This window comes from Oryzias latipes, chromosome 7, assembly GCF_053564925.1.
Source record: "Oryzias latipes strain Hd-rR chromosome 7, Olatipes_Hd-rR_3.1".
Classification (NCBI taxonomy): domain Eukaryota; kingdom Metazoa; phylum Chordata; class Actinopteri; order Beloniformes; family Adrianichthyidae; genus Oryzias; species Oryzias latipes.
In genome coordinates this window covers 3,170,330-3,226,754 of record NC_136243.1, presented here as the reverse complement: position 1 = coordinate 3,226,754, position 56,425 = coordinate 3,170,330, and the positions used below count along the sequence as shown (strand labels likewise).

General features: G+C 45.3%; 1 protein-coding gene across 5 annotated transcripts; it reads right to left on the bottom strand.

The window, feature by feature from the left end:
- Window positions 1-14,304: 14,304 nt before the first annotated feature.
- On the bottom strand, window positions 14,305-53,409 carry ptpn18 (protein tyrosine phosphatase non-receptor type 18). Of its 5 annotated transcripts, none has more exons than XM_020701627.3 (17): window positions 53,188-53,409; window positions 37,789-37,897; window positions 37,427-37,503; window positions 37,249-37,344; window positions 36,351-36,389; window positions 35,020-35,088; window positions 34,881-34,943; window positions 34,663-34,805; window positions 34,299-34,365; window positions 32,415-32,492; window positions 31,596-31,688; window positions 28,130-28,182; window positions 19,303-19,431; window positions 18,407-18,517; window positions 18,112-18,293; window positions 17,929-18,021; window positions 14,305-14,917 (listed from the first exon to the last, which is right to left on the bottom strand). In XM_020701627.3, the coding sequence occupies exons 1-17, from the start codon at window positions 53,257-53,259 to the stop codon at window positions 14,844-14,846; spliced, it is 1,548 nt and encodes a 515-aa protein (XP_020557286.1). In that variant the 5' UTR covers window positions 53,260-53,409; the 3' UTR covers window positions 14,305-14,843. The 5 variants fall into 5 exon arrangements, 4 of the variants coding, with proteins under 4 accessions (XP_020557286.1, XP_020557287.1, XP_011471270.1 ...); XR_002289707.3 differs by having other exon boundaries at window positions 14,716-14,917; window positions 18,411-18,517; XM_020701628.3 differs by having other exon boundaries at window positions 14,716-14,917; window positions 19,303-19,428.
- Window positions 53,410-56,425: the final 3,016 nt, after the last annotated feature.

Sequence of the window (56,425 nt, the reverse complement as noted above, 5' to 3'; positions counted from 1 at the left end):
GGTCTTGATGCGCATCCAGGTCCAGATATAGGTCCGGGTCTCGGTGTAGGTCTAGGTCTTGATACAGGTCCAGGTCTTGGTGCAGGTCCCGGTCTTGGTGCGGGTCCAGGTCTTGATGCGCATCCAGGTCTTGATTCGGATTCAGGTCTTGATGTGGGTCCAGGTCTAGATGTAGGTCCACGTCTTGGTGCGGGTCCAGGTCTTCATGCGGATCCAGGTCTTGATGCGCATCCAGGTCTAGATATAGGTCCAGGTCTCGGTGTAGGTCTAGGTCTTGATGCAGGTCCAGGTCTTAGTGCGGGTCCCGGTCTTGGTGCGGGTCCAGGTCTTGATGTGGGTCTAGGTCTTGGTGCAGGTCCAGGGGCCTCATTTATAAACGTTGCGTACGCACAAAAGAAGGCGTACGCCACTCTCTACGCAATAGTTGAGATTTATAAAAAGCAAACTTGACGGGAAAATGTGCGGTCCTTCACGCAAGCTCTGACCCAGGCGTACGCACAAAAACGGGTGAAATGAGAAACGGCGACACCGTCGGCAGATGGAAGAAACACGTGAAAGTGCCAGTGTGTGCCAAATCGTTCCGGCATGTGCTGTGCTACACAATGTGGCACAGCTTAAAAACGTGCCTCTACCCCCTGGCGCTGATTGCTGTGTTGGCCCCGACCCTGAACCCCATCCCCACGCATTTGAGCCAAATGCTGCTGCTGTGCGCCAGCGTTTGGAAGTGATGCGTCGCTTGTAAAGAACAACAAAATGTGTGGAAAATATTATTTATACAAGAATTCCCTCATCGTGCAGTTTATTTCAATCAGGGCAGTCTTGATTTCGCCCAACTCCTTGGCCACCTCTCTGATTGAACTACTGACTTCCCTCTGCATTTCAAGGACTGCATCGGTGAGGACGCGTCCACTGCTGGAGGGCTGAGAGCCGCGTGCCGTGGAGACGCTGGGGCCAGACGGCTGCTCAGCTGCAGCATCGTAACCACTGGAACACCCAGCAACTAAAATTAAATTGTTCTATATTAATAAACTGTAATTGTGTAGCCTGCATACATCTGACTTGACTGCATTCATTTTAATTATTTCTCTTGCCTGTGTCACCCGGTGCATCTGGCGCGTCGGTGTCCCCCTGCGCCTCAGTCACCACTCCACTTAAAAGGGATTCCCCAATAATAGCCGCCAGTCTCTCATCAAGAGGGGTCAGCTCCGGTGTCCCCCACCCGTGGCAGACACACTCTGGCAATGCAGCACCAGACGTTTTTTTGCCTCGACTTTCATGTCCAACCATTTCTTTTTTATTTCAGCCACGGTCCGAGGTTGTGAGGCTACAGCATTTACGGCGTCTGCCACCGTTTGCCACTCAAGTGCCTTTTTGGCATTAGTAATGCCCACACTGTGCCCTCCAAACAACACTTTTCTCCTCTTTTACACCTCGCCAATGATAACTTCTACTTCTCATTGAGTGAAGTTACGTTTTTTTGATTTCCTCTCTGTGTTTGCCATGATTTCGCAATCAATGAATATTCATTTGTCTGTGTTTCTGTCATGGTTTGAGTTTGTTGTGTCTTGTTTTTCGTTTTTGTTCTTGTTCTGTCTTGTTTGGTTCTGTTTCCTGTTTTATTTTGAAAGGTTTCCTGTCTTGTCTTGTTTCTTGAGTTTTACTTCCTTTGGTCCCCATCTGCCCTGACCGTGTTTACCTGTGTCTTGTCTGCCCTGTCTGTATTTAAGTCTTGTCTCTGCCTTCCTCCTGTGCTGGTCCATTAGCTTTGTCATGGTGTTTTTGTCTTCCTGTCTTCAAGCCTTGTTCCATGTTTTTGCCACGCTCACGTTTCATGTCCCTCGCCACGCCACAGTAAGTTTAGTTTTTGTTTTTGTCATCCTGCTCTGCAGCGCCTTGTGTTTGTTGGTCATTAAACCCTCTAGTCCCTGAACCGTGTGCCTCCGCCTCTGCATTTGGGTCCTACCAGCTCTCGAGCCACCCCGCATCGTGACAGTTTCACAGACTATTTATGGGCAACTATGGGCGTGTCATGAGGCCGCAAAAGCTGCGCTGCATTTAGAATTGGTTGTGATTTATTGAGGGAGAGATGCGTAGGATGTGCGTGCGCACGGTTTTATAAATCCGAATATTTCTGTGCGTACGCACGTCCTATGTTTCATCCGTACGCCACTTCTGACGCAAATCCTACGCAAAGTTTTATAAATGAGGCCCCAGGTCTTGATGTGGGTCCAGGTCTCGGTGTAGGTCTACGTCTTGATGCAGGTCCATGTCTTGATTCGGATCCAGGTCTTGATTTGGGTCCAGGTCTAGATGTAGGTTCAGGTCTCGGTGAGGGTCCAGGTCTTGATGCAGGTCCAGGTCTTGGTGCAGGTCCAGGTCTTGATGCGGGTCCAGGTCTTGGTGCATGTCCAGCTCTTAATGCGGATCCATGGCTAGATATAGGTCCAGGTCTCGGTGTAGGTCTAGGTCTTGATGCAGGTCCAGGATTTGGTGCAGGTCCAGGTCTTGATGCGGGTCTAGATCTTGGTGCGGATTCAGGTCTTGAAGTGGGTCCAGGTCTTGAAGTGGGTCCAGGTCTTGAAGTGGGTCCAGGTCTTGAAGTTGGTCCAGGTCTTGAAGTGGGTCCAGGTCTTGATGCGGATCCAGGTCTTGATGTGGGTCCAGGTCTTGATGCAGGTCCAGGTCTTGATGTGGGTCCAGGGGCCTCATTTATAAACGTTGCGTACGCACAAAAGAAGGCGTACGCCACTCTCTACACAATAATTGATATTTATAAAAAGCAAACTTGACGGGGAAATGTGCGGTCCTTCACGCAAGCTCTGACCCAGGCGTACGCATAAAAACGACGGGTGAAATGAGAAACGGCGACACCGTCGGCAGATGGAAGAAACACGTGAAAGTGAAAATGACAATACTGCCTCTCAGAAATAACATGAAGACTTCACAAAGCAAGTCTTACAATTAACAGCTACATGAACACCCGTTTGATCGATCAGCAGTGAAACAAACAAAAAAAAATCAAACGCCAATTACAACAGAAATTCAAATGAACACTTATTTGCAGAAAGAAAAGTGAAATATGTTCTGCAATATTGGCATGTTGTGCAATTCATCCTCATAAATAATATAGTTAACAGAACGAAATAATGTACAAAACTGATATTCTCGTCAATGTGTCCGTCGGGCGGAGCAGATATAGGTGCGGACGTGCGGACGGACGGACAGACGGACAGACGGGCAGACGGGCAACTATGGGCGTGTCACGAGGCCGCAAAAGCTGCGCTGCATTTAGAATCGGTTGTGATTGTGAGTGGTCAGAACTCTGTCTAAACACCTTTAAACTGACAAAAAGTCCAAATCTGCAGCTAATCCATTTCAAAACTTTTCACAGAATTTACTACACTGGACAGAGGATGTTCAAGATGGGTCTCAGTAACTCAGACATTTGCGAGCACTGTGATAATAATCTACCCGACAGTTACATGCACGCACTGTGGTTCTGCACTCCTGTCCAGGCTCTCTGGCAGCAGGTATGTGCCGATTTATCAGTCTGGCTCAAAGTTTCAATCACTGCCTCACCGTCACTTTGTGTGCTTGGTGACATGAGTGCCATCAATATAGAAGAAGGATTAGCATCTATCATTTTCATAACTCTTTGTATTGCCAAAAAAACTATTTTAATAAATTTGAAAAACAAGAAAAATATAAACATAAGTCAACACAGAAATCTGCTGTTTGATCATATCAGCTTGGAAAAAATGTCAGCCCAAAGCTCAAGTAACTTTGAAAGAATTCAGTCTCTCTGGTCTCCTGTGGTTGACTCCATGACTTAGGGGGTGGGGGGCTTGGCCGTCGCTGCTCCTTGCCCTTCTGCCGTGGTTTGGGGTGGGGTTCGGGGCTTCCGGTGCCCGGGGCTCCGTTGGTCGGGGGGTTGGGTCCGGTGCCTGGGTGGGGCGGGCTGGGGCGCTGCGTGGTCCTCTGGGCTTGGGTGTGGGGGTGCGTGGTGGGGGGGTGGGGTGGTGGTCTGGCTTGGCTTGGGGGGGTGGTCCCTTTGCCTGTGCTGGGGGGGGTTGGCGGGGGGCCCTGCTCGGGGGGGGGCCCAGCGGCACCGGATGGGCTGCCCATCTGCACCTGGGGCTGGGATCGGCCCTTCCCTGGCTCTGGGACGGGACGGGACAACCCTCTCGGGGCCCCCGGTCGCTCTGGGTGTCACCCGCTTCGGCTGCGGGGTCTGGGGTGGGGTGGGGGGCTTGTCGGCCCTGTCCTGTGGCGGGGCGTTCTGGGGGGGAGGGGGGGCCCATTATTGGTACGGGTCGGGGGGGCTAACGGGTCGGGGTCTCCGCTGAGGCAATCAGTGGTTGCCTCGGCCGGTTGGCCTCCTCGGTCCCGTCGAGGCCTGACCAGAACTCCTCTAGGGCCGGCGTCTGGGGGTGGGGGCCTGGGCTTGCTCCGGGGGGGGCGACGCTTTCTGGCTCCTCTCTCTCTGTGTGGGGTGGGTGGTGCCGGGCCTGGGGTGTCGGCGCCTCCGGGGGTGGGGCCCATGGGCTGGGTGGCCCTGGCCCCTTTGCTGGGGGGGGGCTGGGGGACGGCTGTTTGACCACCTGGGGACAGTCTACCAGCTGTCCCCAACTTACCCCCTTCCTCATATAACCTCATATTAGGGTGAGGAGGTGGGGGGTCTAGCCTGCGATGCGCCTTGGGGGGGGCTACTTGGCAGTGGCCCCCCTCCTATGGTTGCCGTATGGAGTGGGCCCCCCCTCTTTCGGTTTTATTTGCACCTTAGACATGTAGGGTCCTTGGTAGGGGGGGTGCTTGGACATCACTGCAAGCAAGCAGCAGATGTCCTCCTGGCACCCTACCCGCCAATTTTAACCGCACTTTAGACATTTAGGGCCCCTTGGTGTGGAGGGTGAGGGGACATCACTGTGAGTAATCAGGAGATGTCCCCTTAGTGCCCTACTCGCCAATTTTAACTGCACCCCCCTTAGTACACACACCCCTCCCCCTTCAATATATACATTCAAACATAAACACACACACATGCACACAAACACCCTATCAAACACCCGTACACGCACACACATTTTACAAGGAAGGTGGGACCTGGGTCAATCTGTCCCCTACCCCTTCCCTGGTGGGGGGTGCGGGCCCCTTGGCGATGGCGGCCGTGTCCCTTGGGTGCCGGCTCCCTGGGCCCAGCGGTGCTCTCTCCGCACGGTGGGGGGGTTCATATTACACCTGAGCCGGGGGTGTTCGTGTCCCTGGGGGGTGGGTCCTGGTCCTTGCCCCTGGGCCCCGCCAAACTTCCAACATGGCCGAGCCTGGTCGGGCCATATTTATAACACCCCTTGTGGGCCGCCCTTTTTTCCCCGGGGTTCCCCCCCTCCTGGGCGGGGGCGGCGGGCCCCTGCCTTGCTCCTACCTGGACCAACCGTGGGCCAGGTGGGTGGCTGCCTGGAGTGCGGAACGGGTCTCCCTTGGGGGGTCCTGGCTCGTACCTGGTGTCGGGGCGGGGGGATGCCCGGAACTCCTGGGTGGTGGTGGGGTGCTCGTCTGGGGCTGTGGGCGTCCCTCTCCGGTGGGGCCCTGCGTTGGGCTCTACCGGGGCGGCGGGGGGGGCTGCTTTCCTGGCTGGGCTGGGGCGGCGCTCTCTTTCCCTCCGCGCCTCCCTGCTCTCTGGCTCTGGGGGCCTCGCGGCGGTCCTGCTGGCCCTGGCCTGGGTGGCGGTCTTGGTTGCCCGGGGGGCGGTTGTTCCCTGCCTGTTCCCGTATGGCGTTGGGGGGATTCCGGCTGCCGCTGCTGCTGCGGCGGGGGTCTGGGTGTGGGGGTGGCTGGGCGCTCCTCCTCCTTTTCACATTCCACCATCCATTTTAGAAGAACATAAACACTCACCTGAACACAGGTGTTAGCTCACCTTTGCACTAATAGTTTGCATGATTGAATGAATGAAAGATTTCACACTAGTTGGTTTAAAGGCATAAGTATGCGTGTGTGAACACTATCTGTTTTGTGTACATGTTGACATGTGGACATTTTTGCAGCTAGCAGGTGTGTTGATAATATTTGAGTGTGTGTGAACAGGCCCCGCCCTTTTTGTACTACATTTGAACCGTACCATAATGATTAACAACCATTAAACTTGTTGCTTTATGCTGCTTCATGGTCTTACCCCCCTTCCCCTCCTATTATCACCCTCCTACCCCCCCCTCTCTCTAACGTCCCTCTCTCTTCTTCCCCTCTTTCCTTTTCCGTCCGGTCCAACACCAAAGATTTTCAGACATGATTGAAATTAATAAAGTTTGGCCTCAATTACAAAAGGGGTTTATTCAGACATACCTTTGGTTTGTCTGAAGATTAATAACCCCTCTTGTTAAAGTAAAATATGTCCAACACAAGAGGCCCTCAGCTCTCATCTGTTTGCCTAGCTGTTGGACAGGACAAGTTTAAAGAAAAAACAAAAAAAAAAAAAAAAAAAAGAATCGGTTGTGATTTATTAAGGGAAAGATGCGTAGGATGTGCGTGCGCACGGTTTTATAAATCCGAATATTTCTGTGCGTACGCACGTCCTATGTTTCATCCGTACGCCACTTCTGACGCAAATCCTATGCAAAGTTTTATAAATAAATCAGGTCTTTGTGCAGGTCCAGGGGCCTCATTTATAAAACTTTGCGTAGGATTTGCGTCAGAAGTGGCGTACGGATGAAACATAGGACGTGCGTACGCACAGAAATATTCGGATTTATAAAACCGTGCGCACGCACATCCTACGCATCTTTCCCTTTATAAATCACAACCGATTCTAAATGCAGCGCAGCTTTTGCGGCTACATGACACGCCCATAGTTGCCCATAAATAGTCCGTGAAACGCCCACAAATTAATATTCATGGCTTGCTAAATCATGGCACACACCGAGGGGAAATCAAAAAAACGTAACTTCACTCAATGTGAAGTAGAAGTTATCGTTGGCGAAGTGGAAAAGAGGAGAAAAGTGTTGTTTGGAGGGCACAGTGTGGGCATTACTAATGCCAAAAAGGCACGTGAGTGGCAAACGGTGGCAGACGCCGAAAATGCTGTAGCCTCACAACCTCGGACGTGGCCGAAATAAAAAAGAAATGAAAGAAATGATCGGACATCAAAGTCGAGGCAAAAAAAGCGTCTAGCGCTGCATCGGCAGAGTGTGTCCGCCACGTGGGGGGGTGGGGGGGGCGGAGCTGACCCCTCTTGATGAGAAACTGGCCGCTATTATTGGGGAATCCCTATTAAGTCCCCCTTATCGGCGTCCTCCTCCGCCTCAGTCACCTGACTGAGACGGAGGGGACGCCGACGCGCCAGGGTCAGGGTGACACAGGTAAGAGAAATAATTAAAATGAATGCAGTCAAGTCACATGTATGCAGGCTACACAATTACAGATTATTAATATAGAACAATTTTATTTTAGTTGCTGGGTGTTCCAGCAGGGCCAGTGGTTACGATGCTGCAGCTGAGCAGCCGTCTGGCCCCAGCGTCTCCACGGCACGCGGCTCTCAACCCTCCAGCAGTGGACGTTTCCTCACCGATGCAGTCCTTGAAATGCAGAGGGAAGTCAGTAGTTCAATCAGAGAGGTGGCCAAGGAGTTGGGCGAAATCAAGATCGCCCTGACTGAAATAAACTGCACGATGAGGGAATTCTTAAATAAATAATATTTTCCACACCTCTTTTTCTTTACAAGCGACGCATCACTTCCAAACGCTGGCGCACAGCAGCAGCATTTGGCTCAAATGCGTGGGGATGGGGTTCAGGGTCGGGGCCAACACAGCAATCAGCGCCAGGGGGTAGAGGCACGTTTTTAAGCTGTGCCACATTGTGTAGCACAGCACATGCCAGCACAATTTGGCACACACTGTCACTTTCACGTGTTTCTTCCATCTGCCGACGGTGTCGCCATTTCTCATTTCACCCGTTTTTGTGCATACGCCTGGGTCAGAGCTTGCGTGGAGGACCGCACATTTTCCCGTCAAGTTTGCTTTTTATAAATCTCAACTATTGCGTAGAGAGTGGCGTACGCCTTCTTTTGTGCGTACGCAACGTTTATAAATGAGGCCCCAGGTCTTTGGTCAGGTCCAGGTCTTGATGCGGATCCAGGTCTTGGTGTGGGTCGAGGTTTTGATGCAGGTCCAGGTCTTGATGCAGGTCCAGGTCTTGATGTGGGTCCAGGTCTTGATGCAGTTCCAGGTCTTGATGTGGGTCCAGGTCTTTGTGCAGGTCCAGGTTTTGGTCTTGGTCCAGGTCTCGATCTGGGTCCAGGTCTTTGGTCAGGTCCAGGTCTTGATGTGGATCCAGGTCTTGGTGCGGGTCCAGGTCTTGGTGCGGGTCCAGGTCTTGATGCAGGTCCTGGTCTTGGTGCGGGTCCAGGTCTCGATGTGGGTCCAGATCTTGATGCAGGTCCTGGTCTTGGTGCGGGTCCAGGTCTTGGTGCGGGTCCAGGTCTTGATGCAGGTCCTGGTCTTGGTGCGGGTCCAGGTCTCGATGTGGGTCCAGATCTTGATGCAGGTCCAGGTCTTTGGTCAGGTCCAGGTCTTGATGTGGATCCAGGTCTTGGTGCGGGTCCAGGTGTTGGTGCGGGTCCAGGTCTTGGTGCGGGTCCAGGTCTTGGTGCGGGTCCAGGTCTTGATGCAGGTCCTGGTCTTGGTGCAGGTCCAGGTCTTGGTGCGGGTCCAGGTCTTGATGCAGGTCCTGGTCTTGGTGCGGGTCCAGGTCTTGGTGCGGGTCCAGGTCTTGGTGCGGGTCATGCTCTGTTATAAATCTTTAATAAGCCGCTCAGTTGTTCCAGAGTTGTCCTTTATTCACTGCTGTGGATCTGCAACAAGTGTCTGCAGATTTGGTCAGATGTGTGTTGATGCTGACTGCTGTGCTGGAGCAGAGTTTGAGTTTTGCCTCTTTTAACTTTTTGTGTTCTGAGAGCCAGCTGTGTTTTAACGCAAATGTGTCACGTGTTCTGCAAAGAGTAGACCCAGAGTTGTGCAAACTTTGTTTTAGGTTTACATCAAAGAGTGATGTTTTTGAGAAAAGAGTTGTTGATCAACTGGTTGGAAAGTGCCAATTAGTGTTTTAGCAATTGCAAAAAAACTCAGTAAAATTCAACCGGGTTCAACCTGGAGGTTTAATACATCTCTGTTAAAAGAGCAGGAATTTATTGAATTCTTTAAAAAAGAGTGGGCAACCTTCTTAGAATTCAACGATACTTCTGAAATATCACCAAGTATTCTTTGGGAAGCAGCAAAAGCAGTCATGAGAGGGAAAATCATCTCTTATTCAACGCATAAAAAAACGCAAGGAGAAAGCAGATTTATTAGAATTAGGAAATAAAATAAAAACTCTGGAGACTGCTTATGCTGCTTCTGCACAGGAACACATACTGGGGGACCTGAAAAATTTAAAGCTGCAGTTAAATGACATCATCAATAAACAAACACAATTCCAGATACAAAGGCTTCGACTGGAAAGATATGAAAACTCAAATAAATCTGGCAAATTTCTAGCTAATCAGCTTAAAATTAATAAAGAAAAATCAACAATCACTTCGATTATGGACCAAACAGGGAATGTCACCCATGACCCAGTAAAAATTAATAATGCGTTTAAAGACTTTTATCAAAACTTATACACTCCACAGATCAATCCATCAGAACAAAGCATCAACTCATTTCTCAACAATATAAACCTGCCCAAGTTAAACGAAGATCAAATCACAAATTTAGACTCTCCGCTCTCGTTGTCTGAGCTTCATGAAGCTCTGTTACTTATGCCTAATGGTAAAGCACCAGGGCCTGACGGCTTTCCTGCAGAGTTTTATAAGGAATTCTGGGAACAACTGGCACCAACGTTTTATAAAACGGTAAAATTTATCAATGAAAGCCAATCTCTACCACCTAACATGAACTCTACCAACATTATCCTTCTTCTAAAACCAGACAAAGACCCCACGAGTCCTTCAAGCTATCGCCCCATTTCTTTAATTAATGCAGATGTAAAAATTATCTGCAAAGCACTAGCACAGAGAATAGAAAAAGTCACTCCTCACATAATTGACTTTGATCAAACTGGATTCATCAAAGGCAGACACTCGGATGACAATGTCCGCAGACTCGTTAACATAATAGACTTTGCCACCATCAAAAACCAGGAAATGACTATACTATCACTGGATGCTGAAAAAGCCTTTGATAGAGTAAATTGGATGTTCCTCATTGCTGCCCTCCATAAGTTTGGGTTTGGAGAATCATTCATCAATTGGATCAAAATATTATATCACAACCCCAATGCATCAGTTAGAACTAATAAACAGACTTCCAACAGGTTTTTTCTTGGAAGAGGAACTAGACAGGGTTGCCCACTCTCCCCCTCTCTTTTTGCAATATTTATCGAGCCTCTAGCTGCAGCAATAAGACAGAATGAGAGTATTAAAGGAATTAAAACCAAACACAGCCATCATAAAATTAGTCTCTATGCAGATGACATATTACTGTTTTTAAGTAATATACATTCTGTAAATGAAACGGCAACAATCATTAATGAATTCTCTCCTATATCAGACTATTCCATTAATTGGAATAAATCTGTTTTATTACCACTGAACAGTAATGCGGAGCAAGGACTCACAATACCAGTTAAATCAGGCAATATAAAATATCTAGGTATTTATTTTTCCCCCAAAATATCAGAACTGGTGCAGCTAAACTACACCCCATTACTGAAAAGCATACAGGACGATCTAACACGCTGGACCAACCTGCCTTTGTCCCTTATGGGCAAGGTTGCCACGGTAAAAATGAAAATCTTACCCAAAGTTAATTATCTCTTCTCAATGATTCCCACACAACCGCCATTAAAATGGTTCAAAACATTAGACTCATCCATATCAAGCTTTCTATGGAACAATAAACCTGCAAGAATTAGTCTAAAAACTTTAAAATCTGCAAAAAGCTGTGGAGGATTAGAATTACCTAACTTCCACAATTACTTTCTTGCAAATAGATTACAATACATCTTAAAATGGTTAAAAAATAATCCAGAAACCAACTCATGGTTAGACTTGGAACAGGCGTTATGTGGAAAGATCAACCTGTCAGATCTTCCATTTATTAGCCAAATAGTTAAAAAACAGGATTGTTTCAAAAGTATTAATATAAATGCCACTTTAACAGCCTGGTGGGAATTTCTCAAAATATCAAAATCATCAATTCAACCGTGCAAAATGACACCCATCTGGAACAACCCAGACATCCTCATAAACAAAAAAATGATCCACTTCCCAGCTTGGCAAGCAGGGGGCATAAAACAACTAGAGCACATAATTATTGATAGAAGATTCATAACTCCCCAGGAACTTAAAGACAAACATGGAATATATAACTTCTTGGAATATCAGCAACTTAAATCAATTATTACTAAAAAGTTTAAATACAGAGACAACGATTTAAAGCTACCAGATGTAGTTACCACTCTGATCAATTTCTCAATGAATAAAACTCTCTCCAAAATATACAAACCTTTATGTAATTTAGATAACAATATTTCACTTCCGACAACAAAATGGGATGCGGATTTGAGCATCAGCACAGATGAAAGTTTTTGGTCAGAACTTTGTCTAAACACCTTTAAAATGACAAAAAGTCCAAATCTGCAGCTAATCCATTTCAAAACTCTTCACAGAATTTACTACACTGGACAGAGGATGTTCAAGATGGGTCTCAGCTGTTTGACCACCGGGGGACAGTCTATCATCTGTCCCCAACTTACCCCCTTCCTCATATAACCTCATAATAGGGTGAGGGGGTGGGGGGCTTAGCCTGCGATGAGCCTTGGGGGGGTGGTTTACTAGGCAGTGGCCCCCCTCCTGTGGTTGCCGTATGGAGTGGGCCCCCCCTCTTTCGGTTTTATTTGCACCTTAGACATGTAGGGCCCTTGGTAGGGGGGGTGCTTGGACATCACTGCCAGCAAGCAGCGGATGTCCTCCTAGCACCCTACCCGCCAATTTTAACCGCACCTTAGACATTTAGGGCCCCTTGGTGGGGAGGGTGAGGGGACGTCACTGTGAGTAATCAGGAGATGTCCCCTTAGTGCCCTACCCGCCAATTTTAACCGCACCCCCCTTAGTACACACACCCCTCCCCCCTCAATATATACATCCCAACATAAACACACACACATGCACACACACACCCTTTCAAACACACATACACGCACACACATTTTGCAAGGAAGGTGGGACCTGGGTCCGTCTGTCCCCTGCCTCTTCCCTGGTGGGGGGTACGGGCCCCTTTGCAGCGGCGGCCGTGTCCCCGGGGTGCCGGCTTCCTGGGCCCGTCGGTGCTCTCTCCGCGCGGTGGGGGGGTTCACATTACATCTGAGCCGGGGGTGTCTGGTCCCTGGGGGGTGGGTTCTGGTCCTTGCTCCTGAGTGCTGGGCCCCGCCAAATTTCCAACTGTGGCCGAGCCTGGTCGGGCCATATTTACAACACCCCTTGTGGGCCCTCTTTTCTCCCCGGGGTTCCCCCCTCCTGGGCGGGGGCGGCGGGCCCCTGCCTCGCTCCTCCCTGGACCAACCGTGGGCCGGGCGGGTGGCTGCCTGGAGTGCGGAGCGGGTCTCCCTTGGGGGGTCCTGGCTCGTACCTGGGGTTGGGGCGGGGGGATGCCCGGAACCCCTGGGTGGTGGTGGGGTGCTCGTTTGGGGCTGTGGGCGTCCTTCTCAGGTGGGGCCCTGCGTTGGGTTCTCCCGGCGCGGCGGGGGGGCTGCTCTCCTGGTTGGGCTGGGGCGGCGCTCTCTTTCCCTCCGTGCGTCCCTGGCCTCTGGCTCTGGGGGCCTTGCGGCGGCCCTGCTGGCCCTGGCCTGGGTGGCGGGCTTGGTTGCCCGGGCGGCGGTTGTTCCCTGCCGGTTCCCGTGTGGCGTTGGGGGGATTCCGGCTGCCGCTGCTGCTCCGGTGGGGGTCTTGGGGTGGGGATGGCTGGGCACTCTCCCTCCTTCTTTTCACGTTCCACCATCCATTTTAGAAGAACATAAATACTCACCTGAGCACTGGTGTTAGCTCACCTTTGCACTAACAGTTTGCATGACTGAATGACTGAAATATTTCACACTAGTTGGTTTTAAGGCATAAGTATGCGTGTGAACACTATCTGTTTTGTGTACATGTCGACAGGTGGACATTTTTGCAGCTAGCAGGTGTGTTTATAACATTTGAGTGTGTGTGTGGACAGGCTCCGCCCCCTTTTTTTTTTTTTTTCTACATTTGAACCTTACCATAATGATTAACAACCAGTTAACTTGTTGCTTTATGCTGCTTCATGGTCTTATCCCCCTTCCCCTCCTATTATCACCCCCTACCCCCCCTCTCTCTAACATCCCTCTCTCTTCTTCCCCTCTTTCCTTTTCCGTCCGGTCCAACACCAAAGATTTTCAGACATGTTTGAAATTAATAAAGTTTGGCCTCAATTACAAAAGGGGTTTATTCAGACATACCTTTGGTTTGTCTGAAGATTAATAACCCCTCTTGTTAAAGTAAAATATGTTCAACACAAGAGGCCCTCAGCTCTCATCTGTCTGCCCAGCTGTTGGACAGGACAAGTTAAAAAAAAAAAATATATATATATATATATATATATATATATAAATGATAAAACTGGGGAAGGTAGAAGAATAAACGGGGCCGGCAAAGCAGACCCCGCACCCAGAAGAGACAACAGGATGGGTAGAACATGCACAGATCACAAACAGCACAGATCTGCAGCTACAGCAGCATTACAGCAGAACACAGGAGAGGCACAAGCATGAGGCTGGAAACCTGGCAGGCTGCTGTGCACACGGGGAGGAGCCTCCTCCACACGCTGTGCATGTGAAGGAGGGGAGCTTTGGTGTGAGGTTTGCCTTGACTTAACTAATCTACACCAGGTCACATGTCAGTCAAGAGGACACCACTGTCCTCATGAGACGGCCCTCACAAATGAAGCTTTGTGATCACAAATAGATTTCTATTCCAACAACCGTCTCCAACCCTCCATGTGCAATTTTTGTTCAGACATCTGTTACATTCTGCTCTTTGCACTCAGCCTCTCCACTGCTTCCAGCTTTCTGTGCTGCCCCCTGGTGGTCACTATGTGCATTGGTGGTTCCTGACAGGCCAATTATTTTCCAACAAGAACAAAATTTATGTGTGAAGGACAAAAAACGGATGCCATCTGCTTCTCCTCAAGAGGAAAATCACTTTTCCACATTTTAAGAGATGGTGCAGATTCACTGATTGAGTTACTGGATTGAGAGATCATGTTCCCTTTGGCACTTCAGCCTCATAAATGCATTTTTACTGAAGACGTGAGCAAAAACAGTTTCTCTTTCTACTGTCGTAAAATCATTCAGCTCTTTCAGATATGGGCATTTTACATTGATGGTGAGAGAAGAAAATAATACATTTGGAGTTTGTTCAGAATAAAACTATTTTTCAAACTAGAATAAAGATGTAAATTCAAAACACCACATTTGATGGAGAAAATTAGAAAATTGCTTTGAGAAATTTCAAAATGATACCTCTGAACATAGTTTCAACATGATTTTTTTTAAATAAAAGCTTTCGATTTACTTTTCAAATGCATTTGGCTAAGAAAAGTGTCAAAGTGGCGTTTTGAATAGTTTTTAAGAGCAGTCATCATGTTAAAACCATAGTAAAAAGAAAGCCGTCAATTTTAGTGTCATTGTCCATTCTTGATCTTTTATTAGCCAATCAGATGACAGATGTTGATCCGCAGAGCACTCAAACAGGAATCGTCTCTGACTTGGTTCTGGTTGATCAGTCCCATGGGTCTCTGTAATCATCTTTCAAGCCGACTCCACTGCGCTGGAGGATTTCTGGGTCCTTTGGGCTTTGGAACGCGACAGTTGAACCCTGAAAACAGATGCAGAGGAACGTGTCTGAGCCCTTCTCAACTATAATCAACGGTAAAAAAGAAAAACAACAACACGAGAGGCGGAAAAAAGTATCACAGAGCAGGAGTGACTGACTTGATTCCCAAAGACATTTAATGTATAAGTGAGGTGGTGGGGGGGGCAGAGAGAGGGGGGCTTAGCCTGTCGACAGCTACCTGGAATGTGGTGAGCTGGGGAGAAGGATCACACTGACTCTGAGGTGTTTGGGGTCATCTGAGCATGCTCCAGAGCAGCAACGAGCAGTTTCTAACCCAAACCTCTCAACTCTACAGTCAAACCTAGGATTGGCTAAATGTCAAATGCGTTTGCTGTTCCAGGTGAAAACGTGTCTTTAGGATGTTGTATTCACTAGTTGGACTGCGACTGGATTCAATTAAATCAGTGAAACTTTTGTGAAATCTCCTCCCCTCCTGTTCATAATGGCGTTGGACTGCTGTGGCGTTCTCTCTCCACACAGTAATGTGTTTTTCACTGTTTAACTCCATAGACATGTTTGCATGGATGGTTAATGTTAAGGAAGACTTTTGTTAACTCCACCCTCCTGGTAATAAAAACCATACATTTAAATGATGAGAAAATGTAAATGAGTGAACTCAGCCATCATTTCATGACTAATAAATAATGCTGCTAGCAGGCTGCAAATAGGTTTATTTATTGTGTAAAACAGAAACTTCTGTGGAAAGCGGCCCTCAGAGGATCCACCTGCTAAAGAAAGGAAGATGGGGCTAGCTTGCTCCAGTAGCTTGTCTGCTTCAATGCTTTTTCTCTAAATGTCATCACCATTTGTTTTTCCTCCTTACTGGCTGTTGCTCCCTCCTCCCCCGTCCTCCCTCCTGCCCTCCTGCATCATCGGTTTGCGACTTCAGTCAAAGTCTAGTCTGTCGTCGTCTGATGATTCTGTGGCTGATCCTCAGCTTTCAGGCTGAGATCCGTGTCTGACGAGACAGTTCCACTTCTGTAATCTATTGATAAAGTAAATCTCACCCATGTTCATGGCTTTCAGATCCTCTGTACTCTCCTTGCTCTCCGGTTGAACAGCATGTTTCTCTTCAGATGGACCCCCACCCGTTCTGCCTCTTGTCTGCATCCTTGTCTAAACTTAGTTTGGTGTTCTGAACAGCTGGTGAAGCGAACAGAATTCACTTAATGTCCCTGTTTGTATTTGTCTGATTTGGTTGAAAACTTCATGCTGTTTGTGTTCAGATGAAACACAGGTTGGCAGATTAACTGAAGCCTCTTCGCAGCTGCTACCATGTCCAGACACACCAGCATCTCTCATCCAGCCCCAGCTGCAGCAGAGGAGGCAGAACTGCGCGGCCTCCTAAAGTCCAGCTTAAAGAAAGCTCAAATGACTTCTGGGACATACTGTCAGATGAATCCTGAATAAGGGCTTCCTGCCCAACTTCTGACATCAGGCCAGAGCAGGGGTCGGCAACCTCTGCCCTTCAAAGAGCCGTTTGGATCCGAAAACACAAAATGAAAACACAGGAGCCACAGCAGAAAACCCGGTGTTCCAGTGAACGGCATCATTTCACTGGTTTCTAAAGTTTCCACTCGTTATTCTCCTTCAACCTCATTCCACATATACTGTCCTCAGAAGTGGTCCTGACTAGTTTGACGCCCTGGGCGAAACAAGATCATTTATTTTACTTTTTTATTAAACATTAGTAAAACATACTTGTGTTGTTGAATTCACAGAAAGTGTGTACCGGTAGTTAGTTCTTAACACGCATCAGTTTGTGTTTCCTTTTTGAAGGCTCCTTCTGGTAAAAATTCCCACATTTTTCTGTTTTTCTTGATCTGAATTCTGATCTGGATTCTTCCTGTCATTTTTCTGTCGGCTTTATGAATGAACATCAATGGAAACTAAAAGACATATTCTTCTTTGTTTGTGCGTCAGTGTCACATCAAACTGAACAAAAAACACAAACGATTGTGTAGATGGCATCTGAAGCATTGACTGTATGTGAGAACAGAGAAGCTTAGATGAAATCCACCAATGAGATGATTAACCAGACTAGTCTGGTTAATCAAACTAGTCTGATTAAGTGCAAACCTTCATTAACCAAATGTTGCTCCAGATTTTTCACCTCTATCAGTAAATGTGGTCGTATTTGGCGCCCAGCGAGTGTTCATTTTGGACCCCGCCTGCATTCCTTTATCCTTGGAGTGTTTTTCTTCTTTCTAAACTGGACACTTCTGTTTGCTTTGATCTTTTGTCCATTTTCCACAACCTTGAAGAGACTTTTCCGTCTGTCAAACACACAGAGTTAAGATGAGGGAGATGGTGGAAACAGATTCACTTTGATGCAGACTCCTGTTTGTACATTTTTTAACTTTTCATGAACTCCAGTAAACCCAATAAATGATATTCATTTATGGATGACAACTATTTTTATTAGTAAGCAGCTGTTAGTTTGTTGTGGGTCTGGTATCATAAGCGGTGAGTCGAAGCCCCGCCCCCGCCTCTCTACCTGTCCACATCCTCTGCAGTTTGGGTTCATGTGTCCCCTACGAGATTACCACTGACTGTCTTTTTACAAGAACTTTCCATCCCATAATAGACTGGTCCGCATTCACAGCCGCAGACACGCCCCCTCCGCGCGTTCACGCTGCTCTCTCCCACATCCTGACAGTGTTAACCCTTTTGTTATCTTACGGGGTCCAGATGACCCGATCCTTGCATTGACGTGTTCTCCCTCCCATGACAAAGGTGGATAAAGGTGGAAAGATTTCATGTAATCCATGGACACCAGTGAAGATCACAAATCATTGAAGAAAAAAGGTTCAGAGCACTGTCTAGTGGGTCTAGATGACCCAACTCCCAACGTCAAAGTGCCTAGGATAGCACAAGGGTTAAAGGTACCATGACAATCTTAGAACAGAGTAGTTATTTTCCAAACCACAGAGAGCTGCAGCAGGGAGGAGCTGGAGAAACAGCTGTAAAAAGAAGTGTGCAGGTCTTCTCACCAAGGCCAACAGGTGAACAGCTGCTCACTGCTCCTGCTGAGGAGGAGAAGATCTCATAATCATTATCCGCTTCTGCTGAAGAAACACTTTCAGCTGCAGGAGAGAAGAGGGACACGGTCACATCCTACACGTTACCCAGCTCCTGAAAGATGCATGAATCCCACCTCACCCCACCCCACCCACCGCGTGTCAGGTGATTCTCCGGCCCCTCCCACGACTGAATGCTTGGCTTCGCTATGTCGTAGATGGGTGTGGCGGAGGGGGGCAGGCTGTGTGGCTTCAGTCTGGGCTTGACTGTGCTGTAGATGGGAGCAGTGGATGCTGCTGAGGGGTCGTTGTCATAGTGATGGGAGAAGGGCAGCGACCTTCCAAAAGAAACAGATATTGACTGAGAATGGATGCTGTTCTCACAGAGACACAGGAATCCCATTAAAAAGAAATGAAAATGAGATTTAAGGGTCCATAAGGAAGTTCTGACCAACCAAACAGGAGCTGAGTCCACATTCTAGCTGCATCATCACTGAGGCAGTGATCATCACACACAGCTCGCAATGGGCGGAGTCTGACCCTCTGCGTGTTCACTGTCACACTAACCAAAAAGGGCTGTGGTTAAAAAACTCTCCAAGGAAAACAGGAAACAAGATGCACAGCAGACAAATCAGGGGCCAATTCGGCAAATGCTGGGGTGCCACTAGTGTGTGGGGGTGGGGGCGCTGGATACGCCCCATCCAAAAGAAGTCTGTCATCTCACATTTACGTGACTCTCTTTCTTGGATAAAGAGTTTCATTGATGGGGTGGGGTTATATAAGTTTGCTTCTTCACACTCCTTTGCAAGCAATAACTCAAGCTCTACTTTCTATATTTAATTAAGCAAATGTTATTTGAGTGACTTTTTTGTTTTGTTTTATTTTTAGTCTTTTTAATCTATGCATTTCAACATTTCTGTAATTAGTTTGATAAAAATGTGTAAATTCTTTATTGCTTTGACTGCAATGCTTGAAATAAATCAATAAATCAAATCAAATTACTGATTTGGTCATCACCCGGCCAATCACAGCCCTGCTCCACGCCGTCAGTCATTTAAAGTGCCTAACAAACTGCGAGGAGCTCAGGCTGATAAGAAAGGTAACCCGGATGAACGGAGCCAGTTCACTGACTGCAGAATCGGTGTCATTACTGAGTAGAAAGACGGGCTAAAAAGACAGATCCTCCAAAAACACTCTGATCTAGAGAAGTGGAACAGTTCAGACCCTGAATAAATGTTCATCTTTAGCATTTGTCAGTCAGAAAGTGTTAAATAATCACAAATAAAAATGGAAATTGAAAGCAATCTGAGAATTTCCTCCTGAACTGTCGTGAAGGTGTCACCTTACCTGCTGGCAGTGCTGGGTGTGGGCGTGGCTGCAGGAGGGTAGGCGGGGCCGGGTGGAGGCGGATGGCTTTTCTTGGGTTTGTTGACCACAGCGTATGTGTCGTTCATGTCGGGTTTCTGGGTGCAGCTGCTGACACAGAGGTGGAGAAAACATCTGCAGCTCAGTGGTGGAAGCACCTCATCACATCTCTGGATCAGTCTTCCTCACTGACGAAGTGAACGATAACGAGCGACACTAAAGCACGTCTCCCAGCCAGGATCGTGTCAGACGAAGGCAAATGTCCCTCTGTGAGTGAGTAGGTATGCAGTGAATTCATTGATGGCTTCAACATTCAGAGCTGTTTGGAGGTTTCTGTCATTTCAGTGACACACTACTGCAAAGGGTCTGGAGTTTGTCTTTCATCTCTGCCACTTTAGAAGTAAAGCGAATCAATCTGACAAAAAGTTTCTTTAATCTCCTTATGGAGATTTAAGAAATGGTCCAGGTTCAACTCAGTTCCCGTCTTTTTCCAGGAGAAGCAGTCTTTAAAACTCAAACTGCTTTCTTCTCTGTAGCTGCTTTGTGAGTGCTGAGCTTCCTCTCCCCACATCTGACTGCAAACAGAACTGGCTGAAACCAAAGAACCAGAAATGGACAAACGTTCTCACTTTACAGCCCGGATGTGTCTATAAGCAGAAATGAGCAAAGGTTGGAACCATCTCAGCTGAAACCTGAACAACTTTTTACATTTAGTGAGGTTACAAGTCTGTTTTCTGACTGGAACCATTTCATCCCAATGACTCATCCTCTAATAAGAGTTTTTCAGTTGGAGTTATTCTTGTATAAATGTCTGTGTCACTGCTCCTATGTTTCATAGTGCAGGTTTCTGTATGTATACTCACACACCTACACACACACACACACACCCACACACACACACACGCACACACACATGCACATACCCCCCAACACACACACAAACACACACACCTACACGCACACACACACGCACACCTACACGTATACCTACACGCACACACACATGCCCATACCCCCCAACACACACACACAAACACACGCACACCTACACGCACACACACATGCCCATACCCCCCAACACACACACACGCACACCTACACACACACACACACGCACACCTACACGCACACACACATGCACATACCCCCCAACACACACACACACACACACGCACACCTACACACACACACACACGCACACCTACACGCACACACACATGCCCATACCCCCCAACACACACACACGCACACCTACACGCACACACACATGCTCATACCCCCCAACACACACACACACACACACGCACACCTACACACACACACACACGCACACCTACACACACACACACACGCACACCTACACGCACACACACATGCCCATACCCCCCAACACACACACACGCACACCTACACGCACACACACATGCTCATACCCCCCAACACACACAGAGAAGAGACATTATAAACATATGCATGTTCTTTTATAATCCCCCCGCCCAAAAAAGGAACCATTTTCAACAGATTGAGAGCTCTTTTTTCCTCCCACTGAGAAGGATTCACACTGAGCTGGTTGGTCTGGACAAGACCTTGTTTCTGTAAAGACAGGTGTAAAGACTCACCTGAACCTGAACCAAGTCAGAGGTCTCTGGTTCTCTAATGCGACCAGACGGCCCGGAAGTCAAAGAGAGGAAGTGAAAAAAAGCAGGAAGTGAAAAATGTGTCTGCAGTTGATGTAGAAAATAAGCAAAGCACCATAGAACGGTGAGCCATGAAAAAGTCTGAAAATGTCCTCAGGGTAACTGATGCAGTCAGATAACAGGCATGCATCAATATGTGACAATCAGAGGACGAAGCTTTTTGGTCTTCAAACTCATCAGCTTCCAAAAACAAGCAGCTGCTGGAAGCTAGTTTTCATGCTCTCAGAGGGCAGGAGGAAAGAAAAGGGAATCAGTTCATCTAGTCAAATCATCTAGACTGTTTTAATGGCTTTGAGAGAGAAAGCTATGTCCACGCTCCAGTTAGTTTGAGCTTTAAATGAACATTTGTTAAGGTTAGGGTGTCCACTGGTTATAGTTAACAAAACCAATGTTTTTACAACAGGACAAAGAAAGCAGGGTTCCTTTCTGCACAGCTCAGCTGGGATAAACGGGTAAAACAGGGGCTGTTGTTTCTGGAATATTCAAGTAATGGAAATGTGAACATCAACATCCATCTGCAGTCCTGTCAGTGTTTTCTGATGGATTCCTTCCACCTTCTGGTGAAGTTGGATTTTTCTCTACGGTCTGCATGTTCAACATCAACCAACTCTTCATGGGGGAGAGTGAATGACAAGTTACCAAACTCATGTCTGAACTGTTGGAAAAACATGACTAATGGCTTGTTTGAACTAGAATCTCTTGAGTAAAGACGTTTGCAGACTTTACCTTAGCTGGGATGAGAAGTTTTTTAACATGACCATAACAGCTGGAGCACAGATACAAATAACTCCATCTTAGTGTAATTGTCAGATTATTGTTTTGAGTGACTATGTGTTCTGCTGTGACTCGTGTATGAGTAGGACTTGTTAGTCTAGATGCAGTCACTGTTATAATGTGAGAAGCTGCAGAAACGCAAACACGTGTGTGTGCTGTAAAAGGCCCCCAAAAGCTCATCTTTAGGCTTTTCAGAGTTTGTTTGTGCTCGGATGCTGGATTAGGCTGTCAGCTGTTAAAGCGACGGCTTAAAAATGGGAAAGACGGAGTGAAGTTTGTGGAAAGCCCCCCTCTGATGAAAGTAAAAGGCGTGCAGTGTGGCTTTGGCTGCAGGTCTCACAACAGCAGACGTCTGATGCTCACACACAGGCCAGTCTTTCCTGCTCTCATCTCATGTTCTTCTCTGCTGGATAGGTGCAGGACTGGCACATGGAAACCAGGGTTCGATTCCCGGGGGGCATAGTGAGCTACTGCCGAACTATGTAGCCACAAGGGAGGCCATGTCTGGGTGTCCCTGTGCCGGTCCCCAGCCTGGATTACAGACAAGGTTGTGTCAGGGAGGAAATTTCTGCCAAACTTCCTGTGTGAATCAGAGAAAGCTGATTGGCTGTGGTGACCTCTGAAGGGACATGCCAAAAGGGAAAGCCTGCACAATAAATTGCAAATTGATCATTATCGCGATATCAAGCTGTGCAACACACATATCGCAAAAGACGTCGGAAATTGCAATAAATGGTTACCCTAAATGTGCTTAAACAATCTTACGGCAGCTTGAAGTATTTAACAAATCAAATTGTGTCCTTTCATGCATTTGTACGAACTCAAGTTGTTGACCAATCGGATGGAGCTCTTATGCTAGATCTCCTATGGAGACTAGGGTTGACTCTTATTTCAATTAAACTGTTGCAGTGAAATGGAAATGATCTTTTTGGTTGTTTGCAGCCCTACCAAGAGGTAAATATGTCCTATTCTTCTCTCCTCATCTTTAAATCACGACTGTGAGCTTTTTCACTTCCTGAACGAGAACAGAAAACTGTTTATCTATGTTTTTAAACTCTGCATGAGCAAAAGCAGGCCTTACATTTTCCAATACTCCATAACGTCACACTGAAAAACCTAAAGGAAAAGACGAGGCATGTTTGTAGCTTCACTAAAAACTGCGATACAGTTACTGTAAAGAAAGGGAGACAGACTGGATGTTTGGATGAAAAATCTGCTGAAAAATAAAAAGATATAAGAAGAAGGAATGCTGCAGAGCTAAGAAGAAAAGGTCAAAGGTCAGGATTCTGGAGACACCTCATTAAAATGCATGACTGAGACTAAACCTGCAGGGTGCGAACGCTGCTGCATCCCACTGGGGACCGGTCCAGTCTGAACTCCAGCCCCTCAAGGAAAAATGGGGTTTTCTATTCTCAAATGCCTTCAAACAGCTCAAAATCATTGAGCACACAGAGACAAAAATCCACCAGAAACAGACCCACGTTCCTTAAAGTACTGAGACACAACCTCAGAAACACTAAAGGAGAAATGGGATCAAAACCTCACAAGGATTTAAAACATCTTTTTACAAAAAGAAGAACATTTCAAAGAGGTAAAAACAGAAGAAACCTCACAAGTTTTCTTCAGGCCAGGTTGATCCGTTAACTGGAAGTGTGGATGAAGGCACCATGAAGGCTCTGCACAGCCCAGCACACGCTGTCCTCCACACCAACGGCCGCTCAGAACAACCTGGAGTGTGAAGCTGAACCACCAGAGGAACAGCTGCTGCTGAATATTTACACTTAAAGGAAGTAAAGCTACTCCCCACTTCCTCCTCCGGCAGGTTGTGGTCGCCATAGCAACAGCACTCACTTCCGCTTCACCAGGTGAGCTTGTTGCCTCTGAGAGGCAGAAGAGCAGGTAGAGGTGCTGAACTTTGATCAGATCATCGTGTCTTCCTGATCTTTGACTTCTCCTAAGCTCCTCCTCTTTTGGCTTTTTCAACCGAGCTTTCAGTTTTCCTTCTCCTCCCTCACTCACTCTGCGTTGGCATCACTTTACATGTCAGTATCAGAATAGCAGTTAAAAAGGTGGGAGTGGGGGAGTGGCTTAAGTTCAGCTGAAGGACAAAGAAAGCACAGCCTTTGATAGGTGCAGACAGGTGGACAGACACAGGTGAGAGCAGGTGGAGAGTCCAGGTAAAAAGAGACACCCACCCACCCACACCCATTACAGCCACCATTCTACATGATTGTTTTAACCGTCCACCTTCATTTCTAACAATCCCTCCCTTCACACTGTTCTTTTCACCTCCCACCCCAATGCACTCACTGAGCCTTGTTTCCACGGTAACATGATAGCATGAGGGGCGAGAGAAGGCAAATTTAACACCTCAGACTGATGCTCTGTCTTCTAAACAGAGGACAGATGAGTGTGCAGACAGACAGATGAGTATGCAGACAGACAGATGAGAATGCAGACAGACAGATGCATGTGTAGACAGACAGATGAGTATGCAGACAGACAGATGAGTGTGCAGACAGACAGATGTGTGTGTAGACAGACAGATGCGTGTGTAGACAGACAAATGAGTGTGCAGACAGACAGATGCGTGTGTAGACAGACAAATGAGTGTGCAGACAGACAGATGCGTGTGTAGACAGACAGATGAGTGTGTAGACAGACAAATGAGTGTGCAGACAGACAGATGCGTGTGTAGACAGACAGATGAGTGTGCAGACAGACACATGCGTGTGTAAACAGACAGATGAGTATGTAGACAGACACATGCATGTGTAGACAGACAGATGAGTGTGTAGACAGACAGATGAGTGTACAGACAGACAGATGAGTGTGCAGACAGAGATATGAGTATGCAGACAGGCTGATGAGTATTCAGACAGACAGATGAGTATGCAGACAGACAGATGCGTGTGTAGACAGACAGATGCGTGTGTAGACAGACAGATGAGTGTGCAGACAGACAGATGAGTGTGTAGACAGACAGATGAGTGTACAGACAGACAGATGAGTGTGCAGACAGACAGATGAGTGTGCAGACAGACAGATGAGTATGCAGACAGACAGATGAGCATGCAGACAGACAGATGCATGTGTAGAAAGACAGATGAGTATGCAGACAGACAGATGCGTGTGTAGACAGACACATGCGTGTGTAGACAGACAGATGAGTGTGTAGACAGACAGATGAGTGTGTAGACAGACAGATGAGTATGTAGACAGACAGATGAGTGTGCAGACAGACAGATGAGTGTGTAGACAGACAGATGAGTGTGCAGACAGACAGATGAGTGTGTAGACAGACAGATGAGTATGCAGACAGACAGATGCGTGTGTAGACAGACAGATGAGTATGCAGACAGACAGATGCGTGTGTAGACAGACAGATGAGTGTGCAGACAGACACATGAGTGTGTAGACAGACAGATGAGTGTGCAGACAGACAGATGAGTGTGTAGACAGACAGATGAGTGTGTAGACAGACAGATGAGTATGTAGACAGACAGATGAGTGTGCAGACAGACAGATGAGTGTGTAGACAGACAGATGAGTGTGCAGACAGACAGATGAGTGTGTAGACAGACAGATGAGTATGCAGACAGACAGATGCGTGTGTAGACAGACAGATGAGTATGCAGACAGACAGATGCGTGTGTAGACAGACAGATGAGTGTGCAGACAGACACATGAGTGTGTAGACAGACAGATGAGTGTGCAGACAGACAGATGAGTGTGTAGACAGACAGATGAGTGTGTAGACAGACAGATGAGTGTGTAGACAGACAGATGAGTGTGTAGACAGACAGATGCGTGTGCAGACAGACAGATGAGTGTGTAGACAGACAGATGAGTGTGCAGACATACACATGCGTGTGTAGACAGACAGATTAGTGTGTATACAGACAGATGAGTGTGTAGACAGACAGATGAGTGTGCAGACAGACATATGAGTGTGCAGACAGACAGATGAGTGTGCAGACAGACAGATGAGTGTGCAGACAGACAGATGCGTGTGTAGACAGACAGATGAGTGTGCAGACAGACATATGAGTATGCAGACAGGCTGATGAGTATTCAGACAGACAGATGAGTATGCAGACAGACAGATGCGTGTGTAGACAGACAGATGAGTGTGCAGACAGACATATGAGTATGCAGACAGGCTGATGAGTATTCAGACAGACAGATGAGTATGCAGACAGACAGATGCGTGTGTAGACAGACAGATGAGTGTGCAGACAGACAGATGAGTGTGTAGACAGACAGATGAATGTGTAGACAGACAGATGAGTGTACAGACAGACAGATGAGTGTGCAGACAGACAGATGAGTGTACAGACAGACAGATGAGTGTGCAGACAGACAGATGAGTGTGTAGACAGACAGATGAGTGTGCAGACAGACAGATGAGTGTGCAGACAGACAGATGAGTATGCAGACAGACAGATGCGTGTGTAGACAGATAGATGAGTGTGTAGACAGACAGATGAGTATGCAGACAGACAGATGCGTGTGTAGACAGATAGATGAGTGTGTAGACAGACAGATGAGTGTGTAGACAGACAGATGAGTGTGTAGACAGACAGATGAGTGTACAGACAGACAGATGAGTGTGCAGACAGACAGATGAGTGTACAGACAGACAGATGACTGTGCAGACAGACAGATGAGTGTGTAGACAGACAGATGAGTGTGCAGACAGACAGATGAGTGTGCAGACAGACAGATGAGTATGCAGACAGACAGATGCGTGTGTAGACAGATAGATGAGTGTGTAGACAGACAGATGAGTGTGTAGACAGACAGATGAGTGTGTAGACAGACAGATGAGTGTGTAGACAGACAGATGAGTGTGCAGACATACACATGCGTGTGTAGACAGACAGATTAGTGTGCAGACAGACATATGAGTGTGCAGACAGACAGATGCGTGTGTAGACAGACAGATGAGTATGCAGACAGACAGATGAGTGTGCAGACAGACAGATGAGTGTGCAGACAGACATATGAGTATGCAGACAGACAGATGAGTGTGCAGACAGACAGATGCGTGTGTAGACAGACAGATGAGTATGCAGACAGACAGATGAGTGTGCAGACAGACAGATGAGTGTGCAGACAGACATATGAGTATGCAGACAGGCTGATGAGTATTCAGACAGACAGATGAGTATGCAGACAGACAGATGCGTGTGTAGACAGACAGATGAGTGTGCAGACAGACAGATGAGTGTGTAGACAGACAGATGAGTGTGTAGACAGACAGATGAGTGTACAGACAGACAGATGAGTGTGTAGACAGACAGATGAGTGTGTAGACAGACAGATGAGTGTGTAGACAGACAGATGAGTGTGCAGACAGACATATGAGTGTGCAGACAGACAGATGCGTGTGTAGACAGATAGATGAGTGTGTAGACAGACAGATGAGTGTGCAGACAGACAGATGAGTGTGCAGACAGACATATGAGTGTGCAGACAGACAGATGCGTGTGTAGACAGATAGATGAGTGTGTAGACAGACATATGAGTGTGCAGACAGACAGATGCGTGTGTAGACAGACAGATGAGTGTGCAGACAGACATATGAGTATGCAGACAGGCAGATGAGTGTGTAGACAGACAGATGAGTGTGCAGACAGACATATGAGTGTGCAGACAGACATATGAGTGTGCAGACAGACAGATGCGTGTGTAGACAGACAGATGAGTGTGCAGACAGACATATGAGTGTGCAGACAGACAGATGCGTGTGTAGACAGACAGATGAGTGTGCAGACAGACATATGAGTGTGCAGACAGACAGATGCGTGTGTAGACAGACAGATGAGTGTGCAGACAGACATATGAGTGTGCAGACAGACAGATGCGTGTGCAGACAGACATATGAGTGTGCAGACAGACAGATGCGTGTGTAGACAGACAGATGAGTGTGCAGACAGACATATGAGTGTGCAGACAGACAGATGCGTGTGTAGACAGACAGATAAGTGTGCAGACAGACATATGAGTATGCAGACAGACAGATGCGTGTGTAGACAGACAGATGAGTGTGCAGACAGACATATGAGTATGCAGACAGACAGATGAGTGTAAAGACACATTGACAAGGAAAAAAGATGGTTTTGTAAACAGACAATTGGCTGTGCAAACAAACATGTGCACCAGACACATAGACAGGTGTGTAGACAGACAGATGTCTGTCACTCAGATGTGCAAATACCTTAAGTTGGATGCTAACAGACTACAAATACACAGACGAGTGTTCTGAGAGACAGACAGGTATGCAAATAGACAAACAGACGGACAGACAGACAGACGGATGGGTGTGATGGTACCTGCTGAGGGGGGAAGTAGGGTTTGTTGGGGTCGTCTTCTCTGGTCTTTTCAGCTACAAACAGAAAATGATTTTGTTTAGCACGGCACACTGTCATAACATTTTTTCAATAAAAAAACTGTCAAAAAATAACAACACAGAAGAATTTGGTGACACACATCATCTTTGCAGGAGAAGGAAAAAAAAATATTAAACAAAAAAAAGGTTTCAGTGGTGAATGATCATATCTGACACATCCACTGGTTTCTGTTCTTCCACTCATTTACACATTTTCACTACTGGGAGAACAGATCTGGTCAGTCTGTTTAATCCCAAAAACTTTATTAGTCCTAACGCCATGGTAAACGACTGACACGAACCGACAGGTCTGAAAAGTGCAGTCAGCCCTGAGAAGGAGCCTATTTACAAAGAAACAGCCGTTAAAACAGCTCATTCGATGTTTTCAACCAGCAGGTTGGACATATTTTGAATCAGTAAAGAACAAGGACACGATGGACAAAGACTCTGGGGAGAATCAGTTCAGAGAGTGCAAGGGTGTCATCTGCAAACATCATGATCCACATCCTGTGTATTCTCATCTGTCAGTCTGTCCATCACCACAGAAACAAAAAAGAGTTCAAAGCTGATCCTTGGTGCAGTCCAACCTCCACCTTCATCACCCACAGAACATCTCACCACTGTCTTCCAGCTCCCATCCATGTCCTGAACAGCTCCAACGTTCTTCTCTGCTGCTCCACACTTCCTCATCCAAACCAGCTCCTCTCTCTGGATCCTGTCCTGGACTTTCTCTACATCTGCAAAGACCTGATGCAGATCCTTCTGACCTTCTCTGTTCTTCTCCAGAAACATCCTCAAAGCAAACATTTCATCTGTGCTTCTCTGTCCCTGCACGAAACCAAACTGTTGCTCACAAATGTTCACCTCTGACGTCAGTCTAGCTTCCTCTCCTCTTTCCCATAATTCATTGTGTCTCATCAGTTTGATTCCTCTGTAGTTTCTCATCACACTGGTAGAACCTGTCAACACATTTCCATCTCTGACAGGATTAAAGTGTTTGCACATCCGCTCTCATACGTCTCACTCTACTTCTCTCTGTTACAGAAAAATGTCTTCACCAATGACATTTCTATCTTTTTTCAACAAAGTCCATCATCTGTTCTACTGCATTCTTGGCCTGAACAAACAAGCTTCTCCATCATTTCATCTCTGTTTCTTTCACCCACATGTCTGTTCAAGTCTCCTCCAATCACAAGTCTCTCCCCTCTAGAGAGACCCTGCATCTCCTCATCCATCCCCTTCCAGAATTCCTCCTTCTCCTCCAGCTCACCTCCTACCTGGGTGTCATAAATACAGACAACCTTCAACATCACACCTTCGACTTCCAGCTTCAGACTCATCGTCCTCTCTGACCCTCTCTTCATCTTCAGAACAATCCTATCCTATCCGTTCCTCATTCCATCTACCCCATGATCAAACATCTTGGATCTGCTTCCAACCTCTTTCCATCTGGTCTCTTGAAGACACAGGAGATCCATCGTTCTTCGTTCCATCATGTCAAACAACTCTACATTCAGGCTTTCTACTGTAAGTCCACCCTGTCTGTCATGGTCTCTCTCTGCTGAAGGACACACCTTCCTCCTCTCCTTCCACTAACGCCAGTCCTAATATGAATGTACATAAATTGTTACATCACTTAAAACTAAAACATTAGTTTCAGTCTTAACTGTAGCTTTAAGCTCTTGTCTCCAGCCCACAGGATTCATAGCAGGGTTTCCTCTTGTTGGACATGTCTGCCTATTTATACTTTGCACAAGCAAGACAACTTATTTAGAGCTTCAAGGTTGGAGACAATTTGGACAGTCAATAATAAAGCTCCCATGCTGTTGATGGCTTCAGAAACTTCTGCTTTGACTACAACTAAAACAACTGATAAAGAATCAAACACACATTTTTAGTTGATCACTAAATAGTTAAAAAATCATTTAAAGTAACAGCCCAGGTAGCACAAAATGATAGCACAACCAGAAAATACTGGAAATAATTTTCTGATAATTGGAATGTATAGTCTAACTACAGTCTCCATGTGGGATTTTGTACAGAACACTCCTTTTAACCGGACTTCTTGTAGGGCGTAAATGTTTCTTTCATCATCTAAAACCTTCAAAGGGTTTGAACTAAAGTTGACATGACTAAGCTATCAGACTGACTAAATAATCTCTGACTGTTGTGGGACAGGAGTCATGGTTGATTTTCACTAACTTTACACCACATCCTGTAGACTACCAGCAGCACGGCAAACACCAGCTTGTAATTTCAGTAAAAGAAGCATCACAATAGCAGTGGAAATATGCTTGAAGATAAACAAGGTATGAAGATGAATCGTCTCCAGGGAATCTGATTTGTAGCTGCACAGACTGAAGAATGTACTGAGTACACAGCAGCAGGTGGAAACGCGAGCCAGTCTGTGTGGAAGAACGGTTTTTAGTCTGCTGCTTGCTAACGGCAGGTCAACAATGATTGAAGTAGATGTAATGTGTCCAAGAGCTAACCAGGTAGAGCAGACTCTGGATCTCAGGGGCAGGAGCATCACCCAACACATGGTGGTCATGGCCAAAGCGCGTTAAGAATCATCTCAGTTCATTAAACGGAACCATCTTCATGATGAATTCTAAAGTCCTGTTGTCCTGAAGAGCAGAATCCTCTGATAACTGGATCTAGATGACTGAACCTTCACAGAAATAGGATCAGATTACTGATTACTTACTTCAAATCTAGACGTTTTGAACCACCAAACAAAAAAAGGAGTAAATGAAATATCCTGCTGGAAAACAGTTTGAGGTTAAGATCAGTAAGAAATCAAATATAAATAATTTAACCTTTTTGTATTTTTACAAGCGGACAATAAAAGTGTCAGAGAAGAATTTTATAGAACTCTGTATCAAGGATTGTTTCTGTGTAAGGATCCCTGATGGAGGATGAAGTATAGCAGAGCTTCATCCGGAAGGGTCAGTTTGAGCTTGTGATGGCCGCCGGTCCAATCTGGACTCCTACAACTCTGTCACTGTGGTTAAATGACAATACAGCAGTGATGAAGAACGCGAGGAAGAAAGGCTCAGGGAGCAGAAAGAGGAAGAGGTGAGTCTGTAACGGTGACATTTCCCTTTAGAACACGCAGACTTTTGGGTTCTTCTGTCACGATAAGTTTAGAATAAATGAAAGGAGGTCCTGGGATGTTTTCATGTCTGTCAGTCAGCACCTCAGACGTGTCAGTGTGTGTGTGCGTGTGCGCGTTGGATGGACCTACTTGTCAGTGCATGTCCTCCATCTGATCTGCCTCTGCCCGTCTCTTTCTGGATGTTTCTCAACTAGCTGCAGTGAATACGCATCTTAGGCTTTACAAACAGGAAGTTCCTGTTTCTGCAGTTACTTCCTCCCATCCCCTGAACAGCTACTGTGGGTGTTTTTACCTCTGAAGAGTTGCAGTAGAGGTGGTGCGGGGACGCCTGCAGGAGCTGCTCGAACATGCTGATGACTGCGGTGAAGATGAACTGATACTGATCCTGCAGAGAGGACGGGGTTCACGCTTTACTCTGCTAAATCAAAGTCTTATGTTCTACTGCACTTCCAAACATTAAAGAGAGTGATACATGCTAATAGAAAACGTTTTTGGTACAGAGTAGCAAGTTACAAAAACTCAATCTTCAAGAAAATTTGTCTTCTTTTCTGTCTTGCAAGAAAAATAATCGTATCAAGAGCGTTTTTCAACATTAGAATACTCTTAGTTTGAGAAAACATGTCTTAGTGACTAGAATTCTTTCTTAAATGAAGAATTCATGGTGAGACCATTTTTCTTTCCCCATTGGCAGATTGTTTTGCTCAGAAAAAGAGGCAGGGGGGAGAAAAGCAGCTCCTCCTGCCAGACGATGAAGACGCTCCTGCAGCTCCTCACTGCACTGCTTTAACCCAGCACACATTTATAAACTTCTTCACGATTCCTGCTTTTTCAGATTAAAAAGCATGAAAACTGAAAGCTAAGAAAACATTCAATGGGAACTGCAGGCGGTTTGATGTTTTTACAGTTTGGTTTTCTGGAGGACTTTTCCCTGGATAATTTGTGGATCATTGAAGTTCTCAGAAGAAAATGTTTTGTTGGGTATGGTTGGAATTAATAATGCTAAAGAACTGATAAGTGGTTGCATTCTGGGTAACAGCGGCATCACTGACACAAAAGGACAGGCATGTTGAATCTGAGGGCCAGCATGTGGCCCACCCAGCACCAGACCTACTTTGGTCTGCACGGCAGAGGGCCTCTGCGTCCGGAGCTCCAGGACCACCTTCAGGATGCTGAAGTCTGCTGTGATCTTCTGCAAGACAAACAAGGAGGTGAGACGCTGTGACCTGCTGGATGTGCTCTGCAGAACTGTGGAGGGATGCAGGCGCGAGTTCTCTGCCAGAGGACATGACGCTGCTGCGCTGGCTCCAGCCTGTCACAGTTAGTTTGGCCACTTGAACAACCAAATCATGGTTTTCTGCAGAAACACGGTGCAGCTTTGAGCTCCTGTTCTCCTTCTCTGATCATTTACGTCTGCTCCGCTGAGCCCGGCTCTTTGCCTACAGCATTTGGTGAAAGACTGCTGCCCTTCTTGTTTCTTCATCGCATTCAAACCTGGATTCAGCAGTGGCTCAGGGGGTTGAGCAGGTTGTCCAATGATTGAAGGGTTGGTGGTTTGATCCCCACTCTCCTCATCAAAACTGTCATTGTGTCTTTTGGTAAGACGCTTCACCCTCCCTGCCTCTAGTGTGGCTCCACTGGTGTATGAATGTCCCGGTGATGGTCAGAGGGGCCATAGGCACAAACTGGCAGCCACGCCTCTGTCAGTCTGCCCCAGGGCAGCTGTGGTACCTCAGTAGTTACCAAGTGTGAATGAATGATGGACACACTGTATAATAACTTTGAGGGTCTGGAAAAGTGCAGATAAATTCAATCTATCATTACTGAGGACCTGTTTTAGAAATTCCTGTAAAATAAGAAAAGTTCACTTCCTGTGGAGTTAAGATATATCTTCTCTCTCAGTGCATGTTGCTTATTTAGACATTGTGTCTTCATCACCTTCTTAGACAAACAAACCCTTTGAATATTTTGGAGTGACCAGTCACCCCCCCCCCCCCCCCCCCCCAACCTTCCTGGCTGTTTCAGCATTGACATCACTTCTGATAGTTTCTCTAGAGGAGCAGGGCTCTTCTCTTCAAACCCCCCATTGTCTGCTTCACATAGTAGACGTTAAAGTTCACACACTTGTGGAAGAGCAGGACAAGTTTTTAATATTTTTCTAGAATCAGGAGCCTGCAGACGCACTCTGAGCAACGGCACCCGAATTCAGGACAGGAGCGATTCCAGGAAACAGCTGAGTTTCCAGGAAACAGCTGAGTTTCCAGGTCAGAACCGACTCTCTGTCAATCACGTCTGCTGGATCACGTGACAGAGGTGGACCTTGATTCTGGAGAAGCCACGTTTCCCAGTATCTGCTAAGGTTCAGTCTGTAGAGAGCAGAGACTCCTCCCACATGAGCTCAGCGACAAGGACACCAGGCCGAGAGAAGGAAGTGAAACAGAAGCGGAGCCGCGGTGCAAAGTTCTGTCTTTTTTACATTTCTGGTTCCTCCCTGTGATGCAACCAAAATAACCCCCCCCCCCCCGTGCACACTCACACTCAGCCCGTCCGCATGACCACTGTTGGTAAACGCAGGTCGGTGGAAACTGCATAGTGGTGCAGTGGTTGGCACTCTTGTTTCTGGTTCAAATCCCAGCTGGGTCCTTTTTGTGTGGACTTTTCCGGTTCTCCTCGTGCATGTGTGGGTTTTCTACTGGAAGCCACGATTAGTCCAAAAACATGCTTCCCAGGTTCATTGCTGACTCTAAATTGCCCCTGTTGTGTATGTGTGTGTGTTTGTGAGGCCCTGCAACAGACTGGTACCCCCCCATCCATCCACTAGTCTGTGGACCAAACAATGGTATTTGTTTCCTGTAGAAAGGAACTGTTTAATTCATCTGCTCTCACCCCATGATCTCTGTCTGCACAGTGTGAAGACAAGACACACAAACTCATGCAACTGCAGACACACAACTGAATGGTGAACACAAAACAACTCAGATGTGTTATCACGAGTTACCTTGGAAACCAGAAGGTCGTAGATGTAGTCGAGGGCACAGATGACTCCTGTCCTCCCACAGCCAGCACTGTGTCACACACATGTACACACACACATGCACACACACACCCACACACACACACAACAGATGCAGCATGCATGTTAACTATGCTATCAATGGCAGGTGTTATCTGCTGCATATTCACAGCCTCCTGCTGTGTGTGTGTGTGTGACAGAGAGTCAATCTGCCATATGTGTGATCTATCCTGTTGAATGTTAATGACCAGCTGACCTGTGATCAGCTCTGCTGGCACAAACAAGCTGCAGCCATGATGAGAACTAACAGCCATTTAGAGCCAGAGTGTGTGTGTGTGTGTGTGTGTACCTGCAGTGGACCAGCAGGGGTGAGCTGTGAGGTCTTTGGGTCCCCCTAACCTTCCTCAGCAGGTCCAGAACCCCATCAGTCTCATAGGGGATGTCGTGATCGGGCCATGACACAAACTGGTACTGAACAACTGAGCGGGTCTCCTGCGGGAGGAAGAGGAGGGTGAGAGGAAGGATGGGTTTCACATTTCTAGTATCTCCTTAGAGTGGAGTTCCAACCTGCTGGAAGCTGACAGTCAGAGCCCGGACCACCACGTCTGGGTTCATGTGTGTCTCCCCCTGCTGGAAACACACGACAAACAAGCTGCCCACGAATTCCACAGATAAAAGAGTCATGTTTGTCTGATCGTGTTCTTACGCTGCTGATTGTGAAGGGTCCAAATGCAGCAGGGTGCTGGACTGAAGCCCAGTAGCACTCACACTTTTTCTGAGGGAGAAATTCAACTTTCAGTTTGAGACACACCAGGAGCTGAAGGAACCGTCCAGCTTGGAGGAGCAAACATGTGATCACACGTGAGAACCTGCCTGTTAGTCTGCTTCACTCTGGGGGGAGCAATGAGACTTTTACCACCACTGCAGAGGTGAACTGACCTCTGACTCTGCCAAGTTCATGTTGGAGAAAACCTCCACATCATTTCTGTTTTCCAACCAATGTTTTTGGTTCACTCAGCTGAACTGTGACAGCTGAGTAAAAGTGAAGCTTTCATTGGCTACATTATTACATAGAACACACGAAACAGAAAAGAGCTTTTGCCTGAAAAGGCAAAAAGATTGAAGGCTAATTATTTTGTAAATCAAAATTTGTCAGTGAAGATTTGTTGTAATTTGATCCACTTAAAAAAAGTTTAAACCAGGACTAAAATGAACCAGGTTTGACGGGAAAAACGCGTTCAACAAAAGAACTCTGAACTGTTTGTCAGGATTTGTTCTTCACATGAAGCGATGAGCTGCACAGTGACGTTTGCATGTTCTGCAGGGCCGATCACGTGTGACCGAGGATGTCACAACATCAGGGAGGTGGGGCGGGTGGAAGCACGGCAGGACGTTCATGGCTCATGGTGGGGTCACTCACTCTGGGGTGCAGAAACTTCAAAACAACAAATCACCCTGTGCTGCCCCCCCCCCATGCACGTTCCCTTACAAATGGAAGACTTTCCATAATATGAGATTTGAAACTGCAAAAAACTAACAAACTACGTTTTATGCTGTATTTGTATAATTTAATATGCTGACTTTAAAATTTTCCATGCTTATCAAATCATTGGTTGAGGCATTGAAGTGTTAACCCTACAGCGCCCCCTAGAGCTTAAAGCTTGTAGCAAACTGCGTGACTACAACAGATTGTCAAAGTGTCATTTATTCACACTGACTGGAGATTTTCTGATCCACATTTTTCAGATTCAGTAAATGAATCAAAGAGTCAGAGGACAAAATAGATTTCTACAAATCCTTCTTGAGTCCAAAATGACACAAACTACATGACAAAGGATTTAGTTTTTCTGAGCAAAGGTTTTGAGCTCTGCTCTGACCCGTCATGAGAGTGAGAGCCTCTGATGCTCAGGAGGTTCAGGTGAAGCGAGGTACAGAGCAGAGACATGAAGTGTGAAGGTGCTGCGGTCGATTCAAATCTCTGGTGCGGCACGTTCCAGCAGCTTTGCCTCAACAATTAGTAGTTAGACGGCGCTTTACCTTTCCCATCTCGATCTCCCTGCAGGCCATGACAATCACCTGAAACACAGAGTCGGGAATTAGCCTGAGCCTCAGCTGCAGTCCTTGAGGCCCGGGATCCTGCTTGTTTTTGTTTTTAAAGACGTCGCACACCACCACCTGATGACGACCCTGATGAAGGTGGAAGACATTCCACCGAAACATGTCGGTACGTTTTACATTACAAAACAAACCAGTGTCTGATAAAAAACAAATTAAATACGCAGTATAATTTTATAGACACAATGAACCTCTTTGAATCATCCTGCTTGTTTGTTCTCCAACGCTGTCCAGGCAGAAAACCACACCTGACTGAGTGATCAACAGCAGGCAAGGCAAGGACGTCTGAAAAACCAGACGTCCGTGCCTGAAAGGCCCAAGGTTGAAATGGGTGGATGCTTCATGCTAAAGAGACAGAAGCTCCAAACTAACCGTAGTACAGAGAGAAAAACCAGTGTTCCGTTGTGCAACAGCACCACAAGCCCAAATCATCAGCTCTCCACCACCGTGCTTTACAGTTAGCATGGGGAGCTTTTGCTGGTGTGTTGCTGTGATTCTGGGTAATGCTTTCCTTTTCAAGGTTTGGTCCGGTGATCCTGACCAGACTGATGAGCAGCAGAACTGACCTGTTCTCACCTGTGTTTGTGAGCCACAGTCTTTATGGCTGCAGGGAAACAAACTGACACCCTGCTTTCATGGAGGCTCCTAGCTGGGATGCGGTCAGCCTCTCTATTCATGTGGAAGCACGAATATTTCATCATAGGAAGCTTCTGCATCTGGTCTCCATGGCTGGTCAAAAGTCCAGATGTTCTGGGATAACTTCAGTTTCTAAACTAAAACTACTGTCACAACAGCCGGACAGCTTGAGTTTGCTTCTGACCTTGATGTCCAGCTGCCAGATCATCCTCCAGAAGTCAATCAGAGTGGGGCCCAGAGGCCCCTGGCAAGCCACATACTTGCAGTCTCCTGTCGCTCCCTGCAGGACAAACGCTAGTATGACAATCAGCAGCATCACATGGGCCGGTTGTGTGTCAGCAGAAGTGATAAGTTTGTGTCACCCTGATGAAGCTCGCATTGATGTAGTCAGATTTGGACTCTGTGGTCAACAAGGACAACACCACGCGACACTGGTCATCTACAAACACATTATGAAGAGCTTAGGAGGAACAAACACACAACTGGACCACACAAATTAAACACAAACCAGGAAAACTGAAAAAAACTGAAAAATGATTTGGTGCTTCTGTGTATCAGCAGAAAAGACACAGACCCTGCTGTTGTGACTCACAACACAAACTAAGCGGTTCCTGGTCCCTGCATCCGTTCACATTGAGAGACAGCTTTTCAACTTGTGGACGAAGGATGAAGGAAGGAAAGAACTAAAGGAGAGAAGGAAGGACAAACAGGAGTGTATTCCTACATGGCAGGATGTCTTTATAACGGTTCTTCTTGATGTTTTCCTTCTGAGCTCCAGCTTCAGAGGTCAAACCCAGCTGTCTCTTTGACTGCAGGGACTCTGAACGCAGCACCTGTCAACAACACACACACACACACAATCGACTGGTTAGTGTAGGACTATAGAGTAGTGAACAGGATTCAACTACGTTAGGGTTTAGGAATTCTTTGATCACGTTTTTCACATGAAATGATTGGGAAAACTTTAAAGTTTCACTTTCCCAGCGTTCCCAGCAGTCTTTTCACCAGGATTCTGCTGCTTTAAGCCCTAAACACAAACTATGTAGCAGTTTCCTACAGCATAGTTTCTGCAGAACGGAACAGGTTCTTCAGAAATTCCCCTCTGAGTTGTGTCTGCACCAATTTCCCATGATCCCTTTGTCTACATGCTCTCCCGCTAGCACAACCCAAAGCTAACATTACCAGTGCAACAACAATGGCAGCAGTATCAGATCTATCCATCCGTACGGCTTAGATCCAGATTCCAGCTCAGACGAGGAAAACAAAGACGTTCATGTTTGTCTGCAGGTGGATGCATCAGAATGGAGCAGCATTGGAGCAGCATTTTTTTTTAATATGCTCCCGATTCACCACGATTTGAATAAAGAAATACTCAGAAATGCCACTTTGAACCTAATTTTCCTTAAACTTTTCTAAGATTTTCAGACATGTTTGAAATTAATAAAGTTTGGCCTCAATTACAAAAGGGGTTTATTCAGACATACCTTTGGTTTGTCTGAAGATTAATAACCCCTCTTGTTAAAGTAAAATATGTCCAACACAAGAGGCCCTCAGCTCTCATCTGTCTGCCCAGCTGTTGGACAGGACAAGTTAAAAAAAAAAAAAAAAAAATTTTCCTTAAACTTCAAGGACATGTTGAAAACATCAAAATCCTCCTTTTCATTGGCGTGGGGTTTTACTACGGTTCACTTGATTCAACGCTGAAAACGCTGATGGGACGTTTCCTCATTTCCAACATCTTTCTGTTGTTGAAATGATTATTTAAGGGTCCAAGAGTGTTGCTCTTCTGAAGTTAACTCTGCATCCTCCTGATCTTTGTCCCACAGAGCTCTCATCACTGTTCACATTCCACGGAGGCAGAAGCAAAAGCAGGAGCACACGTCTTCCTGAAGGTCAGAAAGAATATAAAAGTGGAAACCCCAAATCCTACTGATTTAAAAAAGAGAAGTCATGAATGCAGAGGAGCAGTGTGTAAGACAGAGGAGAGTAAGAGTCGTCTTCTGTCAGTGCTGAAGAGGAATCTGAGACAAACAAACCCGTTTAGATTTGCTGATTGGGTTGATGATCTTTGGATTCCTGGCAAAGAAGTGTCAACAATACAGCTTTATGTGTTTTAACAGAAAACCTGTTTTCAAGAGATGATGCCAGCAGACTCCAACCAGAGCGGCTTTAAGGAAGAGAGATTTGAAGAGGAGCGGCAGAAAAAGGAGGAGGGACAGCAGTGTCCGTCATCCACCAATGACATGCTGCTGTCGTCTCTGTACTCCACATTTAGAACTGTTTGCTGTGGTAAACTGTATACCAAATGAGTTCACTTGGGTTGTTTTAGTATCAGTTTATGCTTCACCTTTGGCTAAGTCTAACTCTGCATGTGAATCTACTGGCTCGGCTGTTACAATGATACAGACACAACACTCAAATGCATATCTACCATTATCTGATTTTGATCCTAAAGCTTTCTGGCTTCTACACTCCCAACGTATATTAGTCATCAAAAAAAAAAAAGTTAGATTTGTTTTATGCACTGCCCCTGCTCTCCTGCACCAGGGCTGCTCATTCCTGGGGGGTATTCCAGAAAGCAGGTTATGCTAGCTCCCACGATAAGTTTGAGGCTAAAGAAGTTGATAACCTCAACTTTCGGTTCCAGAAATGGAGGTATGTTTCAGGGTATGTCAAGTTGCCATAGCAACTCATGCTCTGACCATAACCTGGTCTGGAGCAGGTTTAGTTGAAGGTTAGTTTGTTTTCAGAGAGGTGAAGCAGCACGGCGTGTCCATTTGAAGATGATTTAGAGGATGAAGAAGCTCAGATAATACTTTTTCCACCGTCATAGGGTGATAAGACCACATATGGATGTTGGAAAGATAAACATTTTACATTAATCTAACTTAATTATTTGCTTCAGTTAAGATAAATCATTTTTTTGTTAAGTCAGTTTAAAAATAACACGTAGTTTTCAGACATTTATTTTCCTTTCATTCAAATTAATTCAATTAAGTAGGTGTAACTTTGGTGCTGCTGTTAGATCGGCACCGCAAGGGATTGTGGGATACCATTCCCTTTGCCTGTCTGGACGGATTTGGGTTTAAGTGTGGTTTTTTGACCAAATGTGTTTAGTTGTTTAGCTGTTTTACTGTGTTTTGTCGATTTATTTTGTCCTACTATGCTTACGTCTCTGCACCATGAGTGAGAGTGAAGGAGAGGATAAGGAGTTTATATCGCACTCCTTCCTATTAAGACAGTAATTATGATGATGGAGAATTCCTTGAGGAATTTATGCTTTCCATGCATTTTTTCCCGTCCTCTTAATTGTTATAAATGATAATGAGAATATCTGCCGGCTCAAACATAGACATATGAGAGTTCAAGAATCATAATTAATTAAGATGGAAAAAAGATTAATTGAATTGGACTAATATGACATTTAGTTAAATAAATATATGTAAATTTGAGTTGTACAAACAGTTACTGAGTTTTATAGACGTAAGAAATTAGGTTGAATAAATTTAACTCAATTACTTGTTACCAATATTCATTTACGGTAAGTTGGCAAAATTGGATAAGTTATATATATGCGTCACAAGGAAAATGGAAATAAGATCAGAAACCTGTGCGTTTACTTTGTCTGTTCTTTATCTCCAAGCAGAAACTCTTTCTTTTGATGATGATGCAGCAGTGTTACTTTTTTGATGGATGTATAATCTTCATGCGCCATCATTGAAATCTCAGACTCCGTCTCACTGAAGTATAGAGCTCTCTTTTTTTCTCCACGCGACTCCACACGACTCCGTAAATCGGCGATCTATTGAGAATGTCTTTATGTACTTAGTGTGCACGTGCATTAACCCAGGGTTACCAATTCGAGCGTAATTACGCTAACTCATATCCGGTCTTTTGAAACCAACATACCCCGAGTAAGCAAGTTCAGGCGAAATTATTGGACATGTATAATAGGGTCTGGTGTGAAGGTAAATTGCCGACCAATTGGAAAGAGGCTGTGGTTATTCCTATATTAAAACCTGGGAAAGATCCGAGCAGCCCAGAAAATTACAGGCCCATAGCACTCACATCACATGTTGGTAAAGTGATGGAAAGAATGATAAATGAGAGATTGCAGTATTACCTGGAAAGTAAAAATTTGCTGTCCCCATATCAGAATGGTTTTAGGAAAGGTCGAGGGACAATGGATCCTGTAATCTGTCTAGAAGCAGACATTAGGAAAGCCCAAGTAAATAAAGAATATTTGGTGGCAGTATTCTTTGATATTGAAAAGGCTTATGATATGGTCTGGAAAGAGGGTTTATTGATAAAATTAAGAACGTTGGGACTTAATGGAAGAATCTATAAATGGATTAAGGGCTTTTTGTTTGATAGATATGTTCAAGTCAGGATAGGAAAGTCCTTTTCTACTAGGTACGTAGTGGATAATGGAACCCCACAAGGTAGTGTAATTAGCCCTGTGCTGTTTTCAATTATGATTAATGATATATTTAATTCAATTGGATGTGAATTTGGGAAAGCATTATTTGCAGATGATGGAGCCTTGTGGAAGAGGGGAAGAAATATTCATTATGTGGAGAGAAAGATACAAGACGCCATTACGGAGGTGGAAAACTGGTCTTATGACTGGGGATTCAAATTTTCAGTAACTAAAACAAAATGCATGGTTTTTACTAGGAAACGTGGAACTGTTTTGAACTTAAGGTTATATGGAGAAGCAATTGAGCAAGTACATAGTTTTAGGTACCTGGGGGTTATATTGGATACAAAATTGAAATGGAGAGAGAACATTGATAGTATAGTAGGGAGATGTAAGAAAGTCATAAATATAATGAGATGCTTGAAAGGTACTGGGTGGGGAGCTAGTGCACAGGCTTTAAAACAAATATATATTACAATGATTAGGTCAGTCACAGATTATGGAATTATTGTTTACAATACAGCGTGCAAAACGTTATTACATAAAATAGAAGTCATCCAAAATCAGGCTTTGAAAATATGCACTGGGGCTATGAGGTCAACTCGTGCTGTGTCATTACAAGTTGAAATGGGGGAGCTACCATTGAAACTAAGAATTAAACAGCTGATGCTTAACTATTGGGTGAAAATACAGGGTTGTGTAGGTGTAGAGAACATGGTTAGGAGGGCTATTGAGCCTTGTTGGGAAAGTGATAATGGGACAAATGAAAGTGCTGCTTGGAAATTAGCTAGGTTAGCGAGAAAAGCAAATATTCATGGCAAAACCCTAGTTAAGACGTTTCTGTACCCGACCACTCCTTTCTGGATTTTTCCAACTGCACAAGTGGATTTGTATCTCCATAGAACAATGGAGGATAGAAAAGGGAAGGGAAACTGGGATGAGATAACAGCAGACAGATTAGACACAGTCCATGCTTCATTTATACCCATATATACAGATGGATCTAAAGACCCAGAAACAATGAGAACTGGTTTTTCTTTCTGTATCCCTACATTGGACAAATCTGTTGGAGTTAAGACGTCAAAGGATCTTTCAGTTTTTGCAGTTGAAATGTTGGCAATTTCATATAGTTTACACTGGCTAGAACAGAACAGAATTGGGGATGGTATAATTTGTTCAGATTCATTGTCAGCTTTGATATCTCTGAAGTCATACTATTCTGAGAGCAGATCAGATATATTATATGAAATTTATGAGAGTTTGATCAGGTTGGCAAACTTAAAAATAAACATTAGATTCATGTGGGTACCAGCACATAGGGGGGTGGAGGGAAATGAAATGGCTGACTTCCTGGCAAAAAGGGCATTGAAACGGGGAATAGAGATAGAAATTCCATTAGGTAGGACAGAATTTAGGGCAATTATTAGGAGGCGTATTATGGAAGAATGGCAGACACAATGGGAAAGGGAGAGGAAAGGAAGACATCTATTTAGTGTTCAGGACAAAGTAGGGAGAGGTATGAATGTCAGAGTAAACACCAGAGATAGCTGCATAATATCACGGTTGAGGATGGGACACACTGGTTTAAATAATACATTGCATCTGATAGGGAAACATCCTACTGGTTTGTGTGAGTGCGGGAAAGGGGAAGAGTCTGTGGAGCATGTGCTATGTCAGTGTGAACTGTATAGGGAGGAAAGACGACAACTGGAAAGTAGGGTACGGATGATAGAGGGCGAGCAAATGACTTTAAAGAAGCTTTTGGGAGGGGAGGAGAATTTAAATGATGCAATTATAGGTTTTTTGAAAAGAACTAGGTTATTGAGGAGAATTTAGTTTTTTTTTTTTTTTTTTTTTTTTTTTTTATATAGTCAAATTTGGTTAGGTAATCCCCACTCTGACCCACACTCCAACACAGTAGGTGGCGGTAATGCACCTTCACGATAGTGCCTCCCGCCAATAAAATCACAAGAAGAAGCAAGTTCAGGCGGATTTCAGCCAGAGTTCAGGCTTAAAGTCAGGCTAGTATAAACATGCTTCCTGGAATACCCCCCTGGTCCTGGAGATCTACCAACCTGCCTGTTTTCCAGATCTCCAAGCCTGCTAGCTGCTGGTTAGCTCAATCAGATGTCTCCAGATTCTGATTGAATGAACACACCTGGCCCAGGTAATCAGCAGTACGCAGTGCAGGCAGAGCTGGAATACAGGCAGCGTGGTAGATCTCCAGGAGCAGGAATGAGCAGCCCTGCTCTCCTTACAGCCTCCACCTCCATTGACACATCCTGACACAGAGGACTAAAGAGGGGAACAGGATGTCCTCCAAACTTTAAAGCCATCCTCCAAAGGATCACCAGCAAAATGTCAAGAAAGGCTCCAGTCTCTAATCCTTCCAGTTGGTCATTTCCCAGTACAAATACCTATACCATATTTTTACATTTTACCTGTTTTTATGTGCAGCCTTTGTGATGCAGATTTACTAAAGGTGTATTACAAATAGGGATGGCCCGTGTGACACAGACGCTTCGGTGCGCGGTTCACCTTCATGAAACAGAGTGTTTCGGCACAATGTTTCAGGGCGTGTGTCAACCAGCGCAGATCACGTGGTGGATGACGTATGACGGGCCAGATGCTTCGTTTGGTCGAAGCACGCTTCAGGTCACTTGCGTTTCGAACACTTGGGCGCGCTATTCTCTAGAAATATGAAATAAATCCTGAACGTTTCCCGACCAGTTCCATTGTTTCCCCTGTATTGGAATCAGCATCAGTTCATTGCACTTTACCATGGCTCCTGGTAAAAAACGTTATGTGGCTCAGGATCATTTCAACTCGGTTTATCCTAATAAAACAATACACTATGAACGTTGTGTATAAAACAAAAACACTGCAATGAATCTATTATGGAATGTTATTATCTTGTGAATAGAGATAACTCAGTGGAATAGTCATTGGTACTTAATACACAGGTTCTAGATTCGAGTCCAGCACTATACTTTTTTTGCGTTTATTTTTTCTTCATGTGATGTGTAATTTGCTGTGTCAAGCACTTCTCACAGAAAACGTCACATGTTGTGTTGTTTTACATTTTTTCATCATCATTTCCACATTGAAGTGTTTCAAGGAGCTTTGTTGAAACATATGTCAAAATACAACCAGTCCGCCACCAGATGCAGCTGTTCTGTGTGGCTTCGAAGCCCTGAATGAGTGGTTCATTTGGGTTCCACCCACCTGCAGTATCATTACATTTTGAATTGACAAAGCCTCTTGGATAAGAAGTGAAAAATCTTCTAACTTTACAACCTGGATGAATGAGAGTCTTCATAGATACAAAGAATGGTGAATATTTTTTGAAGTTTGTAACAAGACTTGAAGAACATTTGATGGCAGAAGAGACATTACCAAAGAGAAAAGGGATCCCTAGCAAGTCAAACAGTAGCAAAAAAGTTGTCCAGGTATTAGACTGCTCCTAAGTGTCTTTACCTCTGCATTTCAATATGATCTCGTATTATTCCCACAATGCCTCAGGAGGAAACAGTCTGTTGGTCTATTGCTGTTTAAGGAAGGAGGAAATCGTCATGGGAAAGCTTTATCAACATCTTTATAACACAGAACATCCAATTGTCTTCAGTCAGAGGCTTTCTTTGCATCTGCTGTGACCTTTCCGGAGATCCTTTCTGCCCGGATCTCCCACAACGGTTCTGAAGAATTTAGGAACAGGACTTACTACAAACTCTGATTTGCCCCCAAAGATCAATTTTCATACAAACCAGATTGAACTGAAACACACACAGACACATTTTCTGTGTAAGACGCTTTCAGAATAAGAGTACCTCTCAGGCTAGCAGAAACCTCCACTCAGCTTCTTCTTCTGTGGTCACCTCAGTAGCTCTCACATTCTGGTGCTTTAAAAACAGCTTCAGATCAGAGCTGGTTCGAGGATTGGAGCCCTTGGAGAGGGTGGGATGTGGCGCCAGCCCACCACACCTGCCCAACTAAAAGGGGACCAAGACTGACTAAATCCTTAAAGTATTGTCTTTACAAAGTAAAACACACAAATGAACAGAGCATTACACTGTTTAATAACATGTTACATGTTATAAGGGCCTGCAAAGGCCTGTTGACCTGTTCAGGGTGTACAACACCTTCACCAACCATAGCTGGGACAGGAACCAGCAACCCTGTGACCCCAAAAGGAATCAGGCATATTCTGAAGATGGATGGACGGAATAACTAGAACCTTTGAATAGAAGATGAAATTTATGTTCATGTTTGTGAAAATCTCATGAGAAAATACAGAGGTGTCAAGTTGAAAATAACACTAAATGGTGCTAAAATTGTAAGGGTTCTGTGGTTTGGTTTGGTTTTTGTGGTTTTTGGTCATGTTATGAGTCGCCCTCTGTCACACAGTTTCTCAGTCCATCATGATCCACAGCTGTTGTCATTTTAGTTCATTGCCCTCAGCCTATTTAAGTGTCTGCTTTTCAGTTCATCATTGTCAGGTCACCTTTTTGTAGCTACATGGGTTTTGTCTTTTCCAGTTTGTTTATTAAACGTTTGATTTTCTGTCCAAAACTCTGTCAGGACAGCGCCTGACAAAAATAGGCAAACTTAAAAAACAACTGCTGGTTTCACTAAAATAACAGTGTCAAAAATGGGGTCACTTTTTCTTTTTAGCAAAGGCACTGACTGAAATATGTAACAGAACTATAAACAACACGCAATAAAGAAAATAACACAAGTAAAACTGATCAGGTTTTGTGCAAATGTCTTAGAAAATATAAAGGCCCCATGCTCAAACCCAATACAAAGCTACAGTGCTACGTCCTTTTAAACAATGGCCAAGAGTGCAAACTACACCAAACTAAAACTATAAAGCAGCACTGAAATCTGGTCAAAGTCTGGCTAAAGCTATGAACGTCTGCAGTTCCTAGCAGCAAAAGCATCAATGGTCTCATGAAATGATACCTGTCAAGACACCTCCCACTTTATTCTAAGTCCATTGAGGCGATCCAAGAGACATTGTAGATCTGAGAGATGTTTCTTTAAGTTTTGAGAAGCTCATCTCTACTGAACCAACACTTGGTGGAACTCCTGCAGGACGCTTAGAAGTTCGGATGTGGTCCCTGGCATTACTTGCATCTCCAATGCGTGCTGCTTTCTATCAAGATCTCACTGCCCTCTGCAGCTCAGGGTGTTGAATAGCATCCTTCACTGCATCTCCAGGGGCATCATTTATAAACGTTGCGTACGCACAAAAGAAGGCGTACGCCACTCTCTACGCAATAGTTGAGATTTATAAAAAGCAAACTTGACGGGAAAATGTGCGGTCCTTCACGCAAGCTCTGACCCAGGCGTACGCACAAAAACGGGTGAAATGAGAAAAGGCGACACCGTCGGCAGATGGAAGAAACACGTGAAAGTGACAGTGTGTGCCAAATCTTGCTGGCATGTGCTGTGCTACACAATGTGGCACAGCTTAAAAACGTGCCTCTACCCCCTGGCGCTGATTGCTGTGTTGGCCCCGACCCTGAACCCCATCCCCACGCATTTGAGCCATTTGCTGCTGCTGTGCGCCAGCGTTTGGAAGTGATGCGTCGCTTGTAAAGAACAACAAGAGGTGTGGAAAATATTATTTATTTAAGAATTCCCTCATCGTGCAGTTTATTTCAGTCAGGGCGATCTTGATTTCGCCCAACTCCTTGGCCACCTCTCTGATTTAACTACTGACTTCCCTCTGCATTTCAAGGACTGCATCGGTGAGGACGCGTCCACTGCTGGAGGGTTGAGAGCCGCGTGCCGTGGAGACGCTGGGGCCAGACGGCTGCTCAGCTGCAGCATCGTAACCACTGGAACACCCAGCAACTAAAATAAAATTTTTCTATATTAATAATCTGCAATTGTGTAGCCTGCATACATGTGACTTGACTGCATTCATTTGAATTATTTCTCTTACCTGTGTCACCCTGACCCTGGCGCGTCGGCGTCCCCTCCGTCTCAGTCAGGTGACTGAGGCGGAGGAGGACGCCGATTCTTCCACTTTCGGCTTCTCCCATCAGGGGTCGCCACAGCGAACAAGTCGCATGGTAAATTTGGCAATGTTTTACGCCGGATGCCCTTCCTGACGCAACCTTCTCAAGCCGGGCTTGGAACCGGCAGAGGTAGGGAAGGGAACAGGGAACAGCCCGGAGTCGAACCCTGGTTTCACGGATGGAAGGCGCCGCAAACCAGCACGAGCTAAACTGGCTCCCCCGGAGGAGGACGCCGATAAGGGGACTTAATAGGGATTCCCCAATAATAGCGGCCAGTTTCTCATCAAGAGGGGTCAGCTCCGGTCCCCCACCCCCCCACCCCCCCACGTGGCGGACACACTCTGCCGATGCAGCGCTAGACGTTTCTTTGCCTCGACTTTGATGTCCGATCATTTCTTTCATTTCTTTTTTATTTCGGCCACGTCCGAGGTTGTGAGGCTACAGCATTTACGCGTCTGCCACCGTTTGCCACTCAAGTGCCTTTTTGGCATTAGTAATGCCCACACTGTGCCCCAAACAACACTTTTCTCCTCTTTTCCACCTCGCCAACGATAACTTCTACTTCACATTGAGTGAAGTTACGTTTTTTTGATTTCCCCTCTGTGTTTGCCATGATTTAGCAAGCCATGAATATTCATTTGTGGGCGTTTCACGGACTATTTATGGGCAACTATGGGCGTGTCATGTAGCCGCAAAAGCTGCGCTGCATTTAGAATCGGTTGTGATTCATAAAGGGAAAGATGCGTAGGATGTGCGTGCGCACGGTTTTATAAATCCGAATATTTCTGTGCGTACGCACGTCCTATGTTTCATCCGTACGCCACTTCTGACGCAAATCCTACGCAAAGTTTTATAAATGAGGCCCCAGCTCTTTTTTGGCCAGACTCAATTAAGAACAAAAAAAGCTAAACCTGGGTATTTGTCTTTTGTTTCACTCTTCTTCCCTCGCTCTCTGCTCTGACAATCACATTAAAAAACAGTCTGGAAGCAGAAACGTCTCCTACAGCAACATCAGAGGCTGTTTGTGAGTCAAAAACACAAAAGAACTTCAGATTTCATATGAATTCCCAGCTGATGAAACGTTGGTACTTAAACACACAGCAAACAGAAAAGATTTAACTATAAGAAAGATGAGGCAAAAACAGGAAGATTACATCACGAGACATTTTTCTGACTCTGTAATTGACTCCTCGCCAACTTCACCCTTTACTCTATCTTCATTTCTTTCTATATGTACCACAACAAAGTGATCTAAGGAGGGGTAACATGCTGCACAGAGCACTGGTTGTTCGGTTAAAATCTGACAGAACCTATTTTGGCTTGTGTTTAAAAAAGATCCATGTGAGAAAAAAAAGCCATGACATATTTTCCTTTGCTATGTTTCCAAATCATTGTAGTTCTGTTACACTGCCATCCTATTTAAACTTAAATAATCAAACGGTAACATTTTCAACACATTTCAAGTTTAGTTCTGAAAGAAAAAAGTCTCTACTGCTAAAAATGTCGAGAAGTAGCTCTGGAGCACAGGAAGAGCTCTGTCTGTATGAATGCTGGGAGTGAGGCTGAACAGCCATGACTCTCAGAAACCATCTCGAAGTGGCCCACTGCCTTTTTATTGGAAGACCAGAGAGGAGGTTCATGTCGTAAGAAGGAGGACATGAGGGTGGTTGGTGTGAGAGAGGGAGATACAGAAGGTTAGATTTAGGGGAGGCTTCAAAAGGCGAAGAAAAAAAGGACTTCAAGGAGTGTTTGTGCTGAATTTCATGTTTAAAAACCAAATTGAGTGATTCCAATCACATATGAAAAAATATGCTGTGATATGAAATTCAACTACTTCAGTGTAGAAGTTCAAAATGATAAGAAACACAGGAAAAAGCTCTCAGTGGGGACTGGTGGTAACCATTGACTGTAAATGAGAACTGGACTGAGTGACCCCTCCCTCCTGGTGTTCCAAACAGGAAGCAGCGCCGCTGGCTCCAGGAGGCCCAACCCCGTAGACTTCATTAGAGAAATAAACAGCTGTTACTCAGTCATTCTATTGGTCAGAAGAACCGTTCTGGATCTGATACTTGTTTTTAACATCTTCTTGATAAACTTCATGTTCTTCATGATCTTTATGCTGTAGTGCAAGTTAATCAACTTATAAACTGACCAATCACATGCCTCAATAAAAGTAGTTCATCTCACATCCAATATTCGAAAGATTTGATTGACAGGTTCTCTCAAGCTCTCTTTCCAGTGGTAGGGATGTGGCCTTCCAGTAAGCTCTCTCCTGATTGGTGAGTGTGGTTGCCATACAAAGATGACTCGGGTTGACTCAGACTAATCACTACTTTCTAACAATTTCTGGTTCCAGCAAAGCAAAGTCTATAATGTGAAAAAATGGTGACTGAATTGACTTCATTTGGTCAGAGCTGGAAGGAAACCATTTTCTGTGGCTGACTTCACACTAACTCGGTCCAGTTCTCATTTACAGTAAATGGTGGTATCGGTCCGTTGTGGTGAAGAGAGAGCTGAGCCGAAAAGCAAAGCTCTCAATTTACCGGTCGATCTACGTTCCAATACTCACCTATGGTCATGAGCTCTGGGTCATGACCGAAAGAACGAGGTCCCGAATACAAGCGGCTGAAATGAGCTTCCTCCGTAGGGTGGCTGGGGGCTCCCTTAGAGATAAGATGAGAAGCTCAGTTACCCGCGGAGAGCTCGGAGTAGAACCACTTCTCCTCCACATCCAGAGGAGCCAGTTGAGGTGGCTTGGGCATCTAGTCTGGATGCTTCCTGGACGCTTCCCTGGGGAGGCGGTGTTCCGGGCATGTCCCACTGGGCGGAGGCCCCGGGGAAGACCCAGGACACACTGGAGAGACTATGTCTCTCGGCTGGCCTGGGAACGCCTCGGGGTCCCCCAGAGGAGCTGGAGGAAGTGGCTGGGGAGAGGGAAGTCTGGGCATCTCTGCTTAGACTGCTGCCCCCGCGACTCGGTCCCGGATAAGCGGAGGAAGATGGATGGATGGTGGTAAAAAAAAGACAGTAAATGGTAGTTGTATGGCCTGTGAAATGATAAGCCTGCTGGCAGAACAGACTCTTCAGGTGCTGCATGAATCTGCAGCCACAGGTTGATAGTGAACCGACATGAAGCAGAGGAAGCAGCCTGACCAGTTTCTTTACAGGAACATGAAGCAGCCGCAGACTGCAGACAGGATGTGAATCTGCTCTGCTCTTCATCACATTCAAGCAGGAAGTCTCCCTGAAGAGTTTCAGGTGACAGGTCGGTCGATCTATGCAATGGTCAATGCAAGACAGAGTTTGTTTCGGAGGCCGCCACAGATCAACTGTGAACCAATGGTGAGTCAGAAAGTCTGAACTTCTCAAAATAGCAGCTCACTGAACTGTAGCCGCAACAGCTGTCTGCTTTTTTTCTGCACCTGAACTCTTCTTTTCATCATTTTTCCTGCACTTCCATCCAGGAGCAGACGTGTGTTTGATCAGTTCAAGTCTGAAACCGTGGAGCAGGAAAGAAGCGATCCTTTCGGGACGTGGTTCTCAGAATTGTCATTTTTACAATCAAACGTGTTTTGAATATTGATTTACCTGGCTTATGTAAATGAATGCAGCTGTGTGAGTCTGTTGTTCAGCTACACTTTGGCAGAAGTCAACATAACTACCCCCTGCTGCAAAGCAGCTGGACGGATGTCCTTCTGCATCCCCTCCGATGTTGGTGTTTGAGATTTGCCTCATTCATTTAGTTTGAATGCAAATGTTCCACTGACATTTTATTCAAGAAAATTTTAATGTAGAGAGATTTCTTATTATCTATTTTGCAAATACCTGAAGTGAGACACAAAGTAAAACAGACTTTCTGTCTCCACTCTGAAGATATCTTATTTCCCTAATAAAATTCCACTTCTCCTTTGATCAGGCTTTGTTTGTCCTTCCGAGTTTTCCTCGTGAAAGGTGATGTCTACATCACCTGGTCATTACGGGAGATGGTCCGCATTTTTTTTAAAACCTGCTTATTCCCTTGTAGGGTCACATGGTTGCTGGAGCCTATCCCAACCACTGTTAGGTAAAGGTTGGGTCACCCTGGACAAGCCACCAGTCTGTTGCAGGGCCACAGAATCACACACACTCACATGAACACCTAAAAGACAACTTAGTCCCCAATTAACCCATGAAGCATGATTCTGGACTGAGGGACGAATATAAAATGAATGCACGGGAAGAACATAGAAAGGCACCACCTGGAATTTGAAACTGGGCCTTCTGGCTGCACCAAAGGGGAATCGAGCACGTTCCACATCTTCCACTGAACTGTCCCTTTATTTCACATCTGATCAGCTGAGATAAAAAGGTAAGGTAGAAAGCAGGATAACATCAGCACAGTCTGGGTGTTGGTAGTTCTGTTTAGTGCTTATGTTTGCCTTTGGGTGATTGACTCACTGCCCATTTTAACAAAACAACAGTAATGACACACTTGCTGGATTAAAACATTAAAACAAAATGGCATGTTTCAGGGTGGTCTTTCAGTCTGGCCTGTCTAAGGCACACCTGTGCAGTAATCATGCTGTCCAATCAGCATGTTGATATGGCACACCTGCGGGGTGGGATGGATTATCTCAGCGAGAGAGAAGTGCTCACATTTACAGATTTAGACACATTTGTGAACAATATCTGAGAGAAATGGTTGCGCTGTTTGCAGAAAATGTGTCAGATCTTTGAGTTCGTTTAATGATAAATGGAGCAAAAACAAAAATGTGGTGTTAATATTTTTTGTCCAGTGTAATTACAGCGTTTATGATTCAATACATTTTTAATGTAAACACATGGATTTTTGAAAACAGTAAAGTCCCATTGAAGCTGACCTTCCCATCCCAACATGAACCTCAAAAAGAGTTATCATGATATCCAGCAGAAGGTCTCATTTTTACAGAAGAAACAACAAGAGCTTTTATTGAAGTGGTTACTTGAAGGTTTGAATCTTCATTTTTACCTGACCTAAAAACACATCCCTGACTTTTACGTCCCCTTTGCTCACACACATTTCATTTCCATCATCTCATTCTTCTGTGTTCCTTCTTATTCCTCCGTTATATCGCTGCACAAACAAGCAGCTTCATGCTGCTCTCAGGTATCAGCATGACCCGACTGGGCGTCAAGTCTGTCAGAGATGGGGGGGCAAGGGTATCACATAGTGTGAGGTCAATCTAAAGACCTCTTTCACTCTAGTTTAAACCGACACAAATGCTTTAAAAAACATTCGTGTCATCTGTGCGTCGTTGGTTGAGCGTTAGGAGGCTTGTTAGAGACAGAACACAGGCTGATGGGAAACAGTAGCTCTTTCAGAGCTCACTGGCTGCAGCTCATTTGAATTAATGATTCAGAGACGACAAAGAAACAAACAACAAGGGAGCAGCCCTAACTGCAAGGCTCACTGTGTCCTCAACTGACAGCCGAAAGGCACACTAACCTCAACCACCATGACCAGAGAGTTACATGTCTGTTGTTTTATTTTTAGTTTAAACATGTGGTGTATTTGCTGTTTATCCTAAAGTTTTAGATAATTCTGATCTTAACAACAAATAAATGTCTCACCTACAGAAGCTCCAGCTCATTCTGAGAAACACTGACCATCAGGGCTACCTATTTACCTGTTCTCTGAGGGATTTAAGCAGACACTCACGTTGAACTCCTGCTCCAAACTTCTGGTATCCCGAGCCTTGAGGGCTGACAGCAGCGAAGGCAGTAGTTCCATGACGAGGAGATCCAACACCTGAGCGAAGCTCCAGCGCAGCAGGAATGCAAATGCAACCTCGGCACATCGACCTTTCACTGGTCTTAGTTCTCTTTCAGAGCTTCTCAGTTCTGCCTCTCAGTCTCACACCGTTGGTTAATGATTCAGTGTGAGATAAGGGCGCCTTGCTCTCTCAGTACAAAGAACAAGGAAGTGTGGGGAAACTTTGAATGAAATAACAGACAGTTCCGATGGCAAAAGAATGAATTTCTGTACCAAAGAAATAGGCAAACTGGAGGGCATTCAATGTTAAAAAGATGACTTATAAACCCCCTGCTATGTATTGCAGTTTGTGTCCGTGCAAAGGGACAGAGAATGGAGGAGAGGAAGAGTCTCCTGCAGAAGCCTAAAAAAAGACAAAACTACCCATAAGCAACTATAAAAAGAAGGCAGCAAGGGCACACATTAAGTAAAACACAAAAAAACTAAGATCCAAAAAAAAAGGAAAAAAAAAATTAAAAGTGAACTGATGCTAAATCACAGGTGTAAAATGACTGAACGTCAAGTATGAAGGAATGGAAAGTAAGACAAGCTCGCAGACATAACCGGACAAATGCAACCACACTGACTGCTCCTGTACTGCTCTGCTTGTCACACGTGCACACACAAAAAGACGTTTCTGTGTCAAAAGATTTGTACAACCAGAAAGACCTTCACAAACTGAAAGACATTCACAAACTGAAAGACGTTCACAGAGTGAAAGATTGTCACAGACTGAAAGATGTGCACAGACTGAAAGACGTTCATAAAGACGTTCATAGACTGCAAGACGTTCACAAAATGAAAGACGTTCAAAGACTGAAAGACGTTCATAAACTGAAAGATGTTCACAGACTGAAAGACATTCATAAATTGAAAGACGTGCACAGACTGAAAGACGTTCATAAAGACGTTCATAGACTGCAAGACGTTCACAAAATGAAAGACGTTAGAAGACTGAAAGACGTTCATAAACTGAAAGATGTTCACAGACTGAAAGACATTCATAAATTGAAAGACGTGCTTAAGCCAAAAGACGTTCATTGACAGAAACATTAACAGGCCAAAAGACATGAACAGCTTGAAAGACGATCACAGGTCATCATGTTTCGGTTTAGGGCTCCAGAATGCAGATGCAGGGTAAGGCTTGGATGCAAAAAGGGCAAGTTGAAGACTGTTTAATGACACTAAATCAAAAACCAAGGAGGAGCATCTGCAACACGAAACGAAAACCAAATAGCAGGCAAAACTCTCCAACACAGAGACTTAAAAGAAGGTGACTTAAATAGTCAGACCACTTCATTAACTTCGAGGTTCCAGCTGTGGACTCCAGCAGGAAGAACAGGTGAGTGGGCAGAGCATCAAGAAGAAGCCACAGCAGAGCTGCTCAAGAACAAAAAGTGAAAACCAAAAACAAAACAAGCAGAACGTGTCATGAAAGAAATTCACAGACAGAAAGACAATCTCAGACTCAGATCAGAAACATTCACAGACTGAAAGACATGCTTAGGACAAAAGACATTTATTAACAGAAAACCATTTTCAGGCCACAGGGTGTTTACTTAACAGACTTAACATCAACTTATGCAAACACACTCAGACGTTATAGACACTATATCCCACACCATCCTTCTTCAGAGACTCTCCTCTATTGGCATTACCCATTCCTTGGGTAATGCCAAGGTATGGGTAATGCTTGGTTTAAATTATGCTTTATCAGGTTGCACTCAGTTTTTTCTACTACAGTAAACCCTCGTTTTTCGAAGGGGTTACGTTCCAAAAAGAACCCGTGATAGGCAAAATCCGTGAAGTAGAATCTTTTATTTTTTATTTACAATTATTATACAATTAAATACTCTATTATACGTTGAAAAGAAAGAACAAACCATTTTACAGGCTCAAGCATTTGTTTCACAAATAAAAGTACTTTAGAAACGTTTTTTTTTTCAGCAAATAACTGCTGTACTATACTGTCAAATAATAATTTTAATCATCAATGTGAACAGAAGGCTTCAAATAGCGGAGTTTAGCCCCGCCCACCTCGACCCGAGTAATTGGATTAAATGGGAGAAAATTTTAAATGATTATGAAAAAAATACAAAGTACAGTGGGACAAATAGTGACTCAGGTGTATTTCAATGCTCTTCAGTCTGAGCCGCTGCATCCTGACTCCGCTCTGCAGTGTTTTCTTCTTTTGAAGCCCGCGGTGCAGCTGTGTTTGTTCAGGAGAAGAACATAGTGATTGACAGTTGTTGTTGCTCTTTTTTCTGCTTTGCAAAAAGATCCTTATACACCGACATGCCACCATCAAGAGAATTTGCACGTACGTAATGTAAATTTGGCGAGATTTTTTACGTACATGTACATATTAAACTGCAACGTTATTGACGCACAGGTAGAGAAGAAGCAGAGTGACTTTTTAGCCAATCAGAATGCAGAACACAATGTACGACGCAAATCCGTGAAGTAGCGAAACCGTGAAAAGTAAACCGCGTTATAGCGAGGGGTCACAGTATACTTTCTTCAAGTCCCAGCCCTCCCAGTCTACTCTGGGGTACCCCATTTTTGTCATCTATATTCTCCCAGTATCTTCAGGAAATTCAATATAAAATTTCATTGCTACACTGATGACAGCCACCTATACCTGGTATAACTCCATTAACCGTCCTGCTTTCCTGACCGCCTGTCTTTTAGAATTCAGATTCTGGTTTTAATCTAACTCCCTGCAACTCAACAGCAATGAAACTGAGCTTCTCCTTATTGGCACAAAATTAACCCTCTCCAAACTTAACACCCTTACACTTTCTATTGGGAACTCTTTGGTTACCTCCTCCTCCCAAGGAAAGAGCATGGATGTTGTCCTAAACAGCTCTCTATCTTTTTAATCCTCAATAACATCAATAACACACCATTCTTCCATCTTTGTAACTTCAACCATCTCCGTCCTTTCCTCCTACACTGCTTCCACTTTGGTCCACAGCCTTGTCACCAGCCGCACCAACAAATCCATCCAGAAACTCCAGCTGGTCCAGAATCCTGCTGTCTGGATCATTACCAGAACTCCCCTTCACCACCACATCACCCCAATCCTTCAGCAGCTCCACTGGCTTCCAGTCCAATCAAGAATCGTTTCCAAAATCCTTCTGTG

Bases quoted from the DNA above. Each gene is read 5' to 3' on its own strand.
- ptpn18 (XM_020701627.3), bottom strand. From the start codon at position 53,259: ATGGAACTACTGCCTTCGCTGCTGTCAGCCCTCAAGGCTCGGGATACC. The intron at 28,183-31,595 runs GTAAAAACACCC...TTCTGTTTGTAG, and splicing joins TCTACTGCAACTCTTCAGAG to CTGAAAAGACCAGAGAAGAC. The intron at 14,918-17,928 runs GTGAGAAGACCT...ATCTGTTTTCAG, and splicing joins CTGTTCACCTGTTGGCCTTG to GGTTCAACTGTCGCGTTCCA.